At 37.6% G+C, this 57181-nt stretch overlaps 9 protein-coding genes across 11 annotated transcripts; 4 read left to right on the top strand and 5 right to left on the bottom strand.

The window, feature by feature from the left end:
• Positions 1–572: 572 nt before the first annotated feature.
• On the top strand, positions 573–1464 carry LOC126802960 (heavy metal-associated isoprenylated plant protein 39). Its single transcript, XM_050530682.1, has 3 exons — positions 573–766; positions 892–970; positions 1060–1464. Exons 1-3 carry the CDS (start codon positions 758–760, stop codon positions 1278–1280), a joined length of 309 nt encoding a protein of 102 aa, XP_050386639.1. The 5' UTR covers positions 573–757; the 3' UTR covers positions 1281–1464.
• A 2058-nt stretch (positions 1465–3522) lies between these two features.
• On the bottom strand, positions 3523–5519 carry LOC126802538 (pentatricopeptide repeat-containing protein At3g60050-like). The gene has a single exon (XM_050530183.1). The coding sequence runs from the start codon at positions 5224–5226 to the stop codon at positions 3766–3768; it is 1461 nt and encodes a 486-aa protein (XP_050386140.1). The 5' UTR covers positions 5227–5519; the 3' UTR covers positions 3523–3765.
• Positions 5520–6661: 1142 nt separating this feature from the next.
• Positions 6662–9696, bottom strand: LOC126802050 (low-temperature-induced 65 kDa protein-like). Of its 3 annotated transcripts, none has more exons than XM_050529579.1 (5): positions 9600–9696; positions 9306–9497; positions 9020–9220; positions 8148–8813; positions 6662–8053 (listed from the first exon to the last, which is right to left on the bottom strand). In XM_050529579.1, the coding sequence occupies exons 1-5, from the start codon at positions 9628–9630 to the stop codon at positions 6900–6902; spliced, it is 2244 nt and encodes a 747-aa protein (XP_050385536.1). In that variant the 5' UTR covers positions 9631–9696; the 3' UTR covers positions 6662–6899. The 3 variants fall into 3 exon arrangements, with proteins under 3 accessions (XP_050385536.1, XP_050385538.1, XP_050385537.1); XM_050529581.1 differs by having other exon boundaries at positions 9020–9205; XM_050529580.1 differs by having other exon boundaries at positions 9306–9494; positions 9600–9659.
• A 4079-nt stretch (positions 9697–13775) lies between these two features.
• Positions 13776–19503, top strand: LOC126802191 (protein SHORTAGE IN CHIASMATA 1). The gene is made up of 8 exons (XM_050529773.1): positions 13776–14057; positions 14464–14544; positions 14628–14714; positions 14809–14865; positions 15273–16655; positions 16817–17335; positions 17481–19130; positions 19278–19503. The coding sequence occupies exons 1-8, from the start codon at positions 13776–13778 to the stop codon at positions 19371–19373; spliced, it is 4155 nt and encodes a 1384-aa protein (XP_050385730.1). The 3' UTR covers positions 19374–19503.
• A 25-nt stretch (positions 19504–19528) lies between these two features.
• On the bottom strand, positions 19529–23770 carry LOC126802192 (uncharacterized). Its single transcript, XM_050529774.1, has 7 exons — positions 23241–23770; positions 22937–23137; positions 22727–22849; positions 22543–22580; positions 22304–22409; positions 20186–22161; positions 19529–20000 (listed from the first exon to the last, which is right to left on the bottom strand). Exons 1-7 carry the CDS (start codon positions 23307–23309, stop codon positions 19787–19789), a joined length of 2727 nt encoding a protein of 908 aa, XP_050385731.1. The 5' UTR covers positions 23310–23770; the 3' UTR covers positions 19529–19786.
• Positions 23771–26511: 2741 nt separating this feature from the next.
• Positions 26512–32190, bottom strand: LOC126803838 (F-box protein CPR1-like). The gene is made up of 3 exons (XM_050531565.1): positions 31938–32190; positions 31487–31815; positions 26512–26919 (listed from the first exon to the last, which is right to left on the bottom strand). Exons 1-3 carry the CDS (start codon positions 32188–32190, stop codon positions 26512–26514), a joined length of 990 nt encoding a protein of 329 aa, XP_050387522.1.
• Positions 32191–33414: 1224 nt separating this feature from the next.
• On the top strand, positions 33415–36166 carry LOC126802802 (transmembrane ascorbate ferrireductase 1). The gene is made up of 4 exons (XM_050530511.1): positions 33415–33585; positions 34652–34700; positions 34804–35003; positions 35562–36166. The coding sequence occupies exons 1-4, from the start codon at positions 33442–33444 to the stop codon at positions 35859–35861; spliced, it is 693 nt and encodes a 230-aa protein (XP_050386468.1). The 5' UTR covers positions 33415–33441; the 3' UTR covers positions 35862–36166.
• Positions 36167–37649: 1483 nt separating this feature from the next.
• Positions 37650–39537, top strand: LOC126802524 (remorin-like). The gene is made up of 5 exons (XM_050530160.1): positions 37650–38109; positions 38623–38670; positions 38812–38899; positions 39021–39102; positions 39207–39537. Exons 1-5 carry the CDS (start codon positions 37914–37916, stop codon positions 39399–39401), a joined length of 609 nt encoding a protein of 202 aa, XP_050386117.1. The 5' UTR covers positions 37650–37913; the 3' UTR covers positions 39402–39537.
• Positions 39538–45887: 6350 nt separating this feature from the next.
• On the bottom strand, positions 45888–47239 carry LOC126802884 (transcription factor LAF1-like). The gene is made up of 3 exons (XM_050530592.1): positions 47070–47239; positions 46575–46704; positions 45888–46488 (listed from the first exon to the last, which is right to left on the bottom strand). The coding sequence occupies exons 1-3, from the start codon at positions 47209–47211 to the stop codon at positions 45888–45890; spliced, it is 873 nt and encodes a 290-aa protein (XP_050386549.1). The 5' UTR covers positions 47212–47239.
• Positions 47240–57181: the final 9942 nt, after the last annotated feature.

Genomic DNA, 57181 nt, shown 5'->3' with positions numbered 1-57181 from the left:
AGTCGACCATGACCCTTTTTCTAAAGCCAGAGAAGAAAGTTGTGCGTTTACTGCGTTATATCTTTTTGAATGGAGAGAATCATCTTTTCAAGAGAGATAAAGGGGGGGGGGGGGGGGGGGTACCAAAACAAGGAGCAATGGCCAACTTGCCTATCAAGGCAGAAACAACTTGCCCATCCATTTTGGTTCAGCTTCGATTTGATACACTGTATATATTGGACATACGTACAAATTGATCCATCAACAAATGATACATCAAATAATGTCATTACAATATATAGGTAAAACATCGTATTCACACCGTAGTTTCGGGCGAGATTTTATTTGGAGAAACTAATTTATCAAAATACGTGAATTCATCTTATAAGTCATATGACTTGAGAAACTTAAACAATTATCACCTGGTGTATTTGAATTATTACCCTTTCAAGTGTATTCGGCATATACATGATCACGTTTTTTCGATTTTAGACGATATTTCCTCTTCCTAAAGGGTCCACATGGTTTTTTGTTTACCATAAATTCAAAAATGTGATCAACCAAACATTTGTCATATACATTAAGTTTTAGCCTTTCTTTTTGGCGTGCCAAACCCAAAAATTTCTAGCCCAGTTGAGCCTCACATTTCCTCCTCCACACTCTTTATAAACTCCACCAAACCACAACCTTCTCTTGGTTTCAGTCTCTCTCTAGCTCAAGCTCTCTTTGTCTTCTTCAGTTTTTCGTTTGTGATTTCACATTTCTTCTCTCGATCAGCATGGCTCAGGTGCTTTTCTTCAGGGCAAAAACCCTACGCTTTTTTTTCATTCAATCAATCTAGTTCAATTTTTTTCACAGTATCATCATGTCCACCTGTAACCCTTTTTTTCCTTTGTGATTCTTATGTAGCAGAAGGTGGTCTTAAAGGTTTTGACCATGACAGATGAGAAAACAAAGAAGAAAGCCATTGAAGCTGCAGCAGATATATTTGGTATAACCCTTGAATCATCATCGATCCGTTTCATAGTAATATCTGAGTGATGATCTTTTCCTTAATATTCTGAATTAATTGGTGAATAGGGATTGATTCGATCGCGGTAGATCTGAAGGACCAGAAACTCACAGTGGTGGGAATGATGGACACAGTTGCAGTGGTGAAGAAGCTGAAGAAGGTAGGTAAAGTTGACATAATATCGGTTGGTCCAGCCAAAGAAGAGAAGAAGGAAGAAAAGAAAGATGAGAAAAAAGAGGAGAAGAAAGAGGGCGAGAAAAAAGAAGAGAAGAAGGAAGACAAGAAATGAGCAGTAGTTTTACTGTGATGATCATATGCTTCATGTAATAGTAGATCAACTTCGTGTAGTGACAGTTGTTCATGTGAAACTACGTACTCTACTACTTCTGAGTGAAGTTATAAAAGTTACATGCGTTAATGCACTGTAAAATCTCATTTTTGGCAATGTAAGGGTTTTGATGATTTTGTTTTCATGGCGATGTAAACTGTAAAAAAGGAGCTGCCCAGATTCTATTATGCAAAATTTAATTGCTGATAAGATCGACAATGTTGGCTTTGTTTGTAATATAGAAGAGTGGCAAGGAATTATGTTGGCATCACGTTTGTGTCGCCTTCTGAAATGAACCAGATAAACATTGCATGCATTCACATGAAGAAGGAATTTTAATTGAGAAGTTGTGATGTACTAGTGTTGTCTATTTCAGATTTATGAAAGCTGAGATAGCTGGGTTGAAGTTAAGCTTTGAATTATTAGATTCTGATGGAACATGACGAGTCAGCTATGTCATTTTACTCATTTCCCATGCCTATTTTGATCCAGGCTACTTGTGATTGAAGTTTGATGCTGATTGCCGTCTGTAAATATTGTTCTCGAGGATTAAGACTTGGCTGATATAAAGAAAAAAAGGCAGCTTAATTTGGTTTTTCGACTTGGGAGCCATTAAATCCTCGATTTCGAGAAACATGGTCTTGTATTACAAAATTATAGACACCACGCATGGATATACACAAAATACAATCAAATTCTAGCCAATGAACCATGTCCATTTCTGACCAAAATCGATGTTGAGCCGAGTATTTGGTGTTGGTTATATTCAAATAGATGATAAAGGACATGTAATCTTGTCTCTACTAACCCTTGACAACCTGCAGCATTGCTATTGAACCATATTACAAAGATATCACTTACAAACAGAATTGATCGATCAATATTCAGGCTTGAATTTTAATTGTCCTGTTAGGCTATGATGCCTATTGACCTGTAATAGCTACAAAAATAAGCCAGCCATGGCCAATGCAAGAGATTCTTGCTTCGATCTTAGAATATACCACACGACTACAATGACGACCAGAAAAGTGAGTGAGAAAGCAATAGAGGCCAATTTACTTGGGTTTGTCATGCAAAGTGACGATGAAAACACCTACATTTACAGCATAAAGAATGATTATGGCAATTAACATACAAGGAAAAGTGGAAAACAAGCAGAATGAGGGCATTAGCAATATAATAGTTTTATATCGTCTGCGCACCTGAACCTTTGTAAAAAGATTAAAGGCACAACAACACTACTCATTTCAGATTCTTTCATAGAGTAACAGAATGGGGGTTATGTTTACCAAACTCTATATGACCCACTCAAGAAGAAACTTTCCAGCTTCAGAAGACTGATATGAAAAGAAAGGGAGGAAGGTGGGTTCTAAATGGACACAACTACCTAGTGGCTTCTAACTCTAACTACACCATAATGCAGAGAATCTGCGATTTGTGTATAATTTCGTGGCAAAGTAACTCACATACTACAATACTGCAGACTTGCAGCCCAAAAAGTATCTCCATGTTGTACAAGAACATTCGTAGTTTCGTACCATATACCCCCCTCTGCATTTTGGGTCACTTCTAATATTCCAAAAACATTTCATGCCAGAAACTGCTACCAGTGCTAGGCAAGTAACAACTGCCATACCAAGGAAATTACAAAAGTATGGTTAAGCCTCATACTACTTCTCCCCAATCTCTATAATTTTTATCATCCCTACATAAGATCAGGTGCAGGAAAAGTGTTGCCAGTCCATAAACTGCTCAAAACTAGAGATGAAATTTCAATGGCTACAAGAAACAGATTCTGTACAAAGAATGAAAATGGTGAAAGTTTACCACTGCATCATTCCAAATCCCAAAACAATAACTTTGAAATGACTCAAAATCAAAAGCCACTCGGACCACGGGAGATAGGAATGCAAGAAATACAGCAAGATACTCTATTTGCATCCCTCAATATTCCATTTACGCATATGTTTATGTATGCATGTATGTAAGAGCGACTATACTTAAAAGTGTGATTAGAAGATAGACTCAAAGCAGACAGAGAGGTAAAGTGTGGTGGTGGGATGTGAAAAGTGAAAAAAAAAAGAAACAAAAAAAAAAGGAGGGAAGGGGAGAGGGAGACAGGTAGACTTGTGAGTCATGACCGGTGAGGTAGTTGCCACTTTTGGAAAATAAAACGCGACGATCACAGCTTTAGTGCAAAAGATAATGAGGAAAACATGGACAAACTGCATCTCATATATGTCAATCAGTTTGCATGAAAAATAGAAGCCAAAGATAAGTTGTGTGTACTTCACTATTTTCCTTCCACGATTACTGAAACAATCTGCGGTACATGGTGCCACTGGAGACAGCCAGGAGCCACATTAAGTTAACTAAGGCGAATTAAATTACTTTCTTCGTATGGGGATTGCAAGTAAATACTTCACAAATCAAAGAATCTGCTGCTTCAACATCTTCTATGCCTCTTGAGATTGGAAAGCAGGTGGGCATACTGCCCCTTCTCTACCATCTGTTGGATTACTTTATGTGCTTCAGAAAGCTTTCCAGCATTTCGCAAGTAACTTACTAGCGTGCTGTATACAGTGAAATTTGGACTAACGCCTCTGGATTCCATTTCTTTAAGCATGGAGCATGCTTCTTTAAATTTTTCTGCCATACAAAGCCCACGAATAATAGAATTGTATGTGAATACATTTGGAAGCTGCCCATCAATGACCATTTCATCAAACAACGCTAGGGCGTTCTCAAGTTCCCCAGCCACAATATATCCAGTGATCATTACAGTATAACATACAACATCAGGCAAGCAATCATACTTTATCATCTCATCGAAGAAATACTTGCTGGCCTCCATGTTTCCAGCCCTGCTCAGTCCATCTATTAATGTTGTGAAGTGTATAACCCTTGGATCGAAACCTTCCTCCTTCATGTGATTTAAAAGATTAAGAGCTGCAAGCGGTTTGTCTCCCTTACCAAGTACATGAAGAAGAAGATTGTAAGTATGAAGATCAGGAGAGCATCCACTCCTACCCATTTCATCCAGTAATCTATGAAATTGATCCAACTTCCCCAACCTATACTTCGCACACATCACAATATTATAGGTGAGAATATCCTGCGAGTAACCCTCTGCCAACATCTGTTGATATAGCCACTCGATCAACCTATACTGCTTCACTACAAGAAGGGACAGCAAAATAGCATTGTATGAGTGTTTAAACGGCCTGAAATTAAACGTCTTCGACTTTATGAATCTCTCCACCACTTTCCTAGCCAACCCTGCCTGACCACAAGTACATATCAAAATATTAAACGTCCGCGCCGTAGTTGGATACCCTTTCTCAATCATCTCATCCACCAGCCTCCACATTGCCTTAAACTCCTCACAGTTTGCAAATATCTTCATCATCAAATGGTAGGCCTCCGTTGTGTGCCTATAGCTCTCCTGCTGACCAGACCACACGAAAAACTTAAACCCCAGCTTCGCGCACCGCATCTTATTCCCATAATTCACCCCCTTCAATATCTCAAACAACACTCCCCTTACCACAAGCCCTGAAACCTTTATCTCCAGCTCATCCAGAGCTGCTTTCGCATTAAACCCTGGCTCATCCTGCTCTAAAACCTCAAGAACCCTACTAATACTTTTCCTCACATCCCCGAAGAAGCTTCGTCCCGCCGATAAATGCTCCCGGGGAGGTCTATCATTCTCGAACATACCATACTCCTTCAAAATAGGATCAAAATCACTACTTTCCGATGCGGGTTCCTCTAAAGACTCATTCCTATAAAACCCATTATCCCCTCTATTCCCACCAAAACGCCCACTGCTTAGTTTTCTTGAAATTACAACACAACACAAAACCCTGTGATAAACCCTTGGACCAAACAGAGCTATATAGTTCATGGCTAGTACCCATTATCTCTGAGACTTAACACTGCTTAAAAAAAGCGAGAAACCCAGATATGAAATTGATGGAATTGAAAACAAACTTAGCTGTGAAAGCTTGGAGTTGTGGAACTGAGTGAGGCCCATTAAATTGGGGGAGCCAGACTGAAGTAGGGGCAGTTCATTGAAGGGACCCCAAGTTGGGATTAAGAAGGAGGGTGAGGACTTACCTGGGATTAGAGCAGTTTGATGTTGAAGATAGGATTAGGGTTTATGATTCCCTGCAGAGGTTTTTATGTTTGAGGAAGTGAAAGTGAAAGTGAAGTGAAGAGAGACAGAGCGGAAGCCCTTGGAGGCTTGGAGAGTGTTGGAGTCAAGGGAGTGGAATTGAGATCGAGTGTTTGCAGTTGCAAAGTTATAGAGTGGATATATTTATGGACCAATGATAATACGCCAGGTGTCTGAAAATTTATTTTGTTGAAGATTTAGAAGTCCAAATTTTTGACAATATTAGATTGTGAGTGTAAAGTGTAAACTAGGTCGATCAAACAGCATGGTCGGGTGATGAGTTTCTTGTAGCTGCTAGTGACTTAGTGAGTACGTTGTGATTCTCTGTGAGTCTATGTTTTCGGTCATACTTGCGTTCGTTCTGGTCAGTTGGTTTCTTGAGTTGTTCGTCGGCTTTTAGAGGTGATACAATTATCTTTCAATCTGTAAGTAGGCGAACGCTAGGCGGGTTCAGTTGTGTGCTAAGCGAACAGTAGGCGGGAGTTAGACGCGTTTAGTTGTGTGCTAGGCGGACTCTAGGTGGGAGACTGGGAGCTATTCGCTTGCTAGGTGGGCTGCATTTGGTGTCCTCTACTTTGCCGTCTCTCCGCCATGGCACGACTGCTCAACTTAGCCTTCCTCTAATCTCTTCATATGCTCCAAACTCGAAATTGATAGCAGGAATCACGCATGTTAATATGTTATTAGTCTTATGCCATCATACCAGAATTCATACGTACAATCGATTTAATAGATACGAAGATCGCGAAAATACAAAAGGAGTACCTCTCGCAAGATTCATTCTTAAGCAGTCACTGCACTTGCGCGCTCAAATAAAACTGTATCTCAAATAAATTATGAATCATTAAGCATTCATAAATAAATTGCTACTAACAGTACTAAGTGAATAAATTGTATTCAAGATGAAGCGTATCGTCTCTTCTCAAGTATCTCCTAATCAAATATGCAGAATTGGCAGTTAATTCTATGTGCACTCCCGTTTGTGTATGTTTATTGTCACCTGATTGTTTTAAAACAGGAAGCAGCAAAGGAACCAAAACTTGGAAACAAGGGGTTAAAAATTTGGGCAATTCCGATTAAGAGTAACAGAACCAACAATTCCGCAGGATCATCAAGTCATACTCAGAAGTGTCATCATGTACCCGAAAAAATAGAGAAATAACACACTGAACAAACCCAAATTTCATTAGACATACATCAGACTCATACGTTACGTTATGTCCTTTTCAATCAATACTGTATCGTACATCACAAACACTTGCATTGCAAACAGAAACAACATACACAAAGCTTGACAGGAGTAACATTGTCTAGGAAAATCACAACAGAGTGAGTAATTTTAAATTTTACACAAAACAAACACTTAGTTGCTTATTCACCGTAGTCTTACTAGTAATCACCCTTCAGTTTTCCTGTAGCCTTCGGTGCTCCACCATACAAACGCCGCTCCTATCTTCATCCCCGGTAGCAGCAGATCGGCTAGAGAGCCCTCGCTGACCTTCATCACTTTTATTAGTACCACCAAGCAATGAACCAACAGAGGCCTTAATCTTTTCCACCACAAAGTTCTCATTCCCCTCGTCAGTCCCCAAACGCTGCCTCACCTCTTGAGACTCTGTCACCTTCCCCATTGGCCTAGCATCAGCAGAGTGCCCTGCATGTTCCTTCACACCCGGCTTATGCTTCTGGAGTTTCTCACTTATGACCTCTGAAAGTGCTCTGTCCTCCTCTCCAGGCTTCAGCTTCTCCGCAAAATAGTCCTTCACTGACACTCCTTTGTCCTGCCCGGCTTGACCAACAGCCCCCGCGCTAGTATCCCTGTCAGTACTAGCACTACTCACTCCTGGAATCTTAGACATCACAGCAGTCCCCGCCCCAGCAACTTTCTCATACACCGGTGTTAGCTTCTCCGCAACTGTAGAGGTAATTGTCTTGCCATGTTGATCGGCTGCAGTTGTTCCAGTAGGCACATTAGTGTGAGTGACATCTCTAACTTCATGCACCTGATCGCTAGGCACATATCCAAGCTTGGAAGCAACAACAGTCTTCGCAGAGATGGCCTTGTCAGCTACGGCAGAGGTGGCAGATGAAATCCTCTCAGTGTAGGTTCCGCCGGTCTGGTTTGATGGTTTGAGATCAGCTGCAGTGTTGTGCTCGGGTTCTATGGTTCCTCGGACCTGCGGAGTCTCAGCGGGTTTCGATTGGTTAGTAGATGGATCAAGTACTTGGTTCTGATGTTGACGATGTGATGAACCAGACTTCCCAGCACCAGTGACGTAGCCTCTTGAGTAGTCATCATGAACAGTCTCAGTCCCACCGTACCCCAACCTGGAAGCAACTGCATTCTTTGCCGAAATTGCCTTGTCAGCAATGGCTGAAGTGGCGGATGAGATTGTTTCAGTGTAGCTAGTGCCCTGGTTCTCAGGTGAAAATTGTTCATGGCTTCTGGTGGACTGGCTCTGATTGCCACCATCGTTCAAGTATTGGCGATCATCTCCATGTAGGTTCATCTTATCAAAAGAATGAAGCATTGGTGTGACTCCAATTTCCCGACCACCTGCCACGAGTCAAGTAAAAAATATGATATATATATGAAAACGCTATACATCAGCAATTTGATTTTATGACACAAAATTAAGATAATACATTACCAGATTTGGTGGGATCAGTGACCTTGGTCTCATAATTCGAAGGAGAGTAAGCTTCAGGATTGACCTTAGGTGCATGAGGATCTTCCTCAAATCCTCGAGGTCGGTGCAGATTCACTCTGGACTGATCTGAATCCCCTCCTTTCTCAGAAACAAATGTCTGCCTCGGGACAACGTCCATGGTACTCTTGTAAGTTCCACTGATTCTATGTGGCACAGGAGTCTCTTCCCCTAGAACATCAGTCTTTCCCAGATTGTCCCCAGTCTGCCCTAAATTCCCTACTTGCCTGGAGCCAGAAGTCTTGCCTGAGTCAACATCCATAGTAATAGAGTTGTAATTTCCATGATGCGGAAGAGAAGAAACCGGAGTGTTGCGTGGCGTATGAGTTCCTCCCCCAGTTGCATCAAACATTCCCTTTGGTTCTTCATGCTTAAGCACAGGCCCTGTTGTTGGACCAACCAGTTTGGTCCTTGCTCCTCCCAACAGATCTTCATGCCCAATGGTAGTTCGATATTGTCGACCAGGCACAAAATCACTCACCGGACCACTATATCCCACACTAGTCCTCTCTCCTGGCATTGCAGAATCATGTTCATGGTGCGTCGCTCCGAAATGAATGCCTCCCTGCACCGGAGCATCAGTTCTTCTAGTCGTTCCAGAGTTGTGCACTACACCATGAAGATCAAATTAAAGAATTATAAAGCAATCAATACATGTATTAACCTTGGTATCGTATGTCCATATTTATTTTGTAAAACATCTTTATAAGATTGTTAGAGCTAGTCTCACTAACAAATTTATAATGTTGGGTCAAACAGTAAATTATATTGCAACAGAATCGATGGAGGGATTTGAAACAACTTGAGCGACTTACTTGCACCATGTTCTGTAGTTCCATGTAGCCCAGGCACATTAGACCTCATTGGATCACTAACATTGGCATTAGTTCTATCCCTTGGAACTTTAGGATCATATTCATCACGCCCTGCTCTAGTGTCTCCAAAGTTCCTCATAGGCACCTTCAAGATGTCTCCTTGCACAGGAGCATCAGTCCTCCTAGCTGCCGAGTCATATACTACAAAGTTAACCAAAATTCAATATGTCCAATCACACCCTCAAAACAGAGTCGACAAATCCATAGCTCAATTCAAAAAACTCACTCGGTACACCATGAACTTCTGGATCGTCATCTTCATCATCTTCCTCATCCGGATCATGATCATCAGGAGTTTGTTGGCCTTCTTGATCATGGTCGTGATGATGCCCCTTGATAGTCTCCTTCAACTTCTTCGCTTTCGCCTTCACTTTGTTCAAAACCGACTTCTTCTCATGGTGTTCCTCTTCTTCACCTTCTGCAATACAGTCACACACATTAACACCGATTGAACTATAACAAAGCAACAAACACAGCAAGAGAGAATTGCTAATTAGTAGGAGATGAGTTTGATCCTTACCAACATGAGAACGTACTACATGACTATCCATGATTAAAATCTTTCAGATAATCTCGAACTATTTGGAAGAGTATTATCTTTTTTGAAGAACAATGTGTGAGAAACAGAGGTGGGGAAGTTGAAGATATAAAGGAATGGCCGGAGCAAATGGTTGTGCCACCTCTGCATGATTCAGGCTCCGGAAGAACGACACGAGTAAGAAACAAAACCGACCACGTCTCATATTCCGCCACGTAGTGGTACCTGCTATGCACGTGGCTTCAAGGCCGAGGGGAATTGGTTTCTCACTTTCTCCTGCAATGGATAACCACAGAGTGACAGTGTTGCCGTTACTGATTAAGCGACATCGTATTCGAGAAGGGGCTGAGACGGAGGCTGTGGATAGGGACGGACAATAGTAGACGTGGCGGTGTATATGCAGATATGAAATAATTGCAGTAACATTACTTTCTGTTAAGCTATGAGATGTTTGGTATGAGGTATATGGACACAGTGCCACATATAAAACTGAATTATCATACACATATGCAGCTTGGTTATCCATAAATCTTGTGATCATGTAGTTGATCCTTAGAATCGAGTAGCACCATATAACATGTTTATGATACCTTTTTTGTTTTTTTATGTAATGATTCTTTCTCAACCGATGGCCTATTCCAACAAGTTTTACGAGTTAACCAATGTCGTAGCCTCTCTCTATTTGGTAAACTTCATGATGTGATTCACTTATCACATATTCGGAAAAAAAAATGTCATATGATCTTCGAACCTCTCACTAAATGGTTGAAAAGCAATCGGTAAAGAGATGTGTAGTACAACACATGCAAGATGAAATGCAAATCATCTAAATTGTAAAACCCGTGAATCTCAGTTCTAGAATTCGTAAGAACAAAAAAAAAAACACAGTATTTTCAGTATCATATAATGTTTTAGCTAAGAACATAGAAACACCTCAAACAACAACTAATTAATTCACTAATTAGTAATATGTAACCATAGAGTAAGAGCATATTCAATAAACTTTTTATTATAATTATTAAATTATTTTAAAGAATATTTTAGCATTTTATGAAAGAAAAAATTACACCATCAGTACCTCAACTATTATGGTAAGATCAATATAGTACACCAACTCTAAATTGTACCAATATAGTACCACAACTCCTTATTTACTATGAACGAGCGGTCTGATGTTATTTTCCAGCTCCGTTTGTTTGGTCATCTGCGGGCAAAACTGAACTTTCATTTGAAGCTTATAGCCTTTCAATCTAAATGAAATGCATCTGAGGGCTGATAGTAATTTTTTTCAACATTCCTCAGTCCGCACTTGATTACCATCTCCCTCCCTCTCTCCTTCACGATTGAGTCCCAATTTTTTTGTTTTTCTGGGGGAATTCAACCCAAATCTCAGACCCTAAATTGCAATGAATCCACCAGATTACCAACACCTCCATCCTCCATCCAAACATCTGATCCACCTCGAAATTCAAATTGGGCATCTAATTCACCCAAACCAATCTTCTGAAACCCAATACCTCAAGTACATATTCTCCTTTAATCCCACCTTGTTTCAGAGATCTTGTATCAGCTGTATGGTTTATTCACCATAAAAAAAACCCCATAAAATTCCAAGAACTTGAACCCAAAAGATTTTGACTCCTTTTCTCTCGGGTGGTGGCTGCAGCTCAGAGGATTTGGGTACTCCCCATATTTTTTGGGTTTTTGATTTCTGTAATCCCTTCCGACTCTTATTTCTCACACTGGGTAATACCTCAAGTGATCGACCGAGCTCATTTAAGTTCTAAGAACGTCGCCATGAAGTATGAATTCGACGGTGGTGTGCGATGGTGGCAAAAACCCATAAAAAGGAAATTCAATGTTAGGCTCCGATTTGAGAAATTGATTATAGAATATCAGAATCGGATTGGAATCAAGAACTAGAGACTCGGATTACCAAGAGATGACCAAGGAGCTCGCCGGAGTTCGAATCCATGGTCGGAATTCATGGAAGTTCAATACTGCTACAGTTCGGAACTGTAAATTGGGCCGAGATGATAATCGATGGACATGGATAGGGAGTGGAAGAAGAGGCGAGTACGGTGGGAAGGTTGCATGGCGTTGGGTCACCAAGACAACGAAGTTGTGAGGCGGAAAAGCAAGATGGTGTCCTGCGTCGGTGAGAGAAAGAGACTAGAGTCTGTTGTCAAACCCAGAGAAATGAGATGAGAAAGAATATGGTTATTTAGGTAAATATTCCTCCTTTTTTTGTAGTCACGTCCTCCGCACGCCGACCAAATAAACGGTTTCCATTAATGATGTCAGAACACTCGGGCTACGTTTGTTACCTAGGTTTGGATTGGATTGGACTACCTTACACACAAAAATAAACCGAAACCTACGTTTGGTGAAAACACGGGATTTCATTTAATGAGCTTACGCAGTCCCCGCGTCTCCCATATTTCGGCTTACGGAGCGGCCCCAAAATTGGGGGGACTCCATAAGCTTTCGTTGCAGAAGAAAAACGTAGGGTTCCAGAAGACTTCGTCTCACTCTCACGCCTCTCTCACTCAGCTCTGGTGCTCTCTCACTCATCGACTCTCTCACACACCCCTATTCCAGGTTCTACCTCTCTCTCTCTCTCTCTCTCTCTCTCTCTCTCTCTCTCTCTCTCTCTCTCTCTCCTCCTCCTCCTCCTCTCTCTCTCTCTCCCTCTCGTCTTCACCCTTGCTCTATCTTGAATTTTTTTCTCGATCTGGTATGGGTTAAAATATATTGATTTACTTGACTATTGTTTATGGATTGTGTTTATTTGATTGATTGATGAATGATTCTTGGTCTGGGTAGCTTGATTTGATATAAATTCATGAGTTTCATAGCTAGGTCGTCTTCTTGATCTGGGTTGCTTGATCTGATTTCAATTAAGAAACTTAATAGCTTTGGAAGTAAAATTGAATGCAAAAGCTTCTGATGAAACAAAACCCCCTGCTGCTTCTTCTTCTTCAGTTTGGTTTTGGAGGTAAGGAAGCCGAGGATGTTCTATTCGCACACAATATTGGCTCGGAAGGGCCCTTTGAGTACCGTCTGGTGCGCCGCCCATCTCCAGCACCGCCTCAAAAAATCCCATTACGCCTCCACCGATATCCCCTCCACCGTCGGTCAGTGGGCCCCTCTCAATTTCCCTTCTTTCGCCTTCAAGCTTTCTTCTTTATGTTCATCACGTCTACCCGTTCTTGTTTACATCCTCAAGTTCGCTTCTTTCAAATCTTTTCATAATATTATTCTATGCTCAGTTTTTTCAAGCGTTTCAAAAGCAATTAGCTGACATCAAACGTAGGATTAGACTATTCCGACTGTTCTGTTCTTTAGTCCGAAGCAGTACCAAACCTGGGTTAGGGATTACTGCAGTACAGTCCGAAGCTTGCATAGTCCGGGACTGTTATAAGAAATAGTCCTGACTTAGACAGTCCTGGGTAACAAACGTGCCCTCGTTGATAGTAAATAAGGAGTTGAATACTATATTGGTACAACTCAGAGTTTAGATACTACATTGATATTGCCACAAGAGTTGGGATACTGATGGTGAAATTTTTTCTTTACGAAAATTAGTAAGTTTACTAGACTCTTTGTTATAATTTTACTTTAACGTTGAGCTATCTCACTCGATAAATTTATTGAGTGAGATAGCTCAAAATTAAAATATTCCATATAGGAGATTAAATATAATTTATAAATAAATTTAAAATATGTTTTTAAAGAAAATTAAAAAAGATATACTTCTAAATAGACTAGTCAAAATATTTTTTAATTTGTTTTTGTTAAAATTTAACTAAAACATGCATAGTAGCATGGTTAAAGATGCTTTAAGATATATATATTTTTTTTGGTCTGAAAAGATGCTTTAAGATGTGGAATTATCTCGACTTCAGAGGGAATTTTTCTCACAAATGGTTTTATAAAGAAAGTTCGCAGCGAAATTTCCTCAAAAAATGATTTTGGTGTTGTGGACGACTGGACGGCGTTTTGTTGTGTACAGTACACAAACCGGCGCAAATTAGCAGCACCCGCGTATTTAACGGCCAAAATTTAAAGCGCCAAATTCAATTCCCCCAAAATCAAACCCCCCCCCCAAAAAAAAAATCCACCTCCCTCTTCTCTCTCTTTCTCTCTCTCTCAGAAATGCGAACTCGGTTCCTCAACCTCGACTACTTCACTCCCACTCCCATCCAAACCCTAGAAACCCTAACCTTCCTCCACCTCCCCATCCCCAACCTCCACCACTCCAACCTCTCCGCCTCCGATGTTCTCCGCGCCGCCGTACGCTTCGATCCCCTCCTCCACCTCTCGCTCCCGATCGAACAGCTTCCGATCGCCGACGCGCTCTCCAACTTCTTCGCCGCCGTTCTCCCTCAGCACCTCGCCGTCGACGTCTCGGATTTCGACGCTGCCGCGAAATCGGAGGTAATTTTCTGTGTCAGAGTAGAAATTTGACCTTATCGGATTAGAAATCGCTTGATTGTTCATAGCTCATTGAATTGTGGAGTTGAATTTTGGATGAGAATTACAAGGACTGTTAATTTCTGCGTCTGTTCTAAATGATTTGATAATTTACTATAAGCTATAGGTGTTTTCGATTCGAGATGTTGACTAGTTTAGATATTATAGGTTCATCTATCCACGGTTTTAGTCTGTGCTTACTTTGATGCTGAATTTAACCGAAGTTTATCAACTACGAAATTGAGATCATATGCTGAGTGGTTGTGTTCTTACCTTCTTAAGTACTCGAAAATCACTCGTTATCGAGTTGTGGAATTGTATTGTGTTGGGTAATTTGGATCTTATTTTGGATTTTGGTGAACTGTGGCAGAAAGCCGATGTTCTTGGAAAGCAGAAGGGACCGGAGAATCAGATAACGGCTGGTTTAGCTCCGGAGATTGGATTTCACAAGGTATGGTAATGACACTCAGATATAGACAGCCTTACGTGATTGATGTTTTGGTCCGAAGAGTCTTACTTGTATAAATGTTGAAGGAGGATGGTGGCAGAAGAGAAGTGGATAATGATGCACTCCAATGTGAAGTACTCAAGTTTGAAACACTAGAGCTGGATGAATTCCTGGTAAAATGATGTCTACTAATGAAGTTGGTAAATATATAAGTTGGCTCTGGTTCTATGTGCTATGCTTACGTATATTGTGGCTCTCTATGTGCAGGAAAATTCTTACATTTATGAGAAAGATGAGATGCCGATTCTTTTGGAAGTTCCGGAGGTTGAAATTCTCTATTCAGATTTTGTTTTTCATTTAGTCATTTGGCCTCTTAACAGTTAACTTCAGCACAGGGGTTAAAGTAGTTGATATATATAACACTGCAACTTCTAACTCTGTCTAAATTGTCTACCTTAAATGCGTGATTATTACAATGGTAATGTTAATTTGTTAGCAGATCAAATAGCTTGTTTTGATAAGTTTTTTTTTCACTTATATCATTCTCAGAATATCCTTTTGATAAGGAAATGGTGGGTTTTAAGAATATATATTGGTATAGAAGCTCTAGATTGCATTACTTTTGTTTTTGAATACTTTGTATCATGCTAAGTAGTTCCTGATATCCAATTCGTCCCAGGGTGTGTTTTTGAATTTTAGTTGTTTTATTATTTATTCTATTCTCTTTGCAGGAAACTCTAAATCTGACAATGCAGTATCCTTGGGATGTTCAAGAATCAGTGCATACAGTTGAAGACCTTAAGTCAGAATATCCAACTGATCAAAAGCCTTATTCATTCGAAGAAGATAGTTCTCGTCTGGACCAAATGAACTCTTATCAGATGCCTTTCCCTCTGTTAGAAGCAAATGAGATATCTCTGCAAAATTTGACAGCTCTGTCTTTAGAGGATGAACTTTTTTCCGTTTATGAAAACATTGAGCCACAACATTTGGATCAAAGCGATAACTTAAATGGCAAGGAGCTTTTGGGTTCGAAGGAATATGGGATATTAGAGCTTCTTTCAGATAATTGTCTGTTAAAGCAGTGTGTTGGATCTGATCTCGGGTCCCTTGACATTCCCCCTGAGATGGACTTGTTAAGCATGCTGGAGATGTCCCAGTCTCAGGGAAACACTGAATATCAAGGGACAAGCATCAGTTCCTGTTTCCAGTCTGTAAGCCCGGTTGTTTTCCAGGAGTTTCAGATTCTTGATTTGGACCCATCCCTAATTCTTGAAGTCCTCTTTAACGCACAAACAGCAAATGAACCTGAATCATGTGACTGGATGTTTAATGGAGAGTTGAACTTCAACAATTTGATTGTTAGTCCTGAGCTAGCCCTGGTTGATGATACATTCAAATCATTGCCTGTACCTGTTTTATATGATCAGGAAAGGATATGTTTATACGTTGTTATTGAGGAAAAGCTAAGTGATGTAAAGCCACAGCCGCTATCGGCATCAGATAGGATTTACTTGGATTGGCATCTTCTTGAAAAAGATAGCACCTGCCAAGTTGATTCCTGTCAGAAAAAGATGTTGGAGGATATGAATCCGCTCACCGTTCCTTTCTATTGGGATTCCTTTGATGATGAAAAGTTCTATGACTTGGTTTTCTCTGGTGATTCTGAAGAGAACACAGAAGATAAGGAATTACAGCTGTTTCTTTCTGATGCCATTCCTTTGCCTAGTAGTCATTTTGAAGATGCTTCCACCAGATTGTCAGGCGGCAATTTCCCACTGAGAAAAACTGGAGAGCATATAGATAAAAGAAGTGCTGTAGATGGATTAGACCCAGATGAAAGCAAAACTGTTCATGATTTGCTTTCTGTTGGCATTGATATTGATAATGGTCTTCTTGGAGATGCTTCCACAAAATTGTCTAGCGGCAATCTTGCTCAGCCGAAAAAGAGACAGCATATAGAGAAAAAGGGTGCTGAGAGGACTTCATTGCTTTTTAAGTCTATTTTACAGTTCAATGATATTGACTTTTTCTTGAACCCACGCGTGGCTGCTACAGATGAAAATTGTGATTATGCAGTTATGACTGCTGATAAAGCTGCTCCATGTGCCAAGGTTTGTCCAGTAATGATATTAATAAACCTGTCTATGTGTAGTCTCATTAGTAATAATTGTTTCCGATATTGTCACTTATGAGTTGTTTCCGATATCGTCACTTATTTGATTCACAACATACCACTCCATATATATGTATGCTAACACCAGCTGTATCCCAGGGAGAACGATCTAATTCTGTTTGTGCTCAAGTTGACAATAGGAATGAGCAGAAGTCAAAGGAACTCTGTAACAGTTTTCCTTCTCAAGAAGAGTATAATATGAGATCTAAAGAAGATTCAGATGAAGTTGAAGCCAGCAGTATCCCACATCCTATTCCTTCTATGCCATTTGCAACAGAATCTGACCATATTCAGCAGAGCAGCATGTCTTTTCCTGAGACGATCATTGTTGTGAACACTCAAAACCTGGACAAGGAAATGCTAATCTCCAGAAGAAGTACTTACCAAAAAATTCTTGCAATAGAGAAAAAAGGTGCCCAAGTTGTAGAACGTGATTCAGAGCTACCAATTGACATCATACTCAGTTCTGCAGTATGTTTAGTGTGGTATGACTGCAGAAACATTGGAAAGAAAGCAACTGCTCTTGATGAAGCTTCTTCATGCTTAGCTTTGTGCATTGAGAACATAGCCATGAATGTTTTGACAATGCTGAGTATAACTTTCAATAGCTGCATTCTGGTAACTGTCATAACTATGGCTATAGTCTTTATTTTTTTGTTATTTATATTTCTTTATATCCCAATTGATATTTGGAGAGCATGCAACAGGCAGAAATTAGACTGTGTTGAACTGCGTTTATAGTGTATGCTTTCTCTTTCTACAGATCTTTGAAGGAGATACCAGCTTCCTGTCCACTGTAATGGAGTCCTCAGATGGACTTTATGCTGCAGCAGCAAGTCTGGGAATTGATTTGCAGGTTTTCAACTCGTATTCATCTGAGTTGACTGATGAGATAATCTTGAGCTGCATTGAACGAGCCACAAAGTCGATTAGGGGTGTATTTCCTCAAATGCCTGAATCAGAATCTCTTGCAGAATCATTCCTCACCAAGTTTCCTTCACTTAATGCTTTGTCAGCGCATGCAATACTGTCGTCTGGAGTGTCTCTCACTGAGTTTCTTAGATGGTCTAATGAAAAGAGGATCCATGCAATCCAAAGGTATCATGTTCCTGATGAAAGTCTCAGACTATTTAGTGCTGTATGCAGATATGGTGAACGTGGAGATTCTAAATCAATAATGACAGACTGCTCCTCTTCAGTGTCTTCAGGGCCAGACTCGGGAAGAAATAACTTGAATTTTTCTGAAAGAAAAAGAAGAAAGTACAATGATAGTCCTGAAAAGTATGATATACAAATGAATGAGTCTTTGCATCTGGAGCCATTAAACATATTCACTGATGCCATTCTGGAACCTCCTGCAGCTTTCAAGCCACACGATTCATGTATGTCGAAAAGCCCTCAAATACTTGATGAGTTTAGAAAGCCTTTATTCTCTCACAATGATTTGTTCGATCAAGAACAGGTTCTGGATATGGCTATGAAGAATCCTTTTGGGGTTCCTCAGCAATATGATTCTCATATCAAAGAGCATCAGCCATCAAGTGGGACAAAAAGGTCTGTTTCTTTTCTGAAGGATAAGATATTAGGTCAGAGACAGGGACTAAATAGGGCAATGAATAACTTTGAATTCAGAGATCTGAAGAACTCTAGAAACCTGCTTGAGGATGTAAAAGGAGAAGTTATTGATCTGACAGAGAGTCCTATATTTGATTTGGACTTTTCTTCTATCGACAACTCCACAGAATTCCCATTTTCCATGTCTGAGCATGAAACGGATACAACAAGAAAGTATAAAGCTGCAAGGAAGTTGTCTTTTGGTTCAGGCAGTCACCGAACTTTCCCAACAGCTGCAGAAATCGAATCAAGTACAACTGTTTGGAGTCCTATAAAAGAACATAGAGAAAATTCGGAAGTTGGTGCCAATAATTACACAGATATGGAGATAAAAAATGATGTTTTACCTCCAAGGCAACACAACAATTTCTTAGAGAAGGGTTTCAGGCAAAGGTCCAGTGGAATACAAGGGATGCATCTCCATGAGAATGATATATCACCTTATGGAGGAACACAGCTCTCAAATGCTCTCCATTCAGACACTCCACAACAAAATAGTCCCTGGACAATAGAGTTTCTAAACAAAATCAAGGAGAAAAGTCGATTGCGCCAGCAGTCCTTTCCAAGGGACTTATCAAGCCCAATATCGGGGTATTCAGGCAATGTGCCTAAAGTTACTAAGAGAAGAAGTCCATCTATTCTTGAATTTTTTAAGTACGAAGGTGGTAGCACTCCGAGAAAGTTACCAGAACGCAAAAGACAGAAGCGACCAGTACAATCATCACGCTCATCGAAGATTGAAAAGAGTTCAGCATATCCTCTTACTGCACTGACACCAGTTGATAAAAGAGCAAGACAGGTTGTCTGGTCTGACTATCCTTCTGGCATCTTTGTAGTTTCCTTTTTGCATGTTACAATTTACATGCATATACTATATCTCTAGCATAGATAGTTCCATACCGAGTATCAATTGTCTTTTCTGATTTCTCTACTTGATCAATTGCAGACTTTATCTTTTGCGACGAATAAGAGTGGAAGCCAAACGAAGCTTGTGTGGAGTGATGAAGCACACGGTCCAAGCAGAAAGTTTCAGAGTCTGTGAATATAATTGTAAGCTTGACATAAACTTCTTAAGTTACAGTACACGTGCTAGATTGGAATTGTGTAATATCTGAGACATAAAAGCCACACTTTTCCTTACAACTATTGTTTTGGATGCTTAATTTGATCATCACATGTGTGTCGGTGCAAAAAATTCGAACAAGTTATCATAATTAAATGAGTAGAGCTAGCTTGATACAAAGTAATGTACTAATTTGCTAGATTTTATTTCCGGTGATTCTGTATTACATTTGATTGGAGAGCCATGAGGAAGAATTGTCTAATTCGTATACATGTTTCTTGACAATCGTCTCTGTATAGTCCCACCTGTATTTTTGCTCCAGTGCTCAGCACCTCAACGTAACCTGCTTCACTATGCATTCTGTACAAACCTAAGTGAAACAGCTCAGTGTGCTAGTTCCTTTTATTGCTTCTGAGGTTACGCACAGTCATGACAAGTTGTTGTCTTTCACCTTCAACCTCTGCAAATCTGAGACTTACCTCTGAATATCTCTCTTCCATCTCCTTCAGTTCTTTTTCCATGGATGCGTTTCTTTCTTTCAGTAGTGTCAACTCCGTCAGCAAGTCCTTATGATTATGCTCCCTCTCCGATGAATCTTCAGACTTCCTGTGAAACAGAATGAAACCTATAAAAGACCTTCCTAAAAAACCTCCTTTGACTTTGAAATTATGTGCTTAATTTGATCAAAATTTGATATAGTTAAATAAATAAATAAGCATTGGTGGGGAATAAAAATAATTAGTTGAGACAAACAGAGATCAGTCCAAGTGTTCAAAATTGAATCCTTGTACCTTTGGTTATTACTAGATATAGCAGCTTGTCCATTGTATTTTTTAAGCTTCTTCTCTGCAGTGCTGATTCTTCCTTCCTTCTTTAACCCAGCCTGTAATTGAAGTATTTGCTTACTCAGGTTTTCCTTTTCCAATGCTTCCTTACGCAATGTGTTCTCTGACTCATTGTACTGGGTCCGCAACTTGTCTACTTCTGACTTGAGATGAGTGATTGTTGTCTCCTTCTCATCTTTCAAGGATCTCATGTTAGTAAGCTCTTCATGCATTTTCAATGATTCCTGCTTTGATGAAGCAAATCTTCTCTCCAAATTATGCTTTTCAACATTCAAATTCTGGATGAGCAAATGATTTTCAGCAATTAGTTTCTTCATTTGATCCAAATCTCCTCTTAATTTTTCTTCCTCTTGTTTTGTAACGTTAGAGTTCTCTTCTGTGAGCCTTTCTATCTCAGCTTTGAGCATTTGTATTTTCATTGTGAGAGCTTCATGCTTTTCTTCCTTATGCAGTTCGGCACATTCAAGCTGCTTCTTCTTGTTTTCTAGTTCTGAGGAGATCTCCTCTACATGCTTTGCTTTCACATCAATCTGGACCTTGATAAGTTCTAACCGTTCATTGGATTTCTGAAGCATCTCATCCAGAACCCTGTTCTGCACGCGAAGGTCATTAGCCTCTGCCCGTGCTTTGGTGGTCTGCTTCTCATTCTCATCAACCTTAGATGTCGTTTCCACAGAAAGCTTTCTTAATTCATCTTGTAGACGCTCAGCCGTAGCAGCACTGTTCTCCCTTGTCTTTCTCAATGCTTCTTCTGCTTCGGTGGCTCTGTGTTCTTGCTCATTTTTGGCATACGCCAGATCCTCCAGTTTATCTTCAAATCCCTTGGCCTGCTTCTCCAGTTCCATCTCCAAACACTTGACCTCATTTTCCAGTTCCTGAATTGAGATCAAACATTCTGCGAATTCATGAGCTTGCTTCTCAATTGTTTCTTCTGATCTCTTCACTTGAGATTCAAGTTCTTTTATGGTTGCAATATAACCTGCACGCTCATTTTCCATCTCTGTTCGTAGCTTTCCCTGGTTTCGATCCAACTTCAGAGAAAGGTCATAGTTTTTCTTCTTCAAAAGGTCATAGTCCAAGGTGAGACGTTTAATATGCGCATCTTGTTCTTCCCTCTCCTTCTCGTGTGTGTCCATTTCAGTCAAAAGTTCTCGGAGCTTCTGCTTCAATGACTCTACCTCCTGGGCATGTGTCTGCTTCTTAGTTTCCAGTGAATTATGGGTGTCATCCTCATCTGTGTCATGTATGGAAAATTTCCCCATTAGTTTGGAATTCTTTTCAGTTTCTAACTTGCTTGAAAGATCAGAAATTTCCTTATTTTTCTTCTCCAACAAATCCTCAAGATCCTTCACCACAAGGACTAACTCAGAATTTGAGTCTTGCGTTGTGTGCAATTGCGAGTGAAGATTGTCTCTTACTTTCTTCTCACGACTAAGCTCTTGCTTCATTGCTTCTAACTGCACTCTTGTATCTTTGTCCGCGGGCTGCAATTTTCGGGAGGCATGTACCTCCTCAACACGTCCCCGCGATGAGTTTAGTTGTTGACATTCTAATTTGAGCGCGTCTCTCTCCTCTTTAAGGCTAATTATCTGTCTTGAAAGATTTTGTCCCTGGCTGCTCTCTTTTGCCACTTGCTTTCGGAGAGACTGTACTTCCAGTTCTGATATGTCTGCCTGCCTCAACAGCATTGCATTTTCCTTTCTTAGGTTCTCAATGGGATCACCTGAAACATCTTTCATTCTTTTCGTTGGAGGCTTGTCTTCAACTCTAGTTGGTGAGTCAAATGAGCTTTCATCTGACGACCAATCCAAGGTTAATTTTGTTGCTGCAGTGGTACCACTCTTTCCGTTTCGAGGCATGGAGTCTTTTTCGTGGGGTGATACCGAACTGGCGCCATTGCTTCTTCTATCAAAAGCTCCATTCTGTTCCAACAATATGACATAGAACAGACTCTAGTTAGTTTCCCAACCCCTTAACTTTGTCAAACTAGTTGGTTATCGCTAGCTACCATTTGAGCTCAGATATTTCATGTCAAGTGATATAAGTAAATGCTAGAATACATACTTCAGTATAACTTAGGTGGTTGCTTCCATCTGTATCCCAATTGCTGTTCTGGATGTCCACACTGCTATGGCGTGAAAGACTAGGATCCTCAATGTCTTCAGTTTCTCTGTAATTACAACGAATTTCATTACTGACTAGTAAAAGAGTGGAAAGATAGGGAAAACTTAGAAAATCATAATACAAAATTAGACTATTAGAGGAAAGAAGAAAAATTCAAGTGAAAGAGATAGAACAATCACCTATAATCACCATCTTCCTGCACCCTGAGAATCGTCACCTGCCTCAAGAATTTAACTATGCATCAGATTCTTATTGTCAATGACATTTAAAATTTCTTTATGTTGTGAATAGACTGAAATACTGTTTTATTCATTGTATGTGTCAATGTGTGGATCTAGAAGTGAGAGTGATAGAAAGACTAACATGTAAAACTACACCAGAATTCGCAAATTTAAGTGGCAGAGTGACAGTTAAGGGTTCAGCTTCTGCCACAAAATCTGCAAAATCAATTGAAGCTTCTCCTAGATAACCAGATTTCGAAGTTCCCTGAAATGATTCCCATAAGAATTACAACATCCAACAAGAACAATTCTCATCAGTACAAAAACTCTGAAACTGAATTCTCTTTCTTACAGTGGAAACAATGAAGTGGTAAATCTTCTCTTTCAGTTTCCCTGATTTCGATTCCTCCACGAGCTTCACTGATTCATAAACTGGATTTTCCCATGTACAGGTCCCATCCTCAACCTTAGTCTTCGGCAATTTCACCGTCGGCTTCCCCACGTCGTCTGGCACCAGAGAGATCATCAACGCAGCCTTCTTCAACTTTGGCACCTGAGAGAAAGCAATTCCAGGTATGAATGAACAATACTATACCACATTTCAGCTCAATATCAAAAACCCATTTCCACTTCTCGAGTACTAAACTGATACATACCTCTGTTGCCTGAAACTGCAATTGGAATATGGCCTTTATCTTCTTCTTCTTGCTCCATGTCCTGAACATCTTTCAGACTTTCACAGTCCTAGAGTTTCAGATCTCAAAGAAATAGTCTATAACAAGTACCCAACACACTCCTCTTTCCTCAAAGTCTGCTTCTTTTCTGGGTTAGTCTAAAACGGTCAGAAGCAAGTAAGGTATTGTCTTCCCCACCATTTCTGAAACACAGAGAATATTCCGAAAGCAAGTACAGGGCTCTGTGGTAGCTGTTAAACCTCCACATCTAGCTGTAAGCTCTAGATACTGCATAAACTAGTCTACCAGAATAAGAACCAGATCGAAATATAAGAAAACAAAATGTGCTGTTACAGGAGAACCCACAATTAGAAGCTTCGCTGTAATGGAATCTATATAGTTAATTCAAACAGAGGAAAGAGATCTCTGAAACGCATTACCGCTATCTTTTTGCTTTCAAAAAGGGTCTGATGACAATCTCAATTGACGTAAATGTCCCTCCTCCTTTTTTAGGGGTACCAAATCCAGTCTTTTATGACCTGCTTAGTGAGGAACCTCCTTAATCTGGAAATCTCAGTGGAGTGAAAACTTAATTTGACCAAATCCGAAGGTGTTATAGGCTAATAGAAAATGTGGGTTTTACACTCCAGAGGTTGATAGGTCACCTTGGAAACTTTGATGGCCCAAAAACTCATAATCACTACGGCTTCTGTTGAGCACTGAGGAATAGACATTGCCCTTTTCTGCCTAAAAGGTTCTATTATTAGTTTATTACCCGAGTGCCCTGTCGGTTTTTGCTTTATGAACAAAGAATTAGTGCTAGAATGATTGAGGAAACAGTATGGTATAACAATGGAACTAATGGAAGAGACATGTCATTTCTGGGTTTTGAGTGTACAAGATGGACTTTGGGTGTCATTCGTCACGTGCCTGGTCTGGGATAAGGGCTGGACATCACGTGGTTTTCGTATAATCTTCTATATGTGTTTGGTCAAATGTCTATCTTCTTATATCTGATATTGATCACAAATTAAATTCCAGCAGTTTCTTGGTTCTTACAATGTTTGAGCCAAAGTGATGCTTGGATGATTCTTGTTGGTTCATTCATTTGCTAAGTTTACAATGTTAGAGTTGGGGTTGAAAGTTTGTTAATTTGTATAATGAGTGGGTTAATTTCTCTGATCTCATGAACAAAGATTCTTACCAGAGAATTGCACGAGAGGCAGTTACTCTAATTTGTTAAACTGTTGTTCCTAATAGCTGTTAAAAGTTCATACGAGTGGTAGCACATATGGATCAAGCACGAATGCTACTTGGTAGTTAGGTGGCTCGGCTTCACTGTGCTTATAAATGGTCCAAAACGTCTTCCGAACGTTATTTCTATTTAGTGAACCACGTATATCAACTGACTCATGAAATAGAATTCCTTTTTCTGGCCCAGAACAATTACTCCATTTTGTGCCAAGCACCAACTACCAAGGCCAAGGGAAGACAAAATAGTAGGGCTGTGACCGATACGGTTCAGTTCGGGATTTGGCTGATACCGATATCGATAATTTATTCGGTTTTAGTTGGGGATCGTAAATTTGAAACTTAATACCGAACCAAACCCGTACCTATCGATTCGGGATGAGTTCGGTTCGGTAAAATTGTACACTTTTGCATGTATTTCTATCTATTTATAACTATTAGCTAATGTAAATTAATATTCTAAGTCTGTAAAAGTACAATGTAGACCTAAAAAAATATTAAAAATGCATATATTTAATATATTTTATACATTCCGTACGAATTATACATATACCGAACCGTACCGTTTATAAAATTTCAGTATTAGGTTCGGTACGGGATGAAGATATTTTACCGATTCATCCCGACCTGTCAGTATTCGGTACGGGACGGTCGGTTTCGGTATCATTTTTTCGGTACCGACTTCCACCCCTACAAAATAGAGCAAAACATAAAAATGATAGTTGAACTATGACTCTTCTAGTTCAAAAGCACACGTATTTCCTTTGTCAATCTTAAGAAGCACTTATAACATTTGCTGAAAGCAATGCCAGAAGTGAAAGGCCAAGATAGCTTCAACAAGTGCTATGCTTTGAGGGTTTGAGTATAGGCCAGAGTTGCTTCATACTTGTATTGACTAATGATAATGTGGGTAACCATCTTAGAGTAAGTCTGTAACTCACATTATTTTGGACAGTGCAACGAACATAATGTTTTTTAAGGCAGACATCAGAGGAATGAAATGTGCAAATTTTGTGCCTCTCTTTGAATTCTCTAATAAGAAACGTTGCGATTTATAGAACTAATAGAAACGTTGCGATTTATAGAACTAATAGAAATTTGTAGTTGATGAAATTTTGCAATTCTAAGAGATTTATAGAACCATACTCGGGTATGGTTCCAACTGGTAACGAGTTGGTCTTGGTTTCGTTCAATCTAGCCATCTAGGTTGAAGATTGATTTTCACCACGATAATCCAAATTTTCTTGATTTCAAATCCCATTACTGCAAATAAGTAAATCCTAAATTAATGCTTCATGTAGACAGAACCAAGTTCATAAGAACGAAATTTAGTTTGCGGGGGCTTCTAAGCCAATCACATTCACTCATAACCTTCTTGAGTTGATGTGAGCAACCCTGAAAAGACTCCATTCTCGATCATGTCCCCCGGCTGTGGATTGTCCATCCGTGACCTCTTCTCCTTCTCTTTTTCTTGGCCTTCCTCTTTTCTTCTTTTAGAGCTCGTATTCTCTCCCTCTCTATTGCTCGTTCTACATCTAAAACAATGGGGTTGTCTGGAGGATCTACATTGTAATCAAGTAGGACGTCAGTGCTAAAAGAAGCTTTAAAACCACATTCCGACCACAGAGAACATTCCTAATGAGAATAGAGTCATATAGCAACAACAACGTCATTGTTCGCAGACTCTTTCTATAAAAGTGTAATGGTGCCTAAAATGCAGCTCCTCTTCTTGTTAAACCATACCAAAACACTAGCTAGATTCCCTATACTTGGCCTAGGTGTGACAGCAGATCGAGTTTATGTGAATCTATGACCGCATAATACACTATCTAAACAGCCAGTACTAGAGCATGGCATAAGAAAAGAATACAAGGAACTCGACTTCAGAACATATTAACAAGTAATAATATATTTGAGCGTTTAATCACAGGTTCAGTAGACGCACAGAAAATAGATCGACAATATGTATTCCAAAGCAAAAAGGCAGAGAGTGATGAAGTAACTAACCATCGATCCAAAGTAAAGTCTCCTCATATTTAGTACCAAAACCAGGCGTACAGTGACTGTCCTCAATGTTGTACCGGTCAAGCTTCCCTTCTTTGTAGTCAATTCTCACAAAGTTGATTGCATTGTTGTAAGTGTTTATAAGAATTGCGCAACATTTCATAACCAAGAATCTTGTCCAATAATCAAATAGCCGCTTCTCCCCAAATAGCTGCTGCTCAGGATCCGATAATTTCAAGTTAACCAGCTTAGACCACGAGTCTTCCACTTCATATTCTCTCATTAACCAAAAATCCATAGAATCACAAACAGCCCTCCGATAACACAGCACACATAGGCTTCCTCCAGCAGAGACCCCAAGACGGCGAAAATGCCCATTGGACACATCTTGGTCGAAATCAGGCAGCTGCCTTTGTTAGCATGTGTGTGAGCTGTGTAAAGCAATAAACATGGTGGTAGAACAGCTAGATTCATCATTAGAGATAGTGCTAACAACAATGTCATTGTCTAATTCAGTTCCTATAAATAGCTAGAATTGTATCAATATCAAACAATTAATACAAGAATTGTTCATACCTGTTTTAACTTGGTATCAGAGCAAAGATCCGAAAGGACTTTGTCTCGTTTTTTTTCCGCTGCAATTAGTCGGTCCCGGCCGCATCTCCTATCTCAGGCCACCACTTCACTGCAAGACCAACCCGATATCCCGCTGTCCTCCGACGCCGCCTCTGCCTCCGACGACGCGCTGCTGCTCCGATCTGTGTCGTGTCCTGGTGCTCCTTCACGGCTCCGACTCCCTTACGCCACCTCCTTCCTCCGACGACACTCTGGTGCTCCCTCACGGCTCCTTCACGACTCCGCCGCTCCACCACCGAATCACCTCCACGACTCCATTGCTCCCTCACGGCTCTGACGCGCCGGTGTGTGTTAACCTGCATAGCCTCCACCACCGAATCATCTCCACCAGCAACTCGGAAGAGCTAACAAGGGAGGGAGAGGTGCGGCTAGGGGGAGTCTATTTGGGAGAAGAAGCAGAGGAGTGGAGGGGGAGGTGCGGCTTGGAAATCCATTGATGGAGAGATAGAGGGAGCGGCGATTGGGGTGGGATAGGGTTTTTTGGGGAAATTGAAGGGAAATTGGGGACGGGCAAGGGAAGAGGGAGGAAAATTGTCCGACCCGACCCGACCCGGCTTCCGACCCGGCCCACTGTACCACCAAATTTGATCAGTACACCCGAACAAAAAAAATGGTTCGTTTGTATGTCGGGAATCTTGATTCTCGTTTTTCAGAATGGGAGCTTGAGATTTTGTTCCGTAAGTTTGGAAGTATTAGAAGAGTATGGGTTGCAAAGAAACCACCGGGATATGCTTTCATTGATTTTGTTCATATTAGTGATGCGGAGATTGCTATTCGAAAATTAAATGGTCAGAATGGTTGGAGAGTTGAGTTCTCACATGATTCTAGACATCTTGTGGGACAATTCTGCACTAATGGTAATATCTCTACCACTACAAAACCTCGAGCATGTGGAAAGATGGCTTTAAACGTTTCTAACTTTATTAGTTCTGATACTTGGATTATTGATTCTGGTGCATCTGTCATATGACTTATGATAAATCTTACTTTAATACTAAGTTGTCTTCTCCACCAGTGTCTTATGTTACCAATGCCAATGGTGAGGTTTTTCCCGTGTTAGGGAGAGGGTCAATTCGTATCACTCCTATTTTAGAACTTCATAATGTTCTATATGTACCTGACTTATCACATCACTTGTTATTTGTTCCCCAGTTGACCACTGAGTCTCGGTGTTCTGTAACATTTTTTCCCATGTATGTGATTTTCCAAGATCTTCTCACCAGGGAGATAATCGGTCGAGGGGATTTGAGGGGCAGATTGTTTCACTTGGATCAGACATATGCAGGAGCTAAACCAGGAGCTCAACTATGCACTGCCTTGACTGCAAGTTCTAATCAGCTAAGTGAAATTTGGTTGTGACATCGCCGATTGGGGCATTCATCTTTCCATGTTATGAAAAAAGGCATGCCTTCCCTATTTATTGGTGTCCTTTTTGCATTGTGAAACATGTGTACTTGCTAAGAGTCATCGTTCTACATATTCTCCAAGTATTTCTAAGAGTCATATCCCTTTTGAATTAATTCATTCGGATGTTTGGGGACCTTCAAAAGAGCCTACAACCATGGGTATGAGGTACTACGTGTCGTTTATTGATGATTGCACTAGAGTGTCTTGGATTGTTCTTCTTCAGACCAAAGATGAGGTCTTTCCTGCTTTCCAAGCTTTTCATACTCATGTCCAAACCCAGTATAATAGCACCATTAGAGTTCTTCGTTCGGATAATGGGGGGGGGGAGTATGTCAACCGTGTCTTCCAACAATTTTGTAAAAATCATGGGATTGTTCATCAAACCACATGTCCACGAACACCATAACAAAATGGGGTATCTGAAAGGAAAAATCGTCATATTCTTGAAATGGCTCGTTCCATTCTTTTTAGTGCTCATGTGCCTAAATATCTTTCTGGTGATGCTGTAGAGGCTTCATCTTACCTTATCAATCGTCTCTCATCCAGTGTCCTTCAAGGAAAAATCCCTGTTCAGGTTCTTGCATCTCATGTTCTCATTCCTTCTTTTCACAATATACATGCCCGTGTTTTTGGTTGCGTGGCTTTTGTTCATGTTCCTAAAAGTCAGCAAAAGTCTAAGTTGGATCCTCGGGCGATCAAGTGCGTGCTTGTTGGTTATGGAAGCAGTCAGAAGGGATACAAGTGTTATCATCCACCCACCAAAAAGTACTATGTGACTATGGATGTCACTTTCTTTGAGGATATGAGCTATTTTACCTCTTCTGATACAGCTCTTCAGGGGGAGAATTCATTCTTTGAAGAGTTGTATCATAGTGAGAAGGAGGAATCAGGTAAAAACATTGTTGGAGATACTTTGACTCCAGTAGCAGAAGCTCATTCTGAGGTTGATACTAGGACCCCAGTAGTAGAAGCTGGTCACTCATCTGAGGTATGTCCATCCACTGGTACTAGTTGTGAGTCTGATAGTAGGCAATATGAGTTACCAAACAGGTCTACTAGAGGTCAACCCCCAAAAAGATATGAACCAAGTTTACATACCAAATCCAAATATCCAGTAGCCAACTATATGTCCACTAAGAGATTATCAAAGTCATATGAATCTTTTGTGAATCAAATATCTGTTGTATCAGTACCTAACAAAGTGCATGATGCATTGGGAGATCCAAAGTGGAGGAAAGCAATGGAGGAAGAGATGGAGGCATTACAGAAGAATGATACATGGGAACTTGTGCCCCCACCACATGGCAAGAAAGCTGTAGGGTGTTGTTGGGTGTTCACTGTGAAGCATAATGCGGATGGATCAATCAATCGGTATAAAACACGCCTTGTTGCGAAGGGATTTACTCAAACCTATGGTATTGATTATGATGAGACTTTTGCCCCTGTCGCAAAGATGAACACTGTTCGAGATCTCCTTTCGTGTGCTGCCAGTTTGAACTGGCCACTCTCACAGTTTGACGTCAAGAATGCATTTCTTCATGGCGAGTTAGCTGAAGAGGTGTATATGAGTCTTCCTCCAGGGTATGTAACTACCTCTTCTGGTGATTTTGTGTGCAAATTGACAAAGTTTTTATATGGCCTCAAACAGTCACTCGTGCTTGGTTTGGGAAGTTCTTACAGTTCATGCGGAAGATTGGTTACAAACAAAGTAATTCAGATCATACCATGTTTCTCAAGCATCAGCAAGGGAATGTAGTAGCCCTAATTATATATGTTGATGATATGATAGTTACTGGTAATGATACTATTGAGATGGATAGATTACAGAATCAACTAGCCATAGAGTTTGAGATGAAAGACCTAGGTACACTCAAGTACTTTTAGGGCATTGAGGTAGTCAGGGGGAGTGATGGTATCTATCTTTGTCAGAGGAAGTACATTCTTGATCTACTAATAGAGACAGGTATGTTGGATTGCACTCCAATTGATACTCCTATTGAGCAGAACCATCAGTTAGCAGAGTATCCAGATCAAATCCATACTGACAAACCTCGTTATCAGAGGTTAGTTGGACGCCTGATTTATCTATCACATACCAGACCAGATGTTGCGTATGCAGTAAGTGTAGTAAGTCAGTTCATGCATAATCCCAGTGAGGACCACATGGATGCTGTTGTAAAGATCTTAAGGTACTTGAAGTCAGCCCCGGGGAGAGGAGTAATGTTTTCTAATCACAACAATATCCTTGAGGTATGTGGTTTTACAGATGCAGACTGGGCTGGAAATATTACAGATCGCAGGTCCACATCAGGGTATTTTACCTTTGTTGGAGGTAATCTTGTTACGTGGAGAGTAAAAAACAAAATGTGGTAACTCGATCTAGTGCTGAAGCAGAATACAGAGGTATGGCTCAAGGAGTGTGCGAGTTGTTATGGCTTAGGAATTTACTACAAGATTTGGGTGTTAAACCTAATTGTGCTATACAGCTGTACTGTGACAACAAAGCAGCTATTGATATTTCACAAAATCATGTGCAGCATGATCGTACAAAACATGTAGAGGTTGATCGTCACTTTATAAAAGAGAAGTTAGACGCTAAGATCATTTGCTTTTCATTTGTTCCTACAGAAGAGCAACTTGCAGATATACTCACCAAATGAGTGTCCAAGAAGGTTTTTTATGACTCACTTTGCAAGTTGAGCATGGTTAATGTGTATGCGCTAACTTGAGGGGGAGTGTTAGCATGTGTGTGAGCTGTAGCATGTGTGTGAGCTGTGTAAAGCAACAAACATGGTGGTAGAACAACTAGATTCATCATTAGAGATAGTGCTAACAACAATGTCATTGTCTAATTCAGTTCTTATAAATAGCTAGAATTGTATCAAGATCATATATCAATATCAAACAATTAATACAAGAATTGTTCATACCTGTTTTAACTGACTTGTGAACTCCTCTTCGGCCAAATCAAAGACAACCATTTTATGAGCCAGCTGGTGTAGCCAATGCAGTGCCTTATTCGAGAGAGTCCCCTCACCTTCAATCAATCGTCGCCAGGTTTTTCCATTCTTTTTCCAAACCCTAGCTCTCAAGGAGAATATCAGAACCCAACGTGCCGCAATTACATACGTCTCATTGTCTATTACAGTGTGGTTTACAGCAACTTTATAGTCGTCCGTGGCGGACAAGTATCCAACGCCACGACAGTCCCCGGCAAAAGCATGGTAGTCCCCGTAGTCGAAACTCTCGGACGGAACTTCTTAAACAAGCCAGTTGATGGGTTGGCGGGTTGCACAAGAATAATTCGTCCCCCCAAACACCACGTACGAACATCAAGCCATTGCAAGAGCCCAGCGACCGGGGAACTTTATCACTAGCTGCCTGGTGGCAGGAATCGGAAATTCGGCTTTCCTATGTCGTCAAACGAGGGAATATCCAAGTCTAGGGATCCCAGTTCACGTATGAGTAGTCTGTGTCCCGAGGCCAACTTAAATTGGGTTTTGGCGAAATTCGGGTCTTTCAAAATGAGGTTTTGATACTTCTTAGAGACACAAGTCAATCGGATGAGGGACTTGACCGGTAACCTAGAGAAAATTTTCTCTATAATATCTTCCGGTAGGTCTATTCCCGCCATTGCAGAATAGAGAACAGTTGAACAAATTGAAACTATCAAAATAACGTGATAGGGTATTACCTTTCAGAATTATGGACAACCTAAAACAAGCATATCTGATACGAATGGAAGACCGTACCTATTAGAAGAGAAGAGTGTAGATCAAAGTTATGAGCCTTACAGAAATCTTGGAGTCGAAAAACATGTTGCGGAATAGGGTTAAAGAATTGGAGTATTACCAAAGGTGAAAATCAAATGAATTAGGGTTCACGCATAAATACAACCAGCCGTCCGATTAATATATAACAGCCACCCACGAGATAGGTAAGAGGGACTAGCTCTTGATTCACTAGCTAGATGGAAAATTAACAAGGGAAATCTTATTGGACACCTAATAAGGAATATATATCATCCACAAGCCTCCAATTTGTCACAAATATTTTCAAACCAGTTCTTAATATCACTCTTGTATCAAGGAATGCCAATTAAGTGATTAAGTACGAACCTAGAATGATTTTAACAACAGATTCTTTACAATATGCATGCATGAGACTTGTTGATCCTTTCATAGCTGTAACGAGAGTGCCACTGTCACGCAGGTCCACGAAGAGAACACAATGGAGGTTTAACTTTAAACTGATCACATACAACTTATACAATGGATAAATTCGAACCCGTTATTTTGTCGAGTAGTACTTCTATGCATCGTAGCGCATTAGTTGTATATTGGCACAGAAGTCGGATGCATATATAGAAGTCGACTTCTAGTATCTACAATATTCAACGACTAAACGATTTCTATGTACAATCTAGCATCTACAAAATTCAAACACAGCCTCACAAATTTGAAGGGAGGTTAGGGAGCCCTAGCCTTCCGAATGCATACGAGTCTAGTTTAAGTTCTGTTTAACTCCCTCCAAATTTACATGAAAACTGCAATGTGTAACTTGGGCGTTTGATCAAACGATTTAAAGTTGCCTCTTAAGCTCAACGTACAGACCTTGGGAATTCTAGCACAGGATGTGCCATGGTTAAAAAGGCTGTACAAGCAATACGACACGCCGTTCGGTACACGGTAGAGACTCCTCCTTATCAACAACACCCACGTGGCATCAATCACAGGTACTTCAAGTTGGAATACGACACGCCGTTTCTTGTACGGTAAGGGCTTAAATTTCATTTTCCTAGATCCAATAAACTATCAAGTATCAAGGAGAACATAAACAGAAGAGACTCTGCGAGAGAGAGAGAGAGAGAGAGAGAGAGAGAGAGATGGCTTTAGGAGTACCGTCGACTCCATTGACGTTTGCGGCACACGCGCTCGGAGTCGCGGTTTTGGTGTTGGTTCTGGTTTGGTCCTTACACTTTCGAGGTGGTTTCGCATGGGAAGCTACAAACAAGAACCTCATCTTCAACGTAAGATCGACCTCCCTCTCTTTCTCTCTGCTGTGTTTCTCTCTTTCTGTTTTTCTGGGTTCTTCTTCTTCTTCGGCAACTGTTTTGTTACCGTGGAAAATGTCTTCGGCTTCTTTTAATACTCCAACTGCGATAGACTCTATAGCATATGTCTTCATCCTCAAGAATCCATCATATGGTATCTAATACCCTTTCATTCCTTTTTTCCTTTTTTTTTCTGGGTGTTCTGTAAATTAGTATTTTGGAATTATGGATGAATTTTTTTATTTTACCTACCTTCTTTGACCCTTCTTCGATTTCTTTTCATGAAGGAGGTGTATTTATATAACAAGGGCATTGTAGAACATGATTGATTGTATGTGTGGTTGACACAAGCAGGCTCGTGTTTAGCTCATGCCTTAGGGTTGAAACAGTTAAACTGATGATTCTGCGCGGACCCTAGCTGGCTCAGCTTCGTGTTTAAGGTTTTAGTAGTTCTTTTACACGTTGCTAAGCTACCTTTCGCACATTCAGCTATGACCTACCCTTCTAACGCAGATTACTTAACATTTTCTACCTGATTACAGTATTCTATTTGAACCTTTTCTTTCTTTAGGGGTTCCATTCTTAATTTGTTTTGTGCGTAGAATATTCTATTATTTCTCCTTGAAACATCTAGGGTTGGGAAGAACGTTCGCCATGAAATATGTCATCTAATTATATTATTTTCCTTTGAAAAGAAAATAAACACATTCTGAATGCTTTGGTAAATCAGTGCACCACGTGTTATAGTCCTCTACCAGATGAATGAAGTGATTAGGGTTTGGTGTTATCTAAAATTGTAGCTGTCAATATATTAATTGGCCATACGTGCCAGTGTCCTTTTCTTTGAGCTCATTTGTTTTGTTTGTGAAACTTACCTAACCGCTAGGATAATTCTTGGCCATATACGATACAAACTACAAGCAGAAATTTTCCTAAATGCTAGGCAAGATGATTTTCAGTAACTATGTATATGTGCGTGCGTGTGTGTTTCGTGATGTGTTTTATCATTCTGATATTTAATTACTCTTCCTTCAAATTACAGCTCCATCCCTTTCTCATGGTATTAGGATTAATTATCCTTGGAGGAGAAGGTACGTAGCTCAAACAAGTTTTGCGTCTTTACATAGTGGATTACATAGTTCCCTATCTAGCATATATAATTCATAATGAATCGATTTTAATTTGTTTTCGCAGCCATTATTAGTTATAAGTCACTTCCTTTAAGGAAAGAAGTGAAGAAATTAGTGCACCTGGTTCTTCATGCCATTGCATTAGCACTCGGCATAGTCGGCATTTGTGCTGCATTCAAGAACCACAATGAGTCTGGAATTGCCAATCTCTACAGTCTGCACTCCTGGATTGGCATCGGGGTTATTTCTCTCTATGGTATTCAGGTATCTATCTAATCCTCTATTCCACTTTAGATAAGCTAAGCTGTATACGTATGAATACTAAAATGTCCTATGCAGAAAATACTCTTTATAGTAATCTGAGTATATATACATTTCTCAGTTTCGTAAATCAACACGTACGTGCCTCAGTACGTGATGGACCACGTACAGGGGTAAGGGTTAGCTACCGGTCGATATTGAAAATGTGTACTCAAATTGCTAACAGATGAGAGCTTGACATCCCAACCCTCAAGTTTGTAGTTTTTGATCCCCGTCAATGATCAAATCTGTTTTAGGGTCATAATAGTGTTATACATTGACAGCAAACGTAGTTGCGCATTAAATTAAATCTGCAAATCATATCGACATTATTTTTCAATCTCAACAGTTATCAAAAGCGCACGCTCATGTATAGAAGTTAGATGGTAGATATAGAATCATTCTATCGACAATGAATAAGTAGATATCCATCCGCAAGAAAGTACACATAGGAAAATAGGGTTTTGATGATATACCATTAGTTCGATACCTAGCTAATTGTGTGAATTTGTGGCTGGGCAGTGGATATATGGGTTCTTGGTATTCTTCTACCCAAAAGGAAGTCCGGGACTAAGAAGTGACTCAATTCCATGGCATGTGATACTAGGGCTTCTCATATACGTTTTAGCCGTAGGCAATGCTACCTTGGGGTTCTTGGAGAAGCTCACATTCCTGGAGAGCTCAGGACTTGAAAAGTTTGGAAGTGAGGCATTTCTTGTCAACTTCACAGCTCTCGTCACGATCGTGTTTGGGGTGTTCGTTATATTCTCTGTCATTTCTCAAGCTCCTGTAGAAGACGACCACAGCTACTCAGAAATATGAACTACAGTGCTACATGATATCTACGTCTTCGCCATACTTAATTGGCTTGAAGCCCTGAACCAATAAAGCATGGAGATCAATCATCTTCGTTATGTCATTGATGTGTAGTACGTCCTACTTCTATACATAAGATTAGTCGATCAGCTTTTATTCGAAGTAGAGAATTTATGTTGCGTATATTAATAGTGCATTAACCATTTATGTAAGGATGGTAGATTAGATCGAATTCTGTAGAGATAAATCGATTCTATGCTCTAGTAGATTCTCGATATAGATCTCCATTGCAGAATTGAAGTCTTCAATTCAACTGTGAGTTCTTTCTTAGTGCACAATGGCCACTTGTTTAAATTTTTATTTGGTGATGGACAATGTTTAGGTATACCATCAAGTTTATCGATCAACTACTTCATGGTCTACCACCGGTCTTCATCACTCTACCTCATTTATCTTTCTGGGGAACCTTTTGCATGTTTGTATCAATCATCACATACCACATTATCTATCATATATATATATGCATGATGGTAAGTCATGGCTAGCTACTGAAGCAAACCCGGTTCTTAAAATTAGTTCGTAGAAACAGCCGGACCATCAAAAGGATTCTACATGATGACCAAAGTCGAATTGATCGAGATATGTAATCTCTACCTTATATGTAGACAAATTAAATTTCAGATTGATCATCTTAATACTAGATGGTTCAAATGTTCCTTCTTAAACCTAAATTTTCATTAATCTGATTCTTATACAGACGTTCCCGTTCAACGGCGTTTGTGGCTGACTGGGATGCCAAGGAAAGGACGTCACGTGAATCTCACTTGCGCCGTAATCGTTAACCACCAAACGTGGCACTGTCGTTATCGTTTTTCCTTGGATAATATGAACTAGTTTAACATCCAGACTGTTGAATTTATTTACGAAGACACCATTAACACTTCTTCCGGTCGATGTCTTCCGGATCAAATTGATGGCAAATTCGATAATATCTGGAAATGAAGGGCTTTTATATTCGATTTTATCATTAACATTTTCTCATGGAGTCGAGAGGAGCGTAACGTGGCACCTTTGAAAGGTGACAACGTGACCCACAGAGATTCCGTCACTAATACGAAGCCAGAGTAGAATCTTGATATGATGAGCTGTGCTGACCTCATATCTCTTGGCTGTAAAAGTAATTGCGTATTTCTATACATGGAAACTACTGGATTGTTCATTTCTTTATATGGAAGTTACTCGTATCGTGTCTCTAAATAGGTCTAAATCATTTACATTCCTTTTAAAATGAAAAAATTAAGCCTAATTGTTAAGGCAATTAGCCAAGATTAAGAGTATTTTTATTTTTCATGGAAAATAGATAGAAACATCATCAATTGATTAATAATGCACCTCAAATTAATATTGTTGAATCACTCGCTTAATATGTTTACTGTTTTGTTAATCCGAAGTTATTTGAACACTTAATAAACGATTCACGATTGTTCCAGCTTATACGGTAGACTACAAGGTGGCACCAATAAGGGGCAAGAGTTACTATCACATAATATTTTATTTTCATTATTGGATACATGTAATTCTTTTGAAAAATCATTACGTGTTTCACTAGGTCATATATTTCTTATTTCAGTACAAGCCCTTCTCGTTTTCTTGATACACATCAACTCCTTCTGCTTTTGGCCAACATACTCATCTATTACTTTAGAAACAACAATTTCTGATGTATGATAAGTATAATCTACTTGCTTTCTATATAGGAAAATTGATCACACTCCATATATTGTTTCTTGCTTAAAAAGTATGCCAACTCATAATAGGCCACTTGTAGCTTTCGTCCAGCTATTAATGGGGTTTTGTTTTCATAGAACCTGTTACATTCCTCCAACTATTGTTACCTGTACATAATCTCAATCGATCTCTCTCTGTTGCTTTTGCTTCTATATCCTTCTTACTCAACACTACAGTACATGTGAGCTCAACTCATTCCCTTTTCAAAGCTTCCTAGGTTGTTTCTTTCTCATCCTTCAATTCCGTCTAAAGCTAGCTTGAATTACAAACATGGCAGAGGTAGAGGAACCCAAGAAGCTAGAATCTGAAACACCCTCGGATCCTCCTCCAGCTCCGGCAACGGCTGCAACATCATCGGAAGAGAAGCCGGCAGTTGTCGAAGCTCCGAAAGAGGAGTACATGGAGAAATCAGAAGAGAAGGCGCCTGAGACTGCAGATGAGTCGAAGGCTCTTGCTATAGTTGAGAGTATAAATTCTTCTTTTGCTTAATTAATCCTCCTCTCACTTTGGTTTTGCTTTTATTTTTGTTAAAGATTTACTTGATTATCTGCTTGGTTATTGGTGAAGAAAGAAGTCTTGGATTTGAACAATTTTTTCTCCTTCCACAAGGATTCTGATTAATCTTCGTATTTTTGATAGTTGATGCATGCCTCGAGTTGATGGGATCCTAACATATTTGAATGCATGATATTGTAGTTTGTTTTTTTTCTGATTTTTAAGTTCAATTATTGGTAGATGACAAGAATGATTCTCCTTTGTACTTTTTTCTTACAATTTTGCTTTATGGTTACTTTTTTTTTTTATAACAATTTTGGTTCCTTATGTTTATGTTTGAACTTTTTTGTGGAGCATAATTTGAATTTGAAATCTTTGATGCAAAGTTCGAACTTTAAAAATCCCATTACATATTTTTCATTCTTTGTTAACCCTTAATATGACAAAGTATGATAGAAGCATTACTTTCTTGATGGTCCTATAGAACCTTGTGAACCAGCAGAAGAGAAAAGCAAGGAGGTTTTGGATCGAGGTGAGTTTTGATTGCTTGATTTCATTTCCAGGTTCTAATTATCCCTGCTTAATTGTTTTCGTGCATGCTAGCTAGTTGTATAATACGTAGGTTTAATTAACTTGTTAATCATGTCGTCGTCGTCTTCTCCTTTTTCATCAGAAGCTGTGCTTGCAAGAGTTGAAACAGAGAAGAAAATATCACTTATCAATGCATGGGAAGAAAGTGAAAAATCAAAAGTAGAGAACAAGTAAGATTCTTCAGAGTTAATGGCTAATTACATGTTGAACACATTCTTTGTCATCATTCTTCTTTGGCATAGTTTATATTGAAATGAAAAACTATGGTATTGTTGCCATGTTTGTGAATAGAGCTCATAAGAAGTTATCTGTTGTTGGGTCATGGGAGAACACCAAGAAGGCAAACGTGGAGGCTGAGCTAAAAAAGATTGAGGTAAAAATATTTGCTTCATCTGACGGTTCTGACCTGTAATCTTATTGTGGCAATTATTTCCTGTCCGAGCATTTTAGCTCAAACATCTTTTTTACAATGAGCAGGAAAAATTGGAGAAGAAGAAGGCAGAGTATGTGGAGCAGATGAAGAACAAGATTGCTTTGATCCACAAGGCTGCAGATGAAAAGAGGGCGGTGATTGAAGCTAAGCGTGCCGAAGATCTTCTCAAGGCAGAGGAAACTGCTACTAAATGCCGTGCCACCGGAAAAGCTCCTAAGAAGCTCCTTGGAATTTTTTGAAGCTAAATTGAACTAAATTCAGGTGCACAAATTGTTTGACAACAAGAACAAGAACATTGAATTAGTTATTTGTATATTTCTTTCGATTAAGTTACATTTGTTTGTTCACTTGTAGATGTGTTCATCATTTCTTATGTAAGGCTGGGATTTCGTCAGTGTCAGGTTTTATTTTGTGAGCACTATGATAAGTACCTGTGTTTGTATTAAGTTCTTAATTCTACATAAATGAATTCATAATTGTTAGCCATTGATGAGGTACTTTAGTGAACTGTTGGGTTAATGTTTTGTTTTGTGTGGTGTTTTTAGGTTTTTTTTTTGGTTAGCTTAGTTTGTTCTGTTTAGTTGGTATAAAGGATGTGAAGTCTTGAATCTATGGAGTGTGTGTTGAGTGTTGCTTCTATTGCGGTGGTAGATAGTTTTTATTCCTGAACAATAGAATCACATTTGAGGTGTTTAATATGTTTAATAAGTATATGCAGAGTAAACATTTGTTTTGTAGGTAATGCAGAGTAGACATCTGTTTTGTAGGTAATGAGTTTTGTATATATTTTGTAAGTATACAACTTTTCATTCTCTCACGTACAAATATAGAATAAATCAAACATAGAAAAATAGACAAGTCCAAGAAATAAAACTATGTGTTGAAGGAAAAACACAATTAGTGTGCATTCGTTATAATAAATGACGGAACAAGTTAATGACGTTTACGGTCAACGGGCGTAACAGGTCAATCAGCAATTATGTACTATTAATTATCATTGTAATTACCATTTACTTCTATTGTAATCTTGGCTCCTATATAAAGTGGATTATCAATGAGATGAGTATATCAATTTTATTTTTCCTAGAACACGTTATCAGCACTTTGTCTACAACTGAGTTTTCCATTTTCCCATAAAAATTTAAAAAAAATAGAACCCTAATTTGTTTTCCAGCCACCGCTAGCTAATGATCAATCGGTGGTTGTGCTCGACCTAGTCGACGCGCCACTCGATGATCCAAGTTGACATAGATTGGCGATCCAAATCAACAGGATCAACGACCCATATTGTAGGCACCCAGAAATTTGCTCTGAGCACTTTTCTTCTCCTCGGAACAGTAAAGGTCGACGTCGGCAGCCTCCGTGCACAACAATCTCTAATGCTCCTCCGTGTCCCCAATCCAGGTATTGAAACCCGGTGCCTCGTCGCTGTCTCCTCAAGCCCAAATCGTCGACCCTCGACGAAGCACTTGCTCAATTCCAAATAGTTGACATGGTGGCAGAATGGAACCGAAGTTCGTTGACACTGTCCCCAATCCGAGCTTCTCATATCGCCACCGACCGCCTTTTGCCCAGATCGACGCTTTAAAACGGTCGTGTTCCAGCCCAGATCGGCAGCTGTAGTTTTGCTTGACCGTTGTCAGACCTGATACAATGCAACCTCGACCCGGTAACCCCCGACCGGATCTGCTCGACCCGACCTTGAAAAAAAATTACCCATGGTAAATCAGAATTTATCCCTGTCAGTCAAAATTTAAAGATAACTCTTGAATTTACCAAACGGTTAATCCTTGTTTACTATTTATAAATTAATTTTTTACACTAATAAGATTTACTATTTATGGTAAATTAAATTAAATATATATAGATTTAAAAGTGGCTAATTATATATATGTCGTCATTTTTGTATGTGATTTATCAATAAACACGTGAAAAGAACATGAAATCATGAGATCAATAATCGTTTAATATGCAGTTTATTAAATAAACTTGCAAGTAAGATCTAAACTAAAGTTGCTGCTTTTATTAAATTTGATTCATATAAATGAAATTATATATGTTATGTGAGCAAAATACTGTATGAATATTGTGCATGTTATATGCTATGTTTATTATCAAAATTTGATTGCTTAGCATGTATTTATATCAGAATGCTATGATTTACATTTTTTAAGCATTATATTTGTACATGGTCTATGACATGTATTGTGAGTACGATAATTGCCTAAGTTTTGCAAATTAATTGACCATGTTAAATTATGCTCTACTTGTTACACATGCTAAATCTATATAATTTTTATAATTATTTTATTTAGCATGTTATATGAAATTAACATAGCCATGATGATGAAATTTTATGAGCATCGTATGAAAATGGACAACCTTATTCATGTGATAAATTAATTTCACGAAGCATCGAAAAATATGACCATTGCAATTTCTTGTCTTCAATCCCAATTTTTATTTTTTGGAAATTAATTAATTGTGTATCTTTATTGTGATGATGTAACTTCACAAACCTCCAAAGTGACCATAATGTATCTTGATATTTTTAATTTGTGTATGTCTATTTAGAGTTTTCATTAGACTGCTACATTAATAGGTCTCGTACTCTATCTACAATTGGTTAAACCAACACATACATGTATTCTCATTATGTTCAAACATTTAATCCAACGAAAATTATGTGGATTAATTCAACCAACTTGCGGACACCTTAAATACTTTATGATGTTGGTTGGTTGATGTGTCGACACGTTAGTCACGTGTCATCACACAATTCACTACTAAAACTAATGCTGCATATGCTAGTGACAAACTCACTTTGGTCTTAAGAAAAAACGACTACAATAATAGTCTTAATAGTAGTAGCGCACTCATATTTATGTTTAGGGTAATATAATTTTTGCATACACAACCTCTTACTCACTACTGCCCGGCCATCACATAATCATTGTAAAAGGAATTACAATCCATGACATCGATTGAACGAAATACTTGATCTCGCCAGGATTGACACGGATCTACAATATTTAAGCTCAACTACATTAATCTACGTGTCAAATTGTGACACCACATCGCATAATGGTGAAGCCAATTAATGTGAATAAGTGTTCTTATTGGAGACGAGCATCCAAATAGTCCGCCATATTGCAATCTTGACAAGCGATCTCTTTTCCGCTAGATTTGAAGAATATTACTTTGATGAGACAATCTTCTCATCGTTAGGGGGAGGAGATAAGAACAAAGAATGTTAAAGTGGAATGACATGAATTGTCGTGATTTGTTCCTACTATGTCTCATCTTGATCCCCACTATTGCACAAAGTGATGAGATCACATATATTAGCTATAAATATGATTGTAAGGTTTGATGTCCTAAGAAAAAGACATGATGCCACCCAAAAGGAATTTGACATTGCGTCGCCATAAAGTGACATAAATGGTGTCATAGGTCGTGACTCTCTAAGGAAAATGGGGAGACCACCTTAGGTTCGATATATACTCGATTGAAGGAAGAAAGCGAGTTTTGGCCCAATCAGATCCATTGATCCATAATCTCAAATCCGCCTCATGAGAATTTCTTGGATTATCGTTGGAGAACACTTCAGATGTTAGAATAAATCCTTGAAAGTATAGAGATCTCTACTAATATAAACCACATGGGGACGTATGATATTGAGTTTTGATATCGAACCATGCTTCGTTGAGAAACACCAACGTAGTAATTTTGGCCTAATGGAAAGAAGCGGTCCAGCATGAACCAATGTTCACTAACAAAGAGATATGTATTTGGGCAGGTGAAGCCGACACCACAAGTGTAAACCCTATCATATGTTTTTGTTAGGATGTGTAATGAGAAATAAGAGTTTATACTCACCTTATGGCGTAAGGTCTCTCACAAACGCACTAGAATTGACTATGAGGAGATATTCATTTGTAATGTACCACAAAGAGATATTGATGTCATTGCACTCCACTACCTTATTAGTTTAGTAGTTTCTGAAAAATTGACAAATGCAACATATGAATGGTGAAATAAGATATCTCTATGGGAATCGAAATTAAGAGATATACATGAAGTCCTAGAACCGACTTCATCCACCCAAGAAGTGACTCTAACTCACGAAGCACTACAAAAGGAATTAAAACGTTCACAGAGTAAAAACTTGATTTGGAATAGGGATCAGATGAATTATGCCATTGCGAATTCAGTGGATTTACATACTCTTAATGAACTAAAGAGATGTCGATATGTTTTGTAAATTTGAAGTCGATGATGAAAAAGATCTTTGGAAAGACACAATCTCGATATAGATCTTGAGGACTGTAATGTTGATGATTAATCCTCAATCGTCTTAGACACTCTAAAGGTTAAAGGTGAGGTATCTATAACTCCCATGATTAGTCGAAATATTTAAAAATAGATCCGTTTCGTCTAAATTAGTCGAAGTCTTTAAAAATAGATATATTTCGTCTAAATGGAAGATGACGGATAAGTGTTGGGAAATGAAATTCCATATACAAATGCAAAGACACATTACTGCACTTAACACAATATGCAAGACTCGACCTCTCATTCGTTGTATAGCTTTGCGTCCACGCAATATCAATACCTAAAGGTTTAGGTTTATAGTCTCTATAAAGAAAAAAGAAAATGACATGATGAGTGAATATTATCTACGTTGTTGCATATTTGACGTAAAGAAATACGTACCAAATGAAACATATAATTAAATATGCAAAAGTTATCGAAGCTCTCATTATTAATGTAAAGATCAAGGGGAGTTGCAGACAACAGGGGGAATCTAGCACATATATATTATTCTCAAATGTAATAGGTGTGTTGTGCTTTTTTCCTCTTCGACCAAGGTTTTATTTTCTCCCACTGGATTTTTGTTACTTGATAAGGTTTTTAATGAGGCAACACTCTATGCACCATTTTATCTTTAACTCGGCACAATGGGGAGTGTTGAAGAAAAAACACAATTAGTGTTAGTGTGCATTCATTAAAGTAAATGACAGAATGAGTTAATGACGTTTTACGATCAACGGCGTAACGGGTCAATCATCAATTATGTATTCTTAATTATCATTGTAATTACTATATAGGTCTATTGTAATCCTAACCCCTAAATAAAGGGGATTATCATTGAGATGAGTAGAAAAATTCTATTTTTCCTAGAACACTATGTTTATTTTTTGTTTCCTGAGCTTGGAGGTAGAGAGAGTTTTTGATGCATTCAATCAATGAGATTAACGCAAAAATAAAAATTACATTAATCTAATTTTTCGTTTGACTTTTCATGTAATTTTTTTGACTTAATTTATTTCCTTAATTTACATGTACATTAATGTTTATAATTTTACATGCTTATTGCATTTTAAAAATTCTGACGACTATATTTATGGAGTAAAATTCATTTTTCAATTAGAAGGGTAAAACTGTGAATTGAACTAAAAAAATAAAAAATGTTAATTATTCAATAAAATCCTATAAGGAAGGTTGAAAAAGGTTTTTGGGTATATATTAAAAAAAAATTGGGTGTGGGCTAATCTTAAATGAGGGCTTGAAAAATGGGTTTAACACTAATTTTCTTTAAAGATTTAGGAGATCAAGGATCGGATGATTTTGGTTCATTGACCCTATAGAGCTTTTCCTCACACAGTTACACCACTCATACTGAGACAGTGAGACCTGCTAAACCGGTGCTTGGTTTGTAAAAGAAGAGTGATTTGGTGGCCAAGCTATAGACAATTTCATTATATAGACCAGCTAACTAAGAAAGAAGCTATTGGAAAAAAAAATTCAAGGAGTTGAAACAAATAGTGTGAATGATACTATGTATAAATGTATAATGTCTATGCACAGAAAATTCTTATTTGAAAATAAGCACCATTCAATCACTCTAATTTTAGTAGGGAGCTTTTATTCATAATCCCAAAATAACACTTAATTAGACCTCCCTATTTTTCAAGTTTGTTTTGAATTTTTCAATGCATGTGAAATTCTAAAAAGGCATATAAGAGTGAAAAAAAACAAGAGAATTTGTAACCTATCTATTTTAAACTAGCGAATATAAATGATTTTTTTTCTTTTTTCGTCAATCCTTTAATTATGTATTTTATTTCAAGAAAACTCCAATTCGGAATAATAAATTGAATAAGATGATTTAATTACTTTCATTTTTTATTGTTAAAAATACAATAAAATAATATTATTAATCTTCATATATTAATTGAAAAACTACATAGAATTTTTGATAAACTTTGGTTAGCATCTGAGAGAAAAAACTGTTCAATAGATGTTATAATTTTTCATGTTGATTAGACTATTTGGTGAGTTCCAAATCAATCAATGAAAAAAAAAAGAACAATATTATTAATTATGAATTTAGGAGTGAAAGAGAAATTTAATTTGAGAATATGGATTATGTAATTATTAAGAATTTTTTGAGTTATTTATAATAATTGAATAAAAGTAGAATTACAAAGATATTAATGGATAGTATATTGATTTGATATTCAATAATGATATATTAATTATGAGCAATTTCAGAAAAGTAGAGAGGTCGAAATAACATTTGAAGTATTTGTAAAAGTAAAATGGATGTCTACTAAGTGAGAAGATCCAAATACCATTTTTTAAGGTATGAATAGAAACTCCAATCTTAGTATCTTACTATTATATAAGGAAACATAATTAGAGGTTACGTTTTCACCCCATTATATATACATCACATCATTATGGAAGGAAAAGTCACTGCATATATCACCCCCAGATATAAAATCAACAAACTCAGTTCCTAGAAGATCCTGAGGATCATATCTATATTGTGAGTTCATTATGTCATGCGTAGACGGACCAGGATGGAAGACACTACTGCCAAAGGTTGCTTCATTATTGAATGAATAACTGTGTCCAAGACCATGATCTGCTCGAGGATTATAGTTATGTTGATCAATGCCAATATTGTTTCCTATGCTGTTCCCTTGAACATGATCTAGTGAAAGCCACTCAGCAAACAAAATCTTTTGCAAGGGGCTTGGTCTTTGACTTTTTTGATCAATCTGTGGAATTAAAGTTGGTGATTCATTGTAACTTGGAATTTGGGTGCTTGAGAGTTTTTCGGAAAATGGTGAAGGCTGATCTAAGTAGTTATGATCAGAGCTTGAAGTACTTGTGTACTGAGATTTGCTTTGAGCAAGTTCCATTTGATCTTGATGTTCACCAGCTTTGGCTACTTTCTTCTTCAAATAGGAATGCCATAAGTTTTTTATCTCATTGTCTGTCCTTCCAGGCAAATGTTGTGCGATCTGAGACCACCTAACCATCATTGACCCAGAAAATTAATAATCCAACAGTCACTCCTATCTATTTTACAATGTAAAAAGTAATAATTAGATGCTTACTTGTTGCCTAGCATATGATGAAGGGTGAGGATTTTCTCCTCCTCTTGTTTACTGAATCTCCCTCTCTTTAACCCTGGCCTTAAGTAATTGATCCACCTTAATCTGCAGCTCTTTCCATTCCTTTGCAAACCTGTAGTGAAGTTTGTATATCATCTTGTGTATATACACGTACGCGCGTGCGCACACTTTAATTTACTAGGTATAAAAAGTTAAAATGGAGGAGGAATTGAGATGTAGAACCAATTATAAAGAAAAGCCACCATCAGTCCCTTATACTTGGATATCTACCTCAGGGTTTACCACAACTACTCTATTGTTGTTGACTCAAAAAACCTTCTTACTAATTCCAAAAGACTAATGGATGAATAAAAAAGTTTGTTGATTTCTAATATGAACCATAGCAATCAGTAACAAGATAGGAGATTGATCCCATTACTACGACACAATCATTGAAATACTATGCACATTTTAGCAGGCAGTAAAAGAAGAACTCACCGGCGTTTATGGGAACAGAACTCCAGCAGCCATGACCATGTTTGAGAATGTAGTTTCTCAGCTGTTGGTCTTCTTCAGGTGACCATAATCCCTTTCTGTCCTTTGGCTTTGGCTTAGGAATATCTGATGACTTGCATTCCATTCTGATTTTCGACTGGCACAAGCTTTGGCCTTATCTGAATTGTACGTGGGAGAAACAGAAATAGGTTTTTCAGAACGTACTGAGCTTCTTTATGAACGAGGAGCAATGAACAGATGACCTCAAAAGCTCTGCTACTTATATAAGCAATGATTAGTTGAAAAATGCTCCATAAAAGAATTAACAAAGCATGAACCTTGAGAAAATTAGAGAAAACTCCAAAATAGGAGATCCCTTTTAAGATAAACACACACTTTTAATTTACACCCAATTCATATTTTAAACCATCCATATAGACTACATGTTTGTAATTAATATTTTACCAAGTTTAATTTGACCTTTTGACACATAGAAAGTTAAAACTTAGCATGAATTTGAAATTTTTAACTAAACTTAAATCTTATTAACTCTATTTCATCTATTAATTTATCTTAACTTGGTGACTTGAGCATCTGTGTGTGTATATATTTCATTTGTAACAAAAGTTTGTAGTTCTTGATCTCTTTAGTAGGTATATTCTTTCCAATATTGTTGCACAAGAAAAATTAAGAAAATTTGATATGAAGATGGAGAGATATACTTTGAAGAAATGATGAGGGCAACTATGCATATGGTACTTCTCGCCAGGGTTGTCAATTCCGACACGACGCGATAACACGACTCGAAACTCGCACGAAATAAAACGAGTTGAACTGTACGATTAAAAAACGAGTCAGCGGCAGGTCAACCCGCCATGACCAATTTAATAAATGGGTCAACGAGGGGTTAACCCACTAACATGAAATGAACCCAAATGACACGCTTAATAAAAGAGTCGAATTCAATTCTATATAAAATATGTGTATGTAAGCTATTTAAAATTGTAAATTATATGTATATAAGGGTTTAGTAAGTCTTTTTTCATTTTGAACTAGAATTTTGGGTAATACATTGAATTTTTTTATTTGCTTCAATTGATTATCTTATCTAAAACGATATGATATATTTATTAAATGGGTTAAACGGGTTGGAAACGGGTAACCCGTTTAATAAATAGGTTGAATTTGAGTTTAAATTTTTGATACGATTATTAAATGGGTTGAGTTTGGGTTTACATTTTATGACATGCCAGACACATTGACCCGACACGGACCCAACCTAACACGACCCATTAACAGCCATACTTCTTGCCATTTCTCTAAGTGATAGTTGAGGAAAGATTTTGAATGATACAAAACATGTCCTTGATACTATGAGCATGTTCACACTTTGTGTTTCTTATCATAAGGTACATATCTTGTTCTTAAATTTCTTTGTCTAATATTTAGGTATATATACTGTCATCTTTTAAACAAATAGTATAGAGCACTAATAAATCACACAAATATGTGATGTATCTAAACCAATATACCTTTTGACAAGTTATTGAGAAAAACCCAAAGGAATAGATTTACCTTTTGAATAGATAACTTACCTATATAGTAGAAATATGTAACTTACCTATAGTAAAATATAGATAACTTACCAATTTTATATAGTAAAACATAACATACCTGTATAGATAACAAAAGTCTTTTACGAACTTAAAACAACTTATTTTCAAAAATAAGGTAAAATTAAATCTATATAGTAGGACTAATTAAGTAATATACCTATATGGTAGAATTAATAACTTACATATATAATAAGACTAATTAAATAATATACCTATATGATAGAAAGATTTTTAAACACAAAAGAAATGCATAGAAGAAACATCTCATTTAACTTTGGTTTCCAAATATAGATTACATGACTTTCGCACAATTAATAATGGCATTAAGGCTAAGAATTATTATTATTTAATTAAAATAAATATTAATGTAATAATTTTAGTTTATGGAATACATAAAGTTAATTATTAGTAAATTATGTAGGTTATAAATTTGACTTCAGTGGCAACTTTTGTAATATTGAGAGAATAAATGTTTTATTGTTAATCATACATGGTAACTTTTGGATGTAAATTGAAATGAAAAAAAAAGATGAGTTTAATCGAAAATCTCTTCTTGAAATTGGGTCTATAGTAAAACCATACCTCTATAAATAAATAATGTTGGGACCGGATGAAATTATTACTTTAGTGAGATTATTATATTATCAATAAATGAATTATTTATTTATCGATAAATTAATAAATTATTATTTTAAAGAGAGTTTTGTTGTTATTTTATAGAGAGTTTAGTCTCACTTTCCAAATTTGGTATAATTTCATGCCTAAAAGTAACTTTAAAATGATAAGTTTAAATAATTAAATTCCTTAATTTGTATTATGAATTTTATTTATTATTTATTTTATATAATTGATCAATTATTAATTATTTTAACTATTTTTTTAAAATTTTATTAAATTAATTATTACTTTATATATTTGATGAGACCTAAAAAGATTTCAAAAAAATTATTATCTTATGCATTTAGTGAGGTTCTTAGTAATATATATTGGTCCCAAGTCAAGACCGGAACAAATTATTACTTAAGCGAGATTATTAATTTATCAAATATTCATTTATCGATGTTAGACTGTATATTAAATTTCCCCGTGAACCTTTTTTCTTGGTTTTTATTTATTTCAAAGAAGCATATAACATATCTCTACTACTATAATTGGATGCCTTTATTTGGGGAAACAAATTTGCCGACCACCATTTTAAACTCATGACATATGTCAAATTACTCAATTATTATCTAACTATGAGTTGGGAAAAGACACATGTCATAAATTTAAAATGGTGGGCATAAAAATAGTGGTCGGCAAATTTGCTTCCCTTCATTTGGTGTCAATAGCTTCACCAATAAATGAATTTGCCTAAAAAACTCATGGAACTGGCAAAATCTAAAATGGATTAAAAAGATATCAGAAGGGTAGCAATGTAAATTAACATAAATGAGGAAAATATGATTGGCGAAGGAAAAAGAATTTTCTGTAGTCAATCAACACTCAGCACACGATCTCTCCAAGAATAGAACAACTGTCTGGGTGCACAATCGAACAATTTCCAATTTGAAGAGAACGTGGGAGGTGATCGAACCAATATGGCTTCATCACTATATATATCTTTCTCTCACTTTACAGTTCATTTAGCAGGAGCAAAGCACATTGAAAGAGAAGCATAGCAAAACAATTCTAGATAGAGGAAAAATTAATCGGTGATTGCAGATTCACCAAGGTAGGACTAGCTAATTATATTGGGTAATTTAGTTTTTTTATTAATTCGGGTATTCTATTGATGTTCGATTTTTCTTTTCTCTTTCATGAATTCATGTTCCTAACCATTCCAATTTCCTTCATTTTTTATGATTTTTTTTGCTAGGTATCCAATCTGTTAATAGAGGGAATGAGTACTTAAGGCTTCAACTAACTGATCATTAAATTGCAGTTCAGATTCAACTTACAAAGGGTTTCTTTGTTTACTAATTTTCAGGTTTTGCGACGTTTACCAATGCATGTATATATTGTTGCAACTATGCAAGTGCTTTGTATATATTGCTGCAAGTGTTTCTTCAATATAGTATTAGTTCTCTTTCTCCTTTCTTTATACGTTCCAAACAAACTTTATTGAAGCATAATAGTACCAACTACAGAACGATGTTTTATAAGATGAATTGGTCTGAATTTATACTAAGTACAAGGTAAAACTAATAACTTAAAAATGATCGAAAAGCTATGATCATGTAGGTAATTGTATGTTTATCTTTAAGCTATGATTGGAAAGCTGCTTCTCAATTTATGACATCTTGATTCTCACGCAGGTTGAATCTGTTTATCTGTAGTGTGCATGGGAGTAATCACAAAGTGCTACTTGAAAATAATACAATTCGGATGCGCTAGACGGCTAGAGCCGCAAAGCTAAACGAGTAAATAAACAATATAGACAATATAAGTTTTCAATTGTAATGAAAGTGATGGACTAACACGTAATGGTTGTGACATTGAAGCTAATTGTACGCGTACGTGAGAGTCATTATTTCATTCGCATGAGCGTGGTCCTTTTGCATGCGCTGGGTGCATGAAGACTAGTATATATTATGCTGGGGTTGTATTTTCATATTCCAACATGAGATAAGCGGAGTTCATGGTTTTTAGAAAGTCATTGTTATAGAAGATTGCAAACGCACCCACAATGATTATTTAAATATATACCTAATGTGTGTATAAAATTAAGGTATTAACTTGACAGAAATGTTGGTTTACACGTTGTTCTTTGCTCTCATTGTTTAGGATCCAGTAGGTTTTATATGTTACCACTTGTGTATCACTGTATTTGCATCAATTTAGAATGAACTGGTTAGTACCATCTCTGCTTGAAGCTGCATTCTAAATCAATTACATAAACAAATCAATGTTCAAACAAGAAATCTGAGATGAATGTATGCCCCTGCTTTTTTTAAATGATCATTTTACCAACTCTGAGACAATACTAATTTAGATCTGTGTAGGGTTTGACTCGGACGATGATGATCAATTTTTGGTTTTTAGCCATCTATTTACAAAGTGTTAAGTAACCATTTTTCCTTATAATCAGATTTACAGAAACAAAAATAAAAATCAAGCACGTCTGAGCTAATTATCCAATGTCCAATCTTTACAGACCTGTTTTTACACATGTATAGGTTAGACCCTTTCTCCTAGCTTGTTTGAAGCAAAGGAAACAGACTTATGTCAGATACACATGCTTTAGATTGAAGAAAGGAAGCACAACTCAGTGTTTTTTTTCCCTGTTATGAAGAAGAGAGTTGACTTCCCATTAACAGATCAAAGTGATGAATCTGCAGGAATTTGCTAGCTAGTTATATTCCCTGAAGAGAATTCACAAAAAGTTTAGTGCTTATTTAGCTGGAAGTAATTTTAACCGTAGTGGAAAGATTATCTGATGACGCACAGCTAAGCTAGCTTTCATGGGGCACAGCTTGGTGCTGTCTTAAGATGAACCAACTTCAACCCTAATGAGGAGCCACCACCACCCTAAACTTAGAGGAAAACTGTTTGTGCTGGCTAATATGCAAGCTTATAATGATCTTGGGGAACCCTAAACCCTATACATTAAACTAATATGTCATTTGGAAACTATTTTTAATGGCCTCTCTAACCTACCGACATTTTCTTTCGATCAGTTGAAAATGAAACTTGGGATTAGGGGATCACTGATTAACGGCATTGGATTCATGTTGAAATTGATTTCAAAGATTGTAATATTGATTGATTGGTATAGATAGTGTTATAAAGAAATGCCAAAAGGGACAAATGGACAAAGATATAAGGCGGACAGTATTTTATCTGTTGGATTATTTCAGAATATCTCTTGTCAAATTGCAAGTTGTCATCAGATGAACCAATGAGCTACTGATTATGTTTTGATTGGAGAGTGTATATAGATGACCATTTCAATTCATTCATTTTGTAAGACGGAGAAGAACATGGCCAATGAACTCATTCTAAAACTGCTGGACTGGTTGTACTTTTACATTTTAAATAGAGATAGAAATATGGTTCTGATATAACAAAGAAAAAATGTAACAAGCTTTCCATGGAGAAGCACAAATTAAAATCATATCGTTTTGCCAACCCCATCTCCCCAAATTTGTCAACAGCTGAAAATAATTGGTTCCCTTTGGTTAAATTTATTATTTTCTGGACGGAAGGTTCATTTATTATGTTCTCCCTTTTAAATCATCTCTATTCTGCTTATTTTGCAAGAATTCCTTTCTATCATAATTCTTGCAGTGATCAGTATTTGGAAAAAAATTGAGAGACAATTGAACATAGAACCTCCTACTCACAAACACTAGGATAGATCTGTTGATTAATCTAGTTTCTAGAACTGGGAATGGTTGATTTGGTTCATTTTTGCTAGTTTCTTTCTTCTGTTATTTGTGATATGATTAGGAGTATCTCAAATGGTGCAAGTTACTTTAATGTATAAGTGGCCTACAGGTTTGCCTCCTGATTCGCTGCATATTCTTTGAGACAAGATGAAATTACTCGCCATTGACCTAAAATATATTTCTCAGAAAAAGTTAGGAAGGTCTACTACTCCTTGTTAAGGTTATAAGATTCCTCTTTCAGAATCATACATGCTTAATCGCGTAGAAACTTTTGTTGAGATTATACATCCTACATTAGAAATTGAGACTTAACCTGTGAGTTTGTAAGAGTTTGGGCCACTTTATTTATTACCAATTGGTTTTGGATGTTAACCTTAGATCACTTTATTATAGTATTAGAGCAGGTTACTCACGTCTATATGTGAAGCCCAAATGACCACACAGACTCCACATCACCTAAAATGTTGTCTACATGTATGGCTTGAAAATCCGCCACACGTGTGGGGGCATGTTGAGATTATATATCTCACATTGGGAATTGAGACATACCTTGTGAGTCTATAAGAGTTTGAGTCATTTCATCTATTATCAATTGACTTTGGATATAAACCTCATATCACTTTATCAACTCTACTCGTCTCAAGAGTAACTATTCAAGTTATTTCAAGTAGTGGATCATCAAGTTGCAACTGATTTAACTGCTCATAACACAAGAGTTGAAAGGAATTAAAATTTATTGAATTGAAATGTGCAAGATAAAAAGAGCAAGAACACTTTAGAGGCTACATTATGTTAGTTCTCATTGATTGAAATTTGAGGTTGCATCAAGAATATATTGGACTAGATAGGGCTATTGATGTAGAATAACATGTGTCCTTGCGACTTAATCCTAAAGTATGATTAACAAGTATGAGCTAGCACATTGATGAACCTATCATTTCAATTTTTTGTATTGTAAGTTTGTAACCCTTCATATTGGATTTAGCTTTTGTCCTTTTCTTGTTAGTCAAACTCAATGCATGAGTTGAAGATGTCATCTTGGTTATATATGTATATGCAGCATAGTCTCTGTAATACTCTGTAAATTTAAAGAGGATAGGTTAGCAATATATATGTAAGCCTAGAAATATCGAAAAGAGAAGGTACATGTATATACACAGATGAAATGAGGGAGATAACATTAACGAGAATTATCACAATTATTAGGGATAAGGGTGGACTCTACGTGGTTGTACTATCAATGTCCACATATGTTAGTGTTGTGCAAGGAACCGACTAGAAGGAAACAAATAAAAAGAAAAAAAAGCGCAAAAGAAAGAAATGGTGGAGTTAGGGAAGAAGGGAGAGGAACCAGAACTCAGATCATTGAGGCTCTCTCTCTCTCTCTCTCTCGACCCATTTCCTTGCTCGACTAACCGACGGTAGTCTTCAATTCCACTGATAGCTTGACTGCGAACCAACAACGTTTAGCATGTCCTAAAAGTCAACACTCATATGGTCTTCGATTCTCGATTCATGGATTTTGGAGAAGGATATTGGTAATTATGGTGAAATCTTTCAATTTTAGTTACTTTTGATGAATTTTAATTTTGAGGCGGGATGTCACATTCTCCATCATCAGAGTTCAAGGTAGAGATGGCAAATAGGCCCAAAAGCCCAAGTTCGGCCTGGACTTGGCACGTTAAAAATCGGCCAGGCACGGCCCGAGCCCGTTATTGTAATGGATCGAACCGGGCCGAGATATTTTGACCCATGGGTCCGGCACGGCTCGAACCCGTTTTTAACCCGGCACGACCCGAGCACGATTAATTCATAGGCCGACTTATTAAACACATAATTTTATATTATTTATATTAATATTTAAACAATTATCATTATTAAACTTGAATATTTTAATTCTTAAATTAAAATCTATTGATTATTTCATTATTTTAACTACAATATTTCACAAATATTATCAAAATACTGAATAAAACGTCATTATTTTGAGATACGTAACGTTTTAAAAATAAGATTATGAAATGTGTTGTAGTATTTTATTTATTTTACTACTCTAAATAGTTATATAAAACAAATATTCAAAGTACATAATATTTTTTATTTTAATTGTGTCATATAGTGCTAATGGGCCGAGCCGGCCCGTTTCTTGGCCTGACATGGGCTTGGGCTGGGGACCGGACCGGGCTTAATATTTAAGCAAATAGCCCGACACGATAAATAAATGGACCGATCCGAACAAGGCACGAGTACGGTTTTGGCCCGTTTAAAATAGACCGGGCCGGCCGTTTGCCACCTCTAGTTCAAGGGTTTAAGCCTTTAAGGTTTAAGGTGTTCTTTTTATAATTGCTCCATTATTTTGCCTCAAGCAATATGTATTGAATCCTACCAAACCTTTTAGAGGAAAACCAAATGGTTATATTACCATTCAGTAGGGAAATTGCCGGATGCTTGATGATGTATAGTTAATGAGCATTCCGAAACTGTACTCTATACAGGCTACTTCTATCTATAGAAAGTGATGAAATTTTTAAAACCATCACTTTCTATTTCGGGACTTAAATGCTTGGACTCACGCTTTGGGCTCGGGTCTAAGCTTATCCTTAAGTATTCCTTCTTTTTAAGTTTTATGTGCATGCCTATCTTTATATTTCGTAGAATAGACATATTCTTTTTCCAATCAGAGTTGTTATATTGTAATGAATAGACATATGTTATGTACTAACTATGAGTTCTCTCATGACCTCTTATCCATCCATAGTGATAACGGATGGGTATGTATTTGCTATTTTGGCATTCCTAGTTTATAAAATCGTTGATGATTTTCCTCAAAAAACTTCTATTGATCTTGTACTTTAATTTAAGCAGAATGTCTTGATTTTCACCAAAAAAGGGTCGGTTACCGTTGTACTTCTATTGTCTTTTTTTTAATAAAGGGCAGGTTACCATTGAATACAAGGGGGAGAAAGCAGACTGTCTTTGAAATGGATGGAGTGCAAAAGTAGTCTTTTTTCCACTATTTATTCAACTTTTGTCACAAATTGATGGTCATGGTATATTGGCTTCATGAGTTTGGTCTTTTTTAAAGTGATTGATGCAGAGGCATGTGCTTCTTTAGAAACTTCTATGTGTAAAACAAAATGACAGCAAGCAAATGATTGGATCATTCACTAGCTTTTAGCTCAATATGCTCATTGGCCATCTTAAATAATGACTTGGAATATGAGAACAAACAACTGAAGCTATGACTCATTTTAGAGCCATCATACATTGATCAATTATGAATAGAAAATTGTGGTTTTTTTTTCGATAGAAAAAGAAACTTATAGGCAAAAGCCTCTAGGACATCCAAAGTTTACAAGATCAAATAATAAAGCTCTAGAAGCCTCAATTAGTATCATATCATTCCATCATAGAGTATAAGTGCTAGAATGACCTAAATTAACTAAAGCATTAGCCCCAAAGTTGGTCTCACAAAAAACAAATGTAAAGATAATAGAATCAAAACTCGTAGCTGATATGAGCACTTTGTGCGACGTTCTTAACATGTTTTTATCTCAATTTGTACTTTGCTTAACCCTTATTGTTGTACTATTGAGTCATTGAGTCGTAGTAAGAGTCTTGTGCAGTATTAGATGCATTTTTATGCTTACATGAGTTAAAAACGCATAATTGGTCTAGAGTCCTAGTTTGACTAGGAATCCTTGTTAGGTTTTGAAACTAATTATCTCTTACTTATGATTTTATTTTCTTATTTTCAGATTTGATTGAAGAGATAATTAAAGAAAAAGAGATGGAGCCAAGTCATGCAACAATTAAAGATGATCATTAAAGACATAAAACATGACATGTTTTAGGGATTAAAGTATGACATGTTTTAGAGAACAAAACATCGCATGATTTAAGGGATTAAATCATTGTATTATAATATGAGGAAAGATGCAACTACCCTCATTCTTTCCTCTATATATATATGACTTCATCTCTCAAATAAGAACACTTCTCATTAGCATTCAAGAGCCAAAACTCTACTAAAACACCACCATAAATTTCCCTCACAAATTAGCAAAGCCGTCCACCCCAAAACTATCATCATCTCCATCGAGTTTCACTATTGAAGACACACCTCCAA

The sequence above is a fragment of the Argentina anserina genome, chromosome 7, assembly GCF_933775445.1.
Source record: "Argentina anserina chromosome 7, drPotAnse1.1, whole genome shotgun sequence".
Lineage (NCBI taxonomy): Eukaryota > Viridiplantae > Streptophyta > Magnoliopsida > Rosales > Rosaceae > Argentina > Argentina anserina.
This window is presented reverse-complemented; position numbering and strand designations above follow the sequence as displayed.

What these genes read in the sequence shown, in the direction of transcription:
- LOC126802191 (XM_050529773.1), top strand. Translation starts at nt 13,776, where the DNA reads ATGCGAACTCGGTTCCTCAACCTCGACTACTTCACTCCCACTCCCATC. An exon ending in TAGAGCTGGATGAATTCCTG is followed by an intron (nt 14,715 to 14,808) that starts GTAAAATGATGT and finishes CTCTATGTGCAG; the next exon opens with GAAAATTCTTACATTTATGA. An exon ending in AAGCTGCTCCATGTGCCAAG is followed by an intron (nt 16,656 to 16,816) that starts GTTTGTCCAGTA and finishes GCTGTATCCCAG; the next exon opens with GGAGAACGATCTAATTCTGT.
- LOC126803838 (XM_050531565.1), bottom strand. Translation starts at nt 32,190, where the DNA reads ATGGCGGGAATAGACCTACCGGAAGATATTATAGAGAAAATTTTCTCT. An exon ending in TTTCCGATTCCTGCCACCAG is followed by an intron (nt 31,816 to 31,937) that starts GCAGCTAGTGAT and finishes GGCTTGTTTAAG; the next exon opens with AAGTTCCGTCCGAGAGTTTC. An exon ending in TCACAAGTCAGTTAAAACAG is followed by an intron (nt 26,920 to 31,486) that starts GTATGAACAATT and finishes TAACAAAGGCAG; the next exon opens with CTGCCTGATTTCGACCAAGA.
- LOC126802960 (XM_050530682.1), top strand. An exon ending in AGCTGCAGCAGATATATTTG is followed by an intron (nt 971 to 1,059) that starts GTATAACCCTTG and finishes ATTGGTGAATAG; the next exon opens with GGATTGATTCGATCGCGGTA.
- LOC126802192 (XM_050529774.1), bottom strand. Translation starts at nt 23,309, where the DNA reads ATGTTCAGGACATGGAGCAAGAAGAAGAAGATAAAGGCCATATTCCAA. An exon ending in ACCACTTCATTGTTTCCACT is followed by an intron (nt 22,850 to 22,936) that starts GTAAGAAAGAGA and finishes GAATCATTTCAG; the next exon opens with GGAACTTCGAAATCTGGTTA. An exon ending in ATATCTAGTAATAACCAAAG is followed by an intron (nt 20,001 to 20,185) that starts GTACAAGGATTC and finishes TCTGTTTCACAG; the next exon opens with GAAGTCTGAAGATTCATCGG.
- LOC126802524 (XM_050530160.1), top strand. Translation starts at nt 37,914, where the DNA reads ATGGCAGAGGTAGAGGAACCCAAGAAGCTAGAATCTGAAACACCCTCG. An exon ending in AAATCAAAAGTAGAGAACAA is followed by an intron (nt 38,900 to 39,020) that starts GTAAGATTCTTC and finishes GTTTGTGAATAG; the next exon opens with AGCTCATAAGAAGTTATCTG. An exon ending in CTGAGCTAAAAAAGATTGAG is followed by an intron (nt 39,103 to 39,206) that starts GTAAAAATATTT and finishes TACAATGAGCAG; the next exon opens with GAAAAATTGGAGAAGAAGAA.
- LOC126802050 (XM_050529579.1), bottom strand. Translation starts at nt 9,630, where the DNA reads ATGGATAGTCATGTAGTACGTTCTCATGTTG. An exon ending in AACTACAGAACATGGTGCAA is followed by an intron (nt 8,814 to 9,019) that starts GTAAGTCGCTCA and finishes TTCATGGTGTAG; the next exon opens with TGCACAACTCTGGAACGACT. An exon ending in CACTGATCCCACCAAATCTG is followed by an intron (nt 8,054 to 8,147) that starts GTAATGTATTAT and finishes GACTCGTGGCAG; the next exon opens with GTGGTCGGGAAATTGGAGTC.
- LOC126802802 (XM_050530511.1), top strand. Translation starts at nt 33,442, where the DNA reads ATGGCTTTAGGAGTACCGTCGACTCCATTGACGTTTGCGGCACACGCG. An exon ending in AATTATCCTTGGAGGAGAAG is followed by an intron (nt 34,701 to 34,803) that starts GTACGTAGCTCA and finishes TTGTTTTCGCAG; the next exon opens with CCATTATTAGTTATAAGTCA. An exon ending in TTTCTCTCTATGGTATTCAG is followed by an intron (nt 35,004 to 35,561) that starts GTATCTATCTAA and finishes GTGGCTGGGCAG; the next exon opens with TGGATATATGGGTTCTTGGT.
- LOC126802538 (XM_050530183.1), bottom strand. Translation starts at nt 5,226, where the DNA reads ATGAACTATATAGCTCTGTTTGGTCCAAGGGTTTATCACAGGGTTTTG.
- LOC126802884 (XM_050530592.1), bottom strand. Translation starts at nt 47,211, where the DNA reads ATGGAATGCAAGTCATCAGATATTCCTAAGCCAAAGCCAAAGGACAGA. An exon ending in TTCTGTTCCCATAAACGCCG is followed by an intron (nt 46,705 to 47,069) that starts GTGAGTTCTTCT and finishes ACTTCACTACAG; the next exon opens with GTTTGCAAAGGAATGGAAAG. An exon ending in CATCATATGCTAGGCAACAA is followed by an intron (nt 46,489 to 46,574) that starts GTAAGCATCTAA and finishes AATGATGGTTAG; the next exon opens with GTGGTCTCAGATCGCACAAC.